General features: G+C 34.0%; 1 protein-coding gene and 1 pseudogene across 2 annotated transcripts; both read right to left on the bottom strand.

Annotated features, from left to right (window-relative positions):
- Window positions 1-31,471: 31,471 nt before the first annotated feature.
- LOC150033711 (uncharacterized) lies at window positions 31,472-32,443 on the bottom strand (annotated as a pseudogene).
- A 7,337-nt stretch (window positions 32,444-39,780) lies between these two features.
- On the bottom strand, window positions 39,781-43,987 carry LOC120086610 (heat stress transcription factor A-7a-like). 2 transcript variants are annotated; one of them, XM_090318362.1, is made up of 4 exons: window positions 43,732-43,987; window positions 43,250-43,589; window positions 41,631-42,853; window positions 39,781-41,537 (listed from the first exon to the last, which is right to left on the bottom strand). In XM_090318362.1, exons 2-3 carry the CDS (start codon window positions 43,553-43,555, stop codon window positions 42,035-42,037), a joined length of 1,125 nt encoding a protein of 374 aa, XP_090174488.1. In that variant the 5' UTR covers window positions 43,556-43,589; window positions 43,732-43,987; the 3' UTR covers window positions 39,781-41,537; window positions 41,631-42,034. The 2 variants fall into 2 exon arrangements, with proteins under 2 accessions (XP_090174488.1, XP_090174487.1); XM_090318361.1 differs by having other exon boundaries at window positions 43,250-43,557.
- Window positions 43,988-72,089: the final 28,102 nt, after the last annotated feature.

The following is a 72,089-nucleotide window of genomic DNA, read 5'->3' as shown; positions in this document are numbered from 1 at the left end:
CTTCTACTTCAAGCTTTCAAGACTCCTGAAGCTGCACTCCTATAAGGCAGAAGACCTTTGAAGAGACAAATACTCTTCCAAGACTTTTACTTCAAGCTTCCAAGACTCCGGAAGCTGCACTCCTATAAGGCAGAAAACCTTTGAAGACACAAATACTCTTCCAAGACTTCTACTTCAAGCTTTTAAGACTCCTGAAGCTGCACTCCTATAAGTTAGAAGACCTTTGAAGACACAAATACTCTTCCAAGACTTCTACTTCAAAGCTTCAAAGACTCCTGAAGTTGCACTTCTATAAGGCAGAAGACCTTTGAAGACGCAAATACTCTTCCAAGACTTCTATTTCAAACTTGCAAGATTTCTGAAGCTGCACTCTTATAAGCCAGAAGACCTTTGAAGATACAAATACTCTTCCAAGGCTTCTACTCTAAGCTTTCAAAACTTCTACTTCAAGAACGTTCAGTGCTTTCCTTCTCCAAGTCAAGCATATTCACCCAACTGAGAGAGAATTAGAAGATCAAGTATTAGAGATCGAACCGCATCGCATCAAATCAACTCCAACATCAACACCAACTCAAGTTTAACTCCACGAAACACGTTTATCTGAAAACCTCGTGTGAACAATTACATAACCATTTGTTTCTGTTCACAACTGTGCTTGTAAAGTTCATACATGATTGTAATTTGAATGATCTATTCCGCTGCTCATGGAAATCCTCGTGTTCGATTTCCTTCAAAGGGGACTATGATCTATTATTCATTAGAGGGATTAGTGGTACTTAAGGAGTTAGATGTAACTACAAGATCAAAACAGTAATTTGACCGAACTATACTTACGAGCAATTTGTGAAGGGTCATCGTACTATTGATGAGTTATATCCAATGGATATAGAAATATATCTATTGTCGGTCTCTAGTGGAATGTCCGACAGTTGACGGATGGTGGATAATGCAATTAACAAGTTTAATTAATTATTTACTTACCGTTGGGGCTTCAAGCTAAAGGTCCATAAGGTCCCCTTGGCAACTCAAAATGATTTGGTTGAGAATCAGTTTTTAGGTTAATTTGAATTGTTCAAATTAATAAGAGGGAATTTAATCATATATGATCTAATTCAATTAATTCAATTATATATGATATAATTGTTATAATATATTTGATACATTATTATTTAATTAGAGGAAATAAATATTTGAATGAGATTCAAATAGTTATTAAATTTAATATAAATATGATTTATATTAAATGTCATAAAAAAGAGAAAAAAAACTATAGTTTATATTGTATATAATACAATATTAAAACTATAGATTATGTGTTATATTTAATGTAAAATATGGTTTAATATAAATAAGATATGATAAGTTGGTTATCATATTTATTTATATTAATTTTATTATTTCGAATAATTATTCCTCTTTTCTCTTCAACCATCTTAGTGGGTGGTTAATTACTTTTTGTGGCTATTGGAATAAATGAAAAATAGTTTTCTTTTCTTCCATACGGTCCCAAAAACACTACACGATTGATAGCTTTATTATAAGATAGTGAAAATCAAATAATAGTTATGTTTCTTCCTCAATATTCTTCCTCCTCCAAGGATATGGATATGGTATGTCTTCTGTTTTGGTTCGAGTTTTCTTGAAGAGGGTCTTCAAGCTTGTTATTGTTTTTGAGTTCGTGACAGTTCAAGAGGTTTACATGAAGAAACGCTCTTCAAAGGTATAATCCCTTAAACTCTATTTCTTTATAAAAAAAGCATGCTGTAATTTATTTAAGAATACATATCTTGTATGTTTGCTATAAATTTGTTTTTCAATCAAAATAAAAGTTGGACGATTCGCTTCCACTCAAGGATCTCTGCAAATCGAGTTCCTTCATGCTTATGTATACTTAAGTACCAGTGCTCTTCTAATGAACAACCTATTTATGGTCCAACCATTAAAAAGAAATCCTCTTGGGTCAGTAAGAGGGTAGATCCCTTTGTTCAAATTTCGGAGACACTACTTAAGGGAACACTCATCTACTTACCCTAGAGTGGGGAATGAGTGAAATCCATCTTGTATTATTATGTTCCGAGCTCCCCCTTGATCTTGTCCTTAAAATGGTAGCTATATTGGATCGGAAAACTGGCTACTCTCACCCATACAAATAAGTGGATCATCCCCCGTGAACAGGAGTTCATAATACACTCATGGTTAAGACTATGTTGCCTAGGTCATCCTATTGAAATAGAAACCTAACTAGTCAACGGAGTTACATCTAATGGTTACTATTTTGAAATCCGATCTTATGCGAACTCATTGTATAGGATACCTCCACTCGCATGTCACCTACATGATAACTTATAGAAATACAAGTTATTTATACTGTTTTATATAGATATTGCGGCCAAAAGAAAGGAAAGTTGCGTCGATTGTATAGAAATTGGCTAAGAAATGCAAGAATTACAAATTGTCGTCAATACATCCACTAACATCATTGCGATGGTAAAAAAGGATGTTTCAAGTCTGTTTTGCAGGAAATCAAGTCACCGCATGTGTTCAGGCTCAAGATAAAAAAAACAACGCATCTACATCGCATTGCGCCCATCATTCAGGAATGAATAGACGATCAACACAATGATGGCGCATACGAAATCGATCAAGAGCTTTGCGATCAATGCAATCTCAACCGCATGCGATAATAAAAAAATAACACCGCATGTGGGCAAACGATTGAAGATGTGGAGAGCAACGCAAATGCTGAGGATTCTGACGCGTGTACAGCTGACCGTTGTGCATTTCGGACGGGATTGATTGCGTAACAGAAGGAATATTCACTCCACCATTTTCGGAACTGCCTTAACAATAAAGTGGGGACCATAAATCAGAGAGTCAAATTTTAGCCTATAAATAGCTCCGGCCATTCCATTGAAAAAGGATGCTTGAATACAGAGAAAAGTGTATATACTGATCTGAGGGAGAGACTGGTTGAGCGAGTAATCAGAGTAGATCCGGGAAGAATTAAGAGACAAGGCCGAGAGGTGAGTCTCTAGGAAAATAATCCTTTCGATCCCCACCGTCGAAGCTCTGTACGAAGGTCACCTCTACCAGATGAGCAAACCTGAGAGGGAAGCTCTTCTGTTCATCCATTCCACATGCCGACAAGCAAAACCACCGTCCAGATCTATGTCAAGACGTTGACTCTCTTCTGTATTTGTTTCTTTCTCTTGATCATCACTTGTACTCATCTTCTTAATCTCTACCATTCATACCATGTATCAAATGCTTAATCTTAGTAATAATTGTTATGATCATTTTCATCTCCATCTTTCTTTCTATTTCCGTTCATCCGTAATTCACTTTTTCCACGATGTTTTCTTAATCCCTTGGATAATTAGCATGAATTAAGCAAGCAATTAATTGGGTTAAGGAAATAATTATGTTTAGTCAAAGCATGCTAGACGACATCTTCACCTGTGAGAGCAGAAGTGAAGATGTCATTCCGTCTATCGAGAGAGGGTTGGAAGAATGCGTTAACTAAAACGAGAAGTACTTCCAGAGATGGAAGCAACCTTGCGTTCACCACATTCATTCCCTGTTTCACCATAGAGATATAAGAATGCAGCCGATCACCGAGAGGTGTACGCCAAGGGAAGGCGAAACCTTAGTTATATCTTTAACGCAATTAACCACCTTGCAATGTTTGTACTAATTATTCTTTCCCATTTCTGATTCATACATAAAGACTTGCCATCACATACCATGATCCTTTGTATAAACTTCACATTCGGTCTCAAACTCAGCATCATGTATATCATGTATCTTGTATCTTGCATCATATTAGCTTTGGTTTATTTTCATCGCAATTTATTTTATTACTGCAACTTTAGTTTATCTACACAATTTTACTTTACCAAAATTTAATTTCCTGTACAAACATATACTTTATTAATTGTAAAAACACCGGTCGCATATATCACAAATGTAACACACTAACGACAACAATCCCTATGTTCGACCTCAGATCACTCTGAGAAACTTGCGTTGGAATTATACTTGGTTTCAGCGCAAGGGAACTTGTGACAATGCATTACTCCATTGCATACTACAAGCATTTAGTTAACAACGCATATGTTTAGAAATAGTCATGCATAACACAGCATCCACACTCCATCTCCATCTTTACGTCATCAAGTTTATGGCAATAGGAGCTTGTATGATTCATTCATCCGTATTCCTATTTGTCCGTATGCTGTAAGTATTGTGGATAAGCATAAGATACACAATTTTATGCCACAACGCTACACAAATGCAGTGAGTCATTGCGTTTGTATCAAATACAAAGTAGGTCATATCCATAGTGTCACTAAGATAAGGTACTCAGCCTTATCCCAATACTATAGACCATTTAGACTGTTTCTTGAACATTGATCCTTGTATGTCTCCGCATACAGCTCAAGACTCATAAGACAACCTAGGATGTTAGTTTATTGGATTTAGGGTTATTAAGACAAAACGAATACAACACAACCAATAACATTTATTGATATAACATCGATAACTCTTTATTAATGACAGTCAATTATTTACATTTTCTATCTACGAGTTTTGGGGCATAAAACCCAAAAAACTCCCACTTGAACTAAAACTCTGCTTAGTGAGATGTACATAATATCAATAACCCAAAACAACTGGAATGGTAAATATACAAATACAATAAACTAGGGCATCCATATACTGATTACACATCTCCCGCTTGCCTTAGATTATACAATGTACATGTCTCATAGACCTAGACTCTCTAGATGACCCTTGAACACTTTAGCCAAGAGAGATTTCGTAAACAGATCACTAATGTTGTGTTTCGAAGCGATCTTTTTTACTATCACATTGATAACACTGAAAATGTGCTTTCTCTCTCTCTCTCTCTCCTTAATTTGGGATTGTTAGGCTATTTAATGAGTTTAATTGATGTTTTTATAGGTCTCAAGTGTACAAGAGGTTAAATGAAGTGTTCGATGCGAAAATACAATAAAATGACCAAGTTGGGAGCTAAATTGCACAAAAAAGGTAAGAAGGACGAAGAATCACCATATTGCCCTTGGCTAGAGCGTTGCAACGCTTAAAAGGAGTGTCGCACAAAGCTCAGAGATAAAAGCTTCATATTTCTCGTGGAAATAGGGCAGTGTTGCAATGTTACATGTAGCGTTGCAACCTATGAACACCAGACGAAAACACACATGTTGGCTTGCGCAGCGTTGCAGTATTGCAACACCTGCTTTATATTTCGTTTTCTGTCCTAAACGTAGGTTATCATGCCGTTTTTTTCATTTTTTAGGCTTGTTTTTCCTCTCCTTTCAACCAAATATTGTAATCTTTTACCATTTTTGTCATCTTAGAACTGGATTATTGATTTCAGAGGATGATTTGTGGCTAAAAGGTGAGTACTTAGCTTGGGTTTTCTAGTTTATTCCCATTCTTTCTTCATTCTTGAGACTTGGGTTGTAATATTGCTGAGATTATTCTAAATTTCAGAGATTTCATCTTGAATTTATTCTTCAATCTATCTTGCATGGGCTCTCCGTGGATCTACCCTAGACTTTCTACTTGTACTACTAGTTAGTATAAGTTGTTTATGTTGAAATGCCTTGAATCTGTTTGCTGGCGCTTCGAACAACCTATTCAGATTTTGTATTCAACATATTTATTTATTTGCAACTATTTACGAGTTTGACCCTAGGGTTTAGAGTAGTGCGATATATAAACTCTCTAACCTAGAGGCGCCATTTTTTATGTAATTTTGAAAACATTCTCCCAAATAATATTGTTCTCCCTCTACCTGTGGACGTAGCTAACACACTGTTAGTGAACCACATATATCTGTGTGTCGATTTTCCCTACTTTACGTTCCTTTTTTTTTTCTAATTGTCGATTTCGCAACAAACTGGTATCAGAGCCTTGTTAGGGTTTTTTTCGAAATTCCGCATTTGTTCGATAATTGAAGATGTCTAGCGTGAACGTAAAGATTGACAAATTTATCAGGAGGAATAGTTTTGGTTATGGCAGATCAAGATGCGATCCCTGCTAAAGTAGTAGGGGTTGTGGGTGCCGCTAACAGGTAAGTCAAAGAAGGCTGCCATGGATGATGAAGAGTGGCGGACTCTTGAAGAGAAGGCTTATTCAACGATCATGCTATGTTTGGCTGATGATGTCATCATCGAGGTCGCAGATGAAGAAACTGTCGCTTGTCTTTGGTTGAAGTTGGAGAGTCTTCATATGACGAAATCTTTAACCAAGAAGTTGTTTCTGAAGAAATGTTTGTATCATCTATGTATGCAAGAAGGTACGTCTCTACAAGACCATCTTGATCCATTAAATAAAATTTTATTAGATCTGCGTAATGTAGAAGTTAAGGTTGATGATGAGGATGTTGCCCTAATTTTGTTGACATCTTTGCCGCCATCTTATTAGACTTTCGTTGACCCGTATGTTGGAGGGAAAGAAATTCTGACCTTAGAAGATACAAAGTCCACGTTGCTTATGAGAGAGGACCGTCATAATGCAGGAAGTTCAGTTACAGAAAGTCAAGCATCTGGGTTAGCTGCTATAGGAAGCAAGGGACATAGGAATTCTAGTAAGCAAAAGTCGAACCAGAATAAAAGGTCTTCGAAGTCAAAGGGTTCTAGATCAGATGATATTTGTAACTACTGTAAAGAAAAGGGGCATGGGAAAACCAAATGTCCTAAGATAAAAAGGAATCAGGAAAAGAAGGAAAAGAGTGACAAAAGGGAAGCATCCGCCTTTGTTGCATAAGTTGAGATTGATTCTGAAGAAGTCGAGATCGATTCTGAAGGAGATCTAGCTTTAGTTGTGAATGAACAATCACATTCTAATGATGTGTGGGTTCTTGATTCTGGGGCATCTTATCATATGTGCCCAAATAGAGAGTGGTTCTCAACTTATCAGCAAATAGATGAAGGGAATGTTAGCATGGCTAATGGTGTTGTGTGCAAGATAGTTGGAATCGGCTCAGTCAAGATACGAACACATAATGGTGCCTTCTACACTTTAAAAGAGGTTAGGCATGTTCCACTAATGAAGAAGATTTTGATATCCTTTAGTGTACTCAATATCAAGGGTTACAGTTTTGAAGGTAAAGGTGGAGCAATGTATGTCTATAAGGGTTTTGAGGTAGTTTTGAAAGGCATAAAGCGTGGAACACTGTACTTTCTATTAGGTTCCACGATAACAGGTTATGTTATTGTTGTATCATCGGTCGTTCACAAGGATGATATGACTAAGTTATGGCATATGAGACTTGGTCATATGAGTGAAAAAGGGATGCAAATTCTATCAAAAAGAGATCTTCTTTGTGGGCATAAGGTGCAGGATTTTGAATTTTGTGAAATTGTGTATTTGGGAAGCTTCATCGCAACAAGTTTCCAAGAGGTGTTCATCGTACAAAAGGGACACTTGATTATATTCATTTAAACTGTTGAGGACCTTCCAAAGTTGAATCTATTGGAGGCAGTATGTATTTTTTGTCTATAATTGATGATTACTCAAGAATGACATGGGTTTTTATGATGAAACATAAAATTGAAGCCTTCAAGAATTTCAAGCAGTAGAAGATATTGATTGAAAATCAAATTGGGAAGAAGATCAAAAGGCTGCGATAATGGTCTGGAATTCTGTGGATCTTAATTTCATGAGTTTTGTAAAGTTGAGAGGATTGTTCGCCATCATACTGTTAGGAATACTCCACAGCAAAATGGGGTTGCAGAAGTATGAATCAGACGTTGTTGGAGAGAGCAAGATGCATGCTCTCTAATGCAGGGTTGGCTAGAAAGTTTTGGACAGAAGCAGTGAATACATCATGTTATCTGATCAATAGTAGAACTCACACAGCTATTGATTGTAAAACACCTTACGAGGTGTGGTCTGGTAAGCCTGCAGATTATTTTTTATTAAAAGTTTTTAGTTGTATTGTTTACTATCATTTTAATGAGGGTAAATTAGAACCAAGAGCTAAAAAGGGTATATTTGTTGGTTTTGGGGATGGATTTAAGGGATATAGAGTCTGGTCACCTTTGGAGAATAGAGTCATACTTAGTAGGACTGTGATATTTGATGAAAATTCCATGCTTAACTCAACTGTAAAGCCTTTTGTGACGTCTACTGATGTGGGAGAAAGTAGTAGTGTTGATAAATAGGTGGAGATGCAATTCACTTCAGCTGTGAATGAATTACAACATCAAGGTGGAGAAGATGAACACGTTACTACAGAAACTGATGTGCGACCAGAAATTAATGTGCCTAGAACGTCAAAAGTTGATTTGCCTGAGAATTCTAGATCACGAGTAAATCAACCGAGTATAGCTCGTGATAAAACTAGAAGAGTTGGTGTTGGACCTCCTGTGAGGTATGGTTTTGAAGATATGGTTACTTTTGCATTGCAGGTTGCTGAAGAGGTGGATCCTCATGAGCCATCCACCTATAGAGAAGCTGTGTCATGTGGTGAGTCTGCTAAATGGCTTGCTGCTATAGGGGATGAGATGGAATCTCTTGACAAAAATCAGACTTGGTAATTAGTTAAACGACCAAAGAAGAGAAAAATTGTCACTTGTAAATGGGTCTTCAAGAAAAAGGAGGGAATATCACCTTCAGAGGGCATTAAATATAAAGCTTGAGTTGTTGCTAGAGGGTTCACATAAAGGGAAGGAGTTGATTATAATGAGATCTTTTCACCAGTAGTCAGACATACTTCTATCAGGGTGTTACTTGCTATAATAGCGCATCAGAATTTAGAACTTGAACAATTAGATGTGCAGACAGCTTTCTTACATGGAGAGTTGGAGGAAAAGATTTATATGACCCAACCAGATGGGTTCCAGTGTCCAGGTAAAGAAGATTATGTTTGCAAGTTGAAGAAATCTTTGTATGGGATAAAGCAGTCTCCAAGATAATGGTACAAACGATTTGACAGCTATATGATTGGACTTGGCTATAACAGGAGTCTGTATGATTGTTGTGTATATCATAACAAAGCTGATGATGGTTCGATGATTTATCTACTCTTATATGTAGATGATATGCTCATAGCTGCAAAGTCCAAGTCTGATATACTGAAATTGAAGAATCTTCTCAGTGCTGAGTTTGATATGAAGGATTTGGGTGCTGCTCAGAAAATTCTGGGTATGGAGATTTATAGGGACAAAGGTAAGAATAAACTCTTCTTGTCACAGAAAGAATATATTCAAAAAATATTGTCCAGGTTTGGTATGTCATCAGCTAAGCCTATAGATACTTCTAATGTGGTAAATGCTCATTTGTTATCTGAGTTTTCACCACAGTTTGAATTTGAGAAGGAGTACATGTCTCGAGTTCCTTATGCTAGTGTAGTGGGAAGTTTGATGTATGTTATGGTCTGTACTAGGCCTGATCTTGCCCATGTTATTAGTGTTGTCAGTAGATTCATGGGTCAACCTGGGAAGGAGCATTGGCAAGCCGTTAAAAGCATTTTTTGTTACCTTAGAGGTACATCTGATGTTGGTCTTGTTTATGGGAATTGCATAGAGTATTTGGTGACTAGTTATTCTGATTCTGACTATGCTGGAGATGTTGACAGTAGAAGGTCTATGACTGGCTATGTGTTCACTCTGAGTGGTTCTGTTGTTAGTTGGAAGGCAATCTTATAGCCTACAGTTACTTTGTCTACTACTGAAGCAGAGTACATGGCCTTGACAGAAGCTGCTAAAGAGGGAATATGGCTTAGAGGGTTAGTTGGTGATCTTGGTTTGCATCATGACCAAGCTATTGTATGTTGTGACAGTTCGAGTGCAATATGCCTAGCCAAGGATCAAGCTCATCATGAGAGAACTAAGCACATTGATGTAAGATATCACTTCTTAAGAGGTGAGCAGAGAGTTAAAGTGATGAAAATTGGTACTGCTGATAACCCTGCTGATATGTTCACCAAACCGGTTCCACAAGGCAAGTTCCAACATTTTTTGGACTTGCTGAATGTTTGAATTGTTAGTGGTCCCCTTTGTAGGACACTTTGAGGCATGAAGGAGAAGTCTGGGTACATCTGGCAATATTGATTTATGTTGCATTTGGTACATCTGTTATCTGGGAGAGAATTCAAGTCAAGGTGGAGATTTATTGAAATGCCTTGAATATGTTTGCTGACGCTTCGAACAACCTAGTACGGGGATCTCGTTGCACGCCCCCCCGAAACCTATTCAGATTTTGTATTCAGCATATTTATTTAGTGCAGTTATTTATGATTTTTACCCTAGGGTTTAGAGTAGTGCGATATATAAACTCTCTAACCAAGAGGTACCGTTTTTTATGTAATTTTGAAAACATTCTCTCAAATAATATTGTTCTCCCTCTGCCCGTGGATGTAGCTAACACACTGTTAGTGAACCACGTATATCTGTGTGTCGATTTTTCCTACTCTACGTTCCTTTTTTTGTTTCTTTAATTGTCAATTTCGCAACAGTTTTTTTGGAGAATTATGAATAACATTTGATTGGTGGTCTTTAAGGAGCAACACCATAAGATTTATACCATATCACACATCTCTCATGTCCGCAGCTATGTATCTGGTCTTATCCCCAAAATAGGAGGCTTATTGAGCAGTGTTGTTGGACTACCCTCACCTATGCAGATCAAAGGATAATCCCGAATAAACAGGAGTTCATAGTTAGCTCAAGATCAAGATCGAGTTACCCTAGGTCATTGAGTTTGAAATAGTCAGTTTTAATAATAAACGGTTGTTATAAAGAAAAGTGACTATTTCAAGGTCCGGTCTTATGCAAACTCATTGCACAGGATGCCCCCACTCACCTGTTTCCACATGAATGATTTTTTTGGATCACATCATTTGTATCAGTATACAAAATGGACCGCATCCAATATTGTCACAAGGATGAGGTACCCAATCTCATCCATATACTTATATACAGCCGTCATCCTGGATTTTTTTTCCGTATGCCGCCATTTTGGCTACATACTAAAACTTGATCCTCTTTTATGTCGCTACATAAAGTTAAAGTTTTCATGTTACAGCCACGGATTTGTTTATTGGATTTTCATAAAATAATGCAATATCACTAATAATTGAATAAAATACTTAACAACATTTTTATTGATAAATAGAATATGTCAACAACATTTACGAACTGCGAGTTTAGGACATTCTCAAAACTTGAAACCCTATTCATGAACTTAATATTTAAATCATATTTAAATATTAATCGACTCTCTAATTTTGTTTAATTCCAAATTAAACATGTAATTATATCACATATAATTACTAATTCCCTTAATTCTAATTTGAACGTTTCAAATCATCTTATCACGCTACTCTAATGCTAATCCATTTGTGAGCTAGTAGGGGACCTAGTGGACCTATAGATCATGGGCTCCCAACGATCCCAGATTAATCGACTAAACTCTTTATACTAAATTAACCCTCTTTTGTTAACTACTAGGTAACTCCACTAAAGCCCGTAATTGCACTCCCCTCATTGTAGATATTGTCCACTCGGTATAACCATGATTAGTAAGTTAACCCTTCACAAGTTATTCGTAATAATGACTGGGTCAAAAGGTTGTTTTACCCCCGAGATTACCTTTTATTCCTTAAGTCCCACTAATCTTCTAATGAACAATTGGTTTGTGATCTGATCATCAAACCAATCTCTCTTAGGCTAATGAGTAGGTGGGGCCCATTGTTCAAGACCCAGAGTCAACACTTAAGGGAATAACCTCTCTACTATCCCTGAAAGCAGGTAAGAGTGAATTTCATCTTGCACCATATGTTCCTAGTGAAGGAACTCTTATCCAAGAGAACCAGTGAGTAGAAGCAAGATCGATCCAAATCCAATGTGACAGAATTAAAGGCATTCACAAACATACAGAACAATTATGCATCTTCTAACAAATTGCAGCATGTTTTAGTAATTAAAAACAAAAGGAATGAGAGACATACCTTTCAAGAATTATTCTTCTACAAATCTCTCGCTTTCATGAAGACTTGGAACAATAACCTCTCGTTGTCGCTACAATCGTCTAACAAATCTCTCGCTATTGCTTAGATCACGAATAATCTTCTCCACGAATGAGCAACCTCTTAGACACCACCACTCGGCAAACTTGGTATTCTTTGAGTGAGAATCCAGGAGGTGTGGGCTCTGTTGGATTTGGTAGAGGGATGAAGGCAGACAACGATCGAACTATACGATCAAGCAAATGGGAGGAGGTTACTGTCTATCGCATAGACTAATATGCTTGATCGTTAGTAAATCGCTAGTACACGATCGTTTAGAAAATCACTTGAAGGTTATCGTGTAATCTCTCGTGACCTAAACGATTAGTAATAACACTTAATGAAGCGATCTTCTTCAAAATTAAAACATTTTTCATTTTATCCTTCAGTTATGAAAATTGAACATAACCTCCCACTTTCACATATGGTTAAAGGAGAAACCACCCACAATTATCATATAATTGCTTTAATTAAAAATAAATATAATAACTAACTTGTCATATTATATGTATAACCTATAGTTTTAATATCACATCATAGGCCACATTTAAACTATAGTCCTTTTATCCTTTACTTAATATAAATCATATTTATATCAAATTTCTCCAATTAATGGATCTCATACATCATATCAATTATATCACATATAATTGAACCAATTTAATTATATCATATATAATCAAACTCCCCCTGGTTAATTTGAACACTTCAAACTAACCCAAAAATTGATTCTCAACTTGAATCCATTGAGATACCAAGGGGACCTTATGGCTAAACTCTTTAATCACGAGATCCACTATCCGTTAACTGTCAGGCACTTTACTAAAGATCGACAACTGCACTTTTCTCACTACAGATATATTTCTGTGTCCATTGGATATAACCAGCCAACAGTACGATAACCCTTCACAAGTTGCTCGTAAGTATAGCTTGGTCAACTTACCGTTTTGCCCCTGTAATTACATCTAACTTTTTAAGTACCACTGATCCCTCTAATGAACAATACATCATAGTCCTACTATGAGTGAACACCTCTCGAGCCATAAGAAGGTGTGTGATGCCACATCGTTCAAGCCCCGAAATCAGCCCTTAAGGGAGTAATCTATCTACTTAACCCTGCTTTGGGGAATAAGTGAATTCCATTTTGTGTAGCTGAGTTACTAGCTCCCCAATCAGACGAATCCGCAAAGTAGTAGGTTTGAGTCGGCAATCTGGCCACTCACACCCATGCAAATCAAAGGACCGCCCACATAGGCAGAAGTTATCAACTCTCTCAGGATTAAGGTCAAGTTACCTATGGTCATCCTAGTGAAATGAAAGTCTCTGTCATGAACGACGTTATATAATAAGACTAAACACTTCGTGGTCTGGTGTTATACAAACTCCTTTGTATAGGACACCCCCGCTCGCATGTCTCCACATGAATGATCAAGATCAGACCATCTGTAGCACTTTACAACACTTGTAACATCTATAAAGCGGGTTGTATCTGTAATGTCGCTAGGATAAGGTTTCCCTCATTTATTCATATATTACAGACCATTTAGGTTATCACTTAAAGCATGATTCACTTGTATGTCTCTACATACATGCTTAAGTTACAACGACAACCAGGAATCTTAGTTAATTGGTTTGTGGTAAATGCAACTAAAATATCTCATATTTCATAGACAATAGTGAAGAAAATATCTCATATTATTACATCACAAGCGTTTGTTCATACAGGTGTTTACAAACTATAGGACCCTACGAGATTTAGGACATCAACCCCAACACCTAGCTATCTAGCCGATCTTACCCCTGAAATGGGAGGCTTATTGAGCTAGCATTGCAAAGCCAACCCTCGCCTATGCAAATCTAAGGATAATTCTGAATAAATAGGAGTTCATAGTTAGCTTGGGATTAAGGTCAAGTTACCTAGATCATCGTTTTGAAATAGTCAAATATTAAACAATAAACAACGTTATAAAGTAAGAGTGACTTATTTCGTGGTCTGATCTTGTGCAAACTCATTGCACAGGACATCCTCATTCCTTATGTCATCACATGTACGAATTAGGATCACTTCTTCTATAGCACTTTACAACTTCTTGTAACAACTACAGAGTGGGCCACATCCGATAGTGTTACCAGAATAAGGCACCTAATTTTATTCATATACTATAGATCATTTAGACTATTTACTCGAACCTGATCCACTCTTATATCTCCATATAAAGTTCAAGTACTCGTGTATTAGTCATGGATCTTTTAGTTATTGGATTTATTTTTAAAACGAAATAAGCAATTCATATATTCAATACAACTTTATTGAATCAAACTTCAATAACAACTTTATTGATTTACAAAATGAGTTTATTGTTTACAAACCACGAGTTTTAGGATATAAAACTCAACACAAGTATGGATGGATAACATAGAAACTACATTCAAAGTGATCTAGATCATGCCTGTTTCCAACTGGTCCAAATTCCTTGGTGAGATCATTCTTTAAAAACTTTATGCTAAACTGCATACATGATAAACAAGTTCAGATAATAAAACATAAACCATCAACTTTATTCTATATAGAAAATAAACAAAATTAGGTCAAAGAACATCCTCAATAATAAACTCCCACTAAACCATGGAATCAGAAAAGTGACTAACACCCATGTGAGCAACATGTTCATGAAAAACTTTAGGTGGTAAACCTTTAGTCAATGGATCTGTCACCATAAAGTTTTTTCCTATATGTTTTATCAAAATTTTACCATTCTGAACTCTTTCTTTAACAACCAGAAACTTCACGTCTACATGTTTTGACTTTGTATTGCTTCTATTGTTGTTGGAATACAACACTGCCGACTTATTGTCACAAAATAATTTTAGTGATCTTTCTATGCCAACCACTATCCGTAGCCCAGTGACAAAATTTTGCAACCATGTTCCATGATTGGACACCTCATAATATGCTATAAACTCCGCAGCCATGGTAGAAGAAGCCATAACTGTTTGTTTAACACTTTTCTAGGATACAGCTCCTCCAGCCAACATGGAGATATAGCCTGAAGTGGATCGCAAAGTGTCTTGGCATCCGGCATAATCGGAATCAAAATACCTAATGATCTCCAAAACTTCTGATCTTCGATAAGTGAGCATATAATCTTTTGTTCTCTATAAATACCTCATAACCCATTTGGCTGCTTTCCAATGATCATCCCCGGGTTGCTCAAATATTTGCCTAACACTCCAACTATAAACGCAATATTTAGACGCGTACATACTTGAGCATATATTAGACTTCCAATAGCCGATGCATAGCGAACCCTTTGCATCTCCTTAATCTCAAGTGTGGTCTTAGGGCATTGACCTAAATGAAATTTATCACTTTTAGCGACTGGGGTATCTCCTGGTGCACAATCTTTCGTACCAAATCTACTAAAAAAATTTCAATGTAGTTCTTTTGTGACAATCTCAAAATAGCTTGAGAACGATCTCGCAGTATTTCAATTCCTAATACAAAAGAAGCATCACCAAGATCCTTCATCTCAAAATTCTTTTTGAGAAATCTCTTAGTGTCATGCAATAAACCTACATCATTACTTGCTATGAGTATGTCATCTTCCACTATATTCACCTTAAAACCAAAGGAGGTTATCACTTTATAAAATTTATGATACCACTGACGAGAGAATTTCTTGAGACCATAGATAGATTTCTTCATTTTTCACACCATAGACTTTGAATTACCAGACACAGTTTTTTGGTTGCACCATATAAATCGTCTCATCAATGTTCCTATTGAGAAACACATTTTTTACATCTAGTATAGCTCTAAATCAAAGTGAGCTACTAGTGTCATGATCATCTTAAAAGAGTCTTTCGATCAAACCGAAGAGAAATTCTCTTTGTAATCAATGCCTTCCTTTTAAGTAAAACCCTTTGCAACAAAACGAGCTTTATATCTTTACATATTGCCATGTGAATCCCTTTTGGTTTTAAATATCCATTTACAACCTATGGGTTTCACTCCCCATGGTAATTCGACAAGTTTCCAAACGTCATTATCTTTTATGGATTTTATTTCCTTTTCCATAGCATTTATCCACTTTTGAGGTTAAAACTTTATAGAGCTTGTTGGAAGTTGATTGGATCATCTTCCTCCCACATCATCCTGATGTTCTTAAAGAAACACAATATAATCATCTGGAATTGTACTTCTTCTATCTCAAGTAGATCTTCTTAGTGGCACTTCTTGAAGTTCTTGAGTTTAAACTTCAGGTTCAATAACGGAGACTTCAATGTTCTATTGTTCTATAATTGGTTCAATAATGAAATCAGGAATTGGAGCCTGAACATCATTTATAACCACATAAGGAAAAGAAACTAATTCTTCTTCAAAAACAACTTTCCTTATGTTATCTTCCCTCTCAAACTCAACATCCTCAAGGAATCTAGCATTTTCCATTTCAAACAATGATCTAGAAGTGGGATCATAAAACTTAAAACCCCGAGAGCGTTCAAAATACCCAAAAATATAGCAACTAATAGTTAGGGAGTCCAATTTTCTTTCATTAGGCCTATAAGACCTAGTTTCAGTTGGACAACCACCCCAAATGTGAAGATGCCTAATACTAGACTTCTTTCTTGTCCACAGCTCATGATGGGTTTTATCTACTGCTTTACTAGGTACCCTATTAAAGATATATTCTGCAGTCTTTAATGCCTCACCCTAAAGGGATTCTGGTAAAGAAGAATGACTAATCATACTTCTTACCATATCCTTGAGTGTTTTGTTTTGCCTTTTGCTACATCATTTATGTTAGGTTTACCCAGCATAGTGTACTGCGGGACGATTCCACATTCCTCTAGGTATTTGGCAAAGGCCCTGGATATTGTTCACCTGATCCATCATATCTACCGTAGTATTCACCACCACGATCATATTTGATAGCCTTAATTTTCTTTCCAAGTTGAAATTCAACGTCAACTTTGAAAGACTTGAAAACGTCTAAAGATTGAGACTTCTCATGAATTAAATATAGGTACCCATATCTTGAATAGTCGTCTATGAACGTAATAAAATATTGTTGTCCATTCCAATAAGCCATAGGGAATGGACCACAAATGTCTGTATGTATCAGTTCTAAGACGTCTGGGCATCCTAATTTTCTTATGTTTGTCTATTTTCCCTTAATACATTCCACACAAATGTCAAAGTTACTTAAATCAAGGGAAACAAGAATTCCATCTTACACAAGTCTCTAAATTCTTTGTTTAGAGATGTGACCTAAACGCTTATATCATAACATAGCAGAATTCTCATTTAATTTACGCTTTGTACCACATGAATTAGATAATAGGATCTTGTTAAATAAAGCAAAAGAATCAATCATATATAGATTATCAATTAAAGAACTGGTACCAATAAGCTTGGAATCTTGAAAACAACTAACTTTATTATTTCTAAAAGGACAAGAAAAACCAAATTTGTCCAAACTGGAAATAAAAATTAAATTTTGTCTAAATGACATTACAACAAGCGTCTCATTTAGATCCAAATAATAACCGATTTTTTAAAAGTAATCTAAAACTCCCAATAGCTTCAACTAGAACTGCTTTGCCATCGCCCACATAGATGAATCTTTCAGCATCACTTGGCAATCGACTCTACAAACAAATATGCATTGATATACTTATATGAGTAATAGTACCAGAATCTACCTGCCAAGTATCTATAGGTACAGAAGCTAAATTAACTTCATAACAAACCACAGTAAGAATTTTACCCTTCTTTACACGTCACTTGGCGTACTTGGGACAATTTTTCTTGAAGTGACCTTTCTTTTTGCAGAAAAATAGGAATTTCTAGTAGTTTGTTTCTTGCTCTTATTCTGCTGAGATGTCCCTTCTACAGCACTCATAGATTTCTTTTTCTTTTTATCACGAGAGTCAGTTGCCAAATGAGCACTTTTTGTCCTTTCTCTTTTAATCCTATTTTCTTCTTGTACACATTGTGAGATAAACTCATTAATACTCCATTTATCCTTCTGAGTATTATAGCTTATCTTAAAATGAGTGAATTGTGCAGGAAGAGAAATAAGTACCAGATGTACGAGTAAATTTTTATTTATCTCGATATCAAGTGCCTTTAATTTATCTGCGAGATTGGACATTTCCATAATGTACTCCCTTATGTTTCCATTGCCCTTATACCCATAGAAGTTAAAGAAGTCAAAAGACTACTTGCTTCCCCTTTTTCATTTTTAGCAAATTATTTCTCAATTTGAGCTATGGCATTTTCACTTTCCGTGATAAAGCCCCTAAAAGACTCCAGAATGGAGTGCTTAATGATCATGACACATGCGATTTGACCTTTCACACTTCTCTATATTAGTCGTATTTGGTTGTTCCTCAGTAGAAGTAGCTTTATCAGTCCTTAAGGTAAGGTCCAAATCCATACACCCGAGAAGTATTTCTAAGTTTTTCTTCCAAATCTTGAAGTTCGATCCATTCAACTTAGGGATTGAACTCAGATTTCCAGATATTTGAGTAAGACCAATTGATCAATGAAACATATACTCACAATTAAAATATAAACAAAATAATTTCACATATGTGGTGGGCCCCCTTAACAAGATACCTAGTACAACATTGATGTTCAGGTTTTAGGCAAAAACACTAATTGTATTGGTACTTTCAATGTAGTAATCAAAGTACTGACAATAAACTCTAGCAAAAAAGAATTCATGCTTATTATTAATCACATCAGATTACTAAAAGAACAAAAAAAATTATGAACAAAATCTAAACAATGGTAATGATTCAATTTGTGGGTTTCTCTTGTAGGCGGTGCTCATGCCACAACAAAAACAATCTTTAAATTTTTTAATCGAAACAAAAATTGAATCACAATACCAATGAAAAACGAATACTACCAATAATCCAACATGAAATTCATGCTCTGATACCACTTGTTAGCATAAATATTTTAAATCTTTATTAAATAGATATAACCCTAAGATCATTCATGCTAAGTTGTCAAGAATAACATATCGGATTCCATTGCAAAATTGACGGTAGTTATAAGGCGGCTATTGTATTCCTCAACCAAAACTTCGAATACTCTAAGTGGGATCTTTCTTTAGATGGGATTCAAGAAAGACTGAGTACTCATTGTTTTGGTATATTGGGGACCATAATCCTAAGATCTCTTTATATGTTGGTTCCCATTAAATAGGAATGAGTATCTATTCATTAAGTCCATACTCAATTAGGAATCTAGGACCTTTATTAATTAGATCACATAATAGGGTCCAATCTAATAAAATAACCCAAGTGATAAATTATTAATCCACATACATAGCTCATACTTTAATTAAACATATTATTTAAATATATCTAACAAAGATTTAAATAATACTACCAATAATCCAACATGAAATTCATGCTCTGATACCACTTGTTAGTATAAATACTTTAAATCTTTATTAAATAGATATAACCCTAAGATCATTCATGCTAAATTGTCAGGAATAACCTATCGGATTCCATTGCAAAATTGTCGGTAGTTATAAGGCGGTTATTGTATTCCTCAACCACAACTTCGAATACCCTAAGTGAGATTTTTCTTTAGATGGGATTCAAGAAAGACTGAGTGCTATTGTTTTGGTATATTGGGGACTATAATCCTAAGATCTCTTTATATGTTGGTTCCCATTAAACCTTAATTAACTAGGAATGAGTATCTATCCATTAAGTCCATACTAATCTAGGGCCTTGATTAATTAGATCACATAATAAGATTCAATCTAATAAAATAACCCAAGTGATAAATTAATAATCCACATACATAGCCCATACTTTAATTAAACATATTATTATTTAAATATATCTAACAAAGATTTGATCCCTATGTAGAGGAACTTTTGTATCTTCATTCAATTCCATATTGTTTCAAAGATCCTCCTTATCATTTGCATTGGTCTGAGATTGCTTATTAGGACAAGATTCTGTCTGATGTTCTGGGCTTGTGTCTTTTTGTTTTCTAGGGGGATTGTTGATTTCTTGGGTTTTTTGAGACACCATTGTACTTTAGCCAGGGGCAAATTGGAAGGAATTTGTACCATCAATTTCTATAGTTTGTAAAGTGTCCAGTGCAATCTTTGTCTATGTGACTAGTACAACCATACACACGTAGCAATGAGTACCTAGAAAAAACAAGCCATATACAGATATGAAAAACCATAAGACTGAATTACCTAAGATGCCTGTGCCATAAGAAATCGCGTAGCCACCCATTAATAGTAATAGAACTTTGCGCATCCCAAGTAGATACTTGACACATACCCCCTCTTCCGGGTCCCTCACAAGGAAAATGAAAACCAAAATTTGCTTTATCCAATATCAAATGCAAGCTACAAGAAAATAGAACACCTTTCAGGGGTATCAATACCGTTACATTCAGGAAGTCTCTCATATTTGATTGATGCCATTTCTCTCCTCCATTTTTAGGGCAGAACTCATCTTGATCGCATTTAACATCTATATAATTTCTAATTTTCTTTGCCATTTATTTATCCTGAAAGCCGAAGGGTACATCACAGATTCTGAATCAAAATGCAACTTTTCTGGATCCTATAATTCTGAAGGTTTTTGATCCACTAGAAATTCCTCCAACACCATGAGATGTTTATCAAATAGCCATGGTTCATTTCTAATAACCCACTCTTTATCAAGAATCTTGCAGAATTTTAAAAAAAAAATCCATTGTCAATTTTCTAGGCGTTGAAAAAGGCATTTCGAATGGCAAAAGTAGATATTATTCTAGGAGAAAGTAGCTTGCCATTGAGGCAATGGTCAAGGACGCCATTTACCTTCTTTGAGTCAACCGATCAAGGGTAATCGACCCATTCTCTTCATTTGAAACTTGCAAATTCTCCAAGTCCAGAGAGATATCCTCAGGGACCATTTCGCAAAAGTCAAATGTTCTTCGTCAGCTCAAGAACTAGTCGAACTCCTCACTCGAAATCTTGGAGGATCTTGCAAGCTAATCCTGATCGTAATAGAAGAAGATAGAGAAAACCTACTGATCAAATTTTGGCATCAACAATTTCTAATATTTTATAACACTTAAACTAGTTACTCTATATCCTGTAGACTCGTAGTAAAAAACTTAAAGTGAACATACAATTTGATCGGGGAAAATGATGAGTGTGTTGTAAATTTGAGGACAACGAAACACAGATGGTAATAAAATATAGTATAATATTAAAATAAATAAAACATAATATATAAATAAATAAAATAAAACAAAATAACAAAATCAGAAATGAGAAATGAGAAAATTCTCAAATTTTCTCCACTTTCTCCAATTTGTATTGAATTTGCTCAATGTGTGTGTAATTTAAAGATACACTAAATGCAGACAAGTAGGATGTGGACTTACAAGGACACCAAGCATAAATAATTACAAGGCACATAGACAACATAAAAAGTGACACGTGACTTTTGAGACACTAAGCAAAGACATCTATTTATTATTATAATATTCATAATACTTCTCCTTAGATGTCCATATATGTATATGAAATCTGTCTCGTTAAAACCTTACTAGGAAAAACCCTAGTGAAGGAAAAATAATACATATTTCATATAATATATACTCCTAAAAGAATACAATATATTTACTCTCCTTCATGAGAACATAATTTAAGATCTTTGAGCCGCTGCATTCCAATGTTGTGCAACAATTTTTCAAAAGTTGCGGTTGTAATGCCTTTGTAAATAAGTCTGCCATATTATTCTTCGAACAAATTTGTTGTATAGTGATGTTGCCATTTTCTTCAAGATCATGAGTGTAGAAAAACTTTAGTGAAATATGCTTTATTCTATCTCCTTTAGTATACCCTCCTTTGATTTAGGCTATGCAAGCTGTGTTGTTTTCGTATAATATTGTTGGAAGATTTTATTAGAAGACAAGCCATACATTTCAAGAATGTGCTGAGTCATTGACCTTAGCCATACACATTCTCGACTAGCCTCGTGAATTACAAGAATTTCAGCATGATTCAAGTAAGTGGTCATTATAGTCTGCTTCATCGATCATCATGATATAGCAGTACCTCTACAGGTGAACAGATAATCTGTTTAAGATCTAGCTTTATGTAGATCAGATAAATATCCAAAATTTGCATAACCAACTAGATCAAAATTTGATTTAGTTGAATAAAACAAACCCATATCGATTGTTCCTCGAAGATAATGGAGTACACGCTTATCCATTTCAATGTCTTTTTATAGAAGAAGAACTATATCTAGATAATAAATTTACTGAAAATGCAATATCTAGTCTTATATTATTAACAAGATACAGAAGTGCACCAATTGCACTAAGATATGGTACTTCAAGACCAAGAAGTTCTTCATTATCTTCTCAAGGTCAAAATATATCTTTCTGTATATCCAATGAACGGACTTCCATTGGAATATTTAATGGATATGCTTTGTCCATATAAAATATTTTCAAAATTTTTCCTGTATAAGTTGACTAATAAATAAATATTACATCTGCTAAATGCTCAATTTGCAAACAAAGGTAAAATTTTGTTTTTTGAAATCTTTCATCTCAAGTTCTTTCTTAAGATATTCTATTGCTTTTGAAAGCTCTTCAGGAGTTTCAATTATATTCAAGTCATCAACATATACAGTTATAATAGTAAATCCTATTATGATTTCTTATAAAAACACACGGACATAATGGATTATTTTGATATCCTTCTTTCAATAAATATCTACTCAGATGATTATACCACATCCGACCTAATTATTTCAATCCATATAATGATCTCTGTAACTTTATTGAATATCATTTCCGAGAATTTATTGTATATGTTTCAGGTACCTTAAATCCTTCTGGGATTCTCATATAAATATCATTATCAAGAGATCCATATAAATATGTTGTGATTACATCCATAAGATGCATATCCAGACTTCTATACACAGTCAAGCCAATTAAATATCTCAATGTAATTGCATCCACCACCGGAGAATACGTCTACTCAAAATCAATACCAGGTCTTTGTGAAAAACTTTGTGCAACTAGTCTTGCTTTATATCTTGTGATCTCATTATTTTTATTTCTTTTCCTCATAAATACCCATTTTTATCCCACAGGTTTAACACCTTCTGGTGTTCGGACTACTGGTCCAAAAACCTGACGTTTTGAAAGTAAGTAATTTTGTCTCAATTGCTTCTTTCCACTAAAGCCAATCTTTTCTATGATGAAATTCTTTAATAGATTTTGGTTCAGGATCCTCATTTTCATATATAATATCAAGAGCAACATTATATGCAAAAATATTGTCAATAATTAAATTTATTCGATTTCATCTTTTTCTTGTCATGACATAGTTTATTGAATCTCATTATTGTCTTTAGGTATTTCACCTTCCTCACTAGTCATATCTTTTTCACTATTAATTCGTTTTCGAAGATTTTTATCTTTAGAAGCCATTGGTCTACCATGCTTCTAGCGTGTTCAGACACATTAGTAACAACTTGTTGTGTTGAGATATCAATTTTTTATGCAACATTTGCAGCTGGTATATATGACTTGGTTACTTTCTTTGCATCTATAATGCATCTGGTAATTGATTTGCTATATTTTACAAATGAATTATTTTCTTAAATTCAAGTTCACATTGATCTGTACGGGTGACGGACTGTATCTTACGATGTTGCTCCTGAAAGACGGTCATGAAAATAAACTTATATGCACCGAACAAGCCCTTTATACTAATTAGTAGTACAAGTAAGTCCGAGGTCGAACCACAGAGAGCCAAATATGGATTCCTAAAAAGTTGAAACTTGTAGGAAGTAACCAGGGGGGTTTGTGAAATTTGTTAAAATAAATTGTGAAACCGAAAATTGTGCAAGGTAAACAATTAAGAAATTTATTATCAAACAAATACTTAGCTTGGGTAATTATAATTCAATTCATTCCTCATTAATTCTATCATGGACTACTCGGAAGATACATGAGATTATTTAAATTAAAAACTTAGTCTACTCGATTAGAATCCTAAATGGCAGTCCATAAAATCAAGTTGATTAAGAGAAAAACAAGAATCCTTAACCAATCAATTAATCAACAGCCATTAAGATTCCAGACAAAACTAAGTCAATTAATCAGTTTCGTCTAATTAGTTAATTGATTGAAATCTATCTAAGTTAGAAAGTATATGATTGCTAATTGGTATCCCAAATTAACACAATAAACCTACCTAACTCATGCTTCTAGGTAATGACTACCTAACGATTACAAATTAGGGCCAATCAAAGCAATCAATTTAACATGCATAGCTAATTTGTCAGATTATCCCATACACAAAAATTAAAGAATATGCTCAAAATAAATTTCATAAAATTCATAAACCCAAGCTAAGTTCTTATCCTTTAGCCATTAAACATACTCGAATTCAATGCAATTGGCAAGGGGGAAGAAATTATTACAAGAAACTAAAGAAAAAAGGACAAAAACAAAACTAAAAGAGTGTTGGCGATGCTCGCGGCCTGAAGAAGAAGGGAATTTTTCGTATATTCTAACCTAGGCCCAAGGGGTCTATTTATAGGAATCGAGGCAACGCCGCCCGATGCTACACACAGAGACGCGACGTTGCCCTATGCCCTCAGCCAATTTGACGCTTCAAGTTGTAGCTTCAAGGCGTCGCAACGCTGCCCTGCAGTCTTGGAAGTTTACTTCGTGTCGTAGCGTCGTGACACTGTGGATGGCATCGCGACGCTGCTTTACCTCCTCTCTAAACGATGTTACTGCCTTTCAGCATCGCGCAACGCTCAAATCGAGCGTTACGACGCTCCGACTGGGCTGAGAACGCTTTTTTCACGGCTCTCTTCCTTAATTTGTTCAATTTGGTGCTATCTTGGACATCTTAGCGCCTTTTTTTAGCCAAAAACTTAACTCGATCGCTTGTGCACTTGATTTTTACAAAATAATCAATTAGAACACATTAAGTAACTTAACAACCCTGAATTAAGCAAGAAAAGATAGCACATTTTCGGTGCTATCAAACACCCCCAACTTAATTCTTGATCGTCCTCGATCAAGGTTAAACAAGCAATCATGCATGAATAATTAGTTTGTCAAACTAGAGTGTTTCCTATTCAAGCCTCAACAGTCAACCAGAATCAAATTCACAATCAAATGGGTAATCAAAAACCATTCCATCATTTCATGAACAGTTTGAAAATTCGTTTTAAAAATATTTTTAATGCATGTTCAAGCTCAAAGTTATTTATTTTGAACTAGAGTGAGCTCAGAATGGCCTTATGAATCTTCCATTTATCTTTTCCCGACACTGGCTCGAAGGATCCTGAATTAGCTTTCCTAAATTCAAAGTGGTAATGACATAACATTGGATCGGTCAAAATCTATACATCCATCACCCTTTTTTTTACAAAAAATAAAGAGAGGAAACTTAATTCAGGAGACCGGCTTTCGTTTTGGCTTGCCCACATGGGTGTCATGTGAATCATCCAACTACGGGCCAATTTTCCTTCAAAGTAGGCACTCATTCCTCTAGAATACTTTAGCTCAGAGGAAAACCACGAGTGTCATGGCCGCCCCAAGTTAATCATACCCTTGAAGAAGCATGCATAAATAAAAGTTCTTTTCTAGGCAACAGTGATATTAGTTGACCACATCTTAAGCATGCATTACTAAATTGAACTGCAAAAAGACTAATATCTATCACTAAGGCCTATCAGAGTGACAACAAACTTATGGTCTCATAATTCAATTCTAAGCAAGTGTACATGGTCAAGATAGATATGCAAAGGACTTGGAGATGTAATAAAAATTTTAAGCAAAATTTTCAAAAATATCATGAAAATTATGAACCCTTTCATTTGACCTATTCTCATGCAAAAATAATTCCTACGAGTGCGTCATAGGCTAGTCATCATAAGGAACACAATAGGAAGACAAACTCAATTAGGCAAGCATTGTCTGAGCACAGAGCTCAAAGACCCCAAATAATATCATCAATAAAAAAATCAGCCCAAAATTTTTTTAAAAAAAAATGGCCCAAAAATCCAAACACCCCACCCCCAACTTTTAAAATACACATTGTCTCCAATGTGATAAAAAATAAAGCACGAGGGATCAGAATACTCCCCTAGACAATGAAGTGAAGGAAGGATGTAGGGCACTCTGCTCAGCTCCTTTTTCTTCTCAAAAATCCTACAAACAAGAATAATAGAAAGAAATAGGCTCAATAAATGAGAAAAATAAAAAGAGAAAAATACTGATTTGAAATCTAATCCTAGAAAGCAAGTAAATTTAAATCCTGACTGCCTCCAAGTAGCGCAAATGTTTATGGTCGATTACTCGACCGTGATGGCTCGTATCAGATGTAGACCGACGAGTCCAACTGATAGGCGATGTCGAAGCAATCCAAAGACTCGCCATCATGGAAGACCTTTAACCTGTGCCCATTAACTTTGATGACTTTTCCTGTCTCAAGATTAACAGTGTCCATTGCACCATAAGGATAAACGTGAGAAACACCAAAGGGCCCAATCCACTTGGATCAAATTTTACCAAGAATAAATTTCAATTGAGAGTTATAAAGGAGTACCTTTTGCCCTACCTGAAACTCCTTGGGTGCAAGCATCTTGACATGAAAGTCCTTCGCTTTTTGCTTATAAATCAAGGAATTATCAAAACATTCTAACCTCAGCTCTTCCAACTCCTGAAGCTATAAAAGTTTGGCCTCCCCAACTGCCTCTAAGTCCCAGTTGCACTTCTTGATAGCCCAATAAGCCCTGTGTTGGATTTCAACTGGAATATGGTAAGCCTTACCATAAACCATCCGGTAAGGGGACATTCTAATAGGAGTTTTGAAAGTTGTTCTGTAGGCCCATAAAGCGTCATCAAGCCGGAGGCTCCAATCCTTTCTTCCTGGGTTGACCACCTTTTCCAAAATTGTCTTTACTTCTTTATTGGACACATCTGCCTGCCCATTGGTCTGAGGGTGGTATGAGGTGGCAATATGATGTTGGACACTATACTTCTTCAACAAGGATGCAATGACCCTATTGCAAAACTGTGATCCCTGATTGTTGATGATTGCTTTAGGGAAGCCAAACCTGCTAAGAATGTTAGTCTTCAAAAAACCTGCAACCACTTTAGCATCATCAGTAATTGTGGTCGTTGCTTCCACCCATTTGGAAACATAGTCCACTACCAATAAGATATATCTGTACCCACAAGAAGAAGGAAAAGGTCCCATAAAGTCAATCCCCCAAACATCAAATATCTGACACCGCCCATAAGTTTTGCAAACAAAATATGCATCCCTAAACAGCGTTTCCCAATATAAACTAGAATAAGTGCCCTCCACATGCATACTTATGACAAAATTCAATAATAGAAAAGAACTCATCATTAGGGACACACCTCCTAACTACCTGATCTGAACAAAACTTCCACAAAATAGAATCCTCCCAAACATAATATTTTGACTCAATTTTAATAGTATCTTGCCTATGTTTATTCATCCCATGCGGGAACTTACCAGTGGTAGAGTAATTCACAATGTCAGCGTACCAGGGAGTCATAGAAATACCATCTACCTGCATCAAAGTGTGGTCAGGGAAGTCTCCATCAGAACTGAGGCAACCTCCCTCTACTACGATCCTGAAGGAACTCTTATTCAAGAGTACTTATGAGCAGAAGCAGATCTTTCCAATTCATTGTGACAAAATTTCCACATATACATTCAAACATACAGATATGCATTCACAACGCTAAATTATTGGCATACTTAGAGAATCAATAAAGAAGAGATCAAGAGATCATACTAGTTGAAGACTTTTTCTTCACAGCAAATCTCGCTTTCACTAGAACGACAAGCTATCGTTCAGCAACTCTCAATCATCTACCCCGAACAATCTCCACACGAACAGAAGGAAACGGGGCCGACACTATCACTCAGAGCCCTCAGTATTCTCGGAATGAGAATCCAAAGGGTGGGCTTTATTCGGATTTGGTAAAGGGGAGGAGGTAAAGAGATCATATACAACGATCAAGCAAGTGAAAGAAAGGCTCATCTATCGTATAGACAAAATGCTTGATCGTTTAGGTGAAGTATATGATTGTGTAGGAAAAGGTAAATGGTCGTGTAGGAAAAGCTAAGTGATCTTCTATGTGATCATTTAGTAAATAACACGCGTGGGTGTAAGCGTTAAGCGATCGTTCAGCACTATCGTATAGGCTTTAATTTTACTAAGCGATGACACACTTCAACACTATGTCTCCCCTCTGTACTTAACACACCATGAGCTATTTAAGCGTCTTAAAGCGATTCTTCATCTTACTCATCCGCTATGAAAACAAAAGAGACCAATTATCCCTTAACCGTCCAATTAATAGACAATAAATATAATCACATTATATTCATAACCTATGGATTAATATCATATATTAATCATAGTATTTTTTTCTTCACTAGATATAAATCATATTTATATCCAATTTCCTCCAAATTAATGTATCTCATACATAAAATTAATTATATCATATATAATTAACTAGTTCAATTATATCATATATAATCGAACTCCCTCTTGTCAATTTGAACATTTGAAACTGACCCAAAAACTGATTCTCAACTTTTATCTAAGCTACCAAGGGGACCTTATGGATCTATGGCTCGAAGCTCCAACGGTACGTGAATAACTGACTAAACTCTTTAGCCACGATATCCACCATCCGTTAACTTCCAGGCATTCCACTAAAGACCAACAGCTGAACTCTTCTTACCATAGATATATTTCTATGTCCATTGGATATAACCAATCATCAATATGATGACCCTTCACAGATGCTCGTAAGTACAGCTAGGCTAATTTACTGTTTTTCCCCCATAGTTACATCTAACTCCTTAAGTACCACTGATCCCTCTAATGAATAATACAACATAGTTCTACTATGTGTGAACACCTCTCGAGCCATGAGAAGGTGTGTGGCACCACATCGTTCAAGTCCTAGGATCAGTCCTTAAAGGAGCAATCTATCTACTTACCCCTGCTTCAGGGAAGAAGTGAACTTCATCTTGTGAAGCTGAGCTTCCAACTCCCAAATCAGACGAATCCCCAAAGTGGTAGGTTTGAGTCGGCGCACTGGCCACTCGCACCCGGGCAAATCAAAGGACAACCCTTAATGGCAAGAGTTTCCAACTCTCTCAGGATTAAGATCATGTTACCTATGGTCATCTTAGTGAAGTGAAGTCTCTGTCATGAACGGAGTTATATGACGATATGTTAACACTTCGTGGTCAAGTCTTATACAAACTCTTTGTATAGGACATCCTCGCTCGCATGTCCCCTACACGAATGATCAGAATCAGACCATTTGTGATAAGTCACAACACTTGTAACTATTCCACAAAGCGGGTTGCGTCCATAGTGTTACCAGGATAAGGTTTCCCTCCTATATCCATATACTACAGATCATTTTGGTTGTCATTTAAGACATGATTCACTAGTAGGTCACTACATACATTCTTAAGTTACATAAAGATAACTAGGGATTTTAAGTTTATTGGTTTGTGGTAAAGAAAATAAAACATCTAAATGTGCAAAGTCAAAAAGTGAAGTAAATATCATATATTATACATCACAAGCGTTCATACGAAATGTGTTTACAAACTACAGGACACGAGACCTTAGGGCATCAGCCGCAACACATCCTACTCAAGTGATCGGCAACAACATTCTCACATCCTTTTCTGTCTTGGAGTTTCAGGTTGAACTCCTGAAGGAAAAGAATCCACCTCAGAAATCTAGGCTTGGACTTTTTTTTGACATCAGGTAGCATAGAGCTACATGGTCAGAAAAAACAGTAATTTCAAATCCCAAAATATAAGAGCGAAATTTTTCTAAAGCAAAAATAACAGCTAAAAACTCCTTTTCCGCCATGGTATAGTTACACTGAGCTGGGTTGAGGGTCTTTGAAGCATAATAGATGACGTGATGTTTCTTATCGATCTTTTTCCCCAATACTGCTCCCACAGCATGGTCACTCGCATCGCACATGATCTCAAAAAAAAGGTCCCAACGAGGAGTCTGAATAATCGGAGTGCATGACAAGGCATTCTTTAGCACATCAAACTTTTTCTACAATCTTCATTAAAATCAAAGGCCACATCCTTTTGGAGAAGGGAGGTCATCGGTTGAGCAATCTTACTGAAATCTTTAATGAACCTACGATAGAAACCTGCATGACCAAGAAAAGAACAAACCTCCCTCACATTTATGGGGTAAGGGAGCTTAGCAATAACATCAATTTTAGCAGTATCTACCTCTATGTCATGCTCAAATACTATATGTCCTAAAACTATGCCACGCGAGGCCATGAAATGACACTTTTCAAAATTCAGAACAAGGTTAGACTCAATGCATATTTCTAGCACCCTAGACAAATTAGACAGATAATCAGCAAATGAGTCTCCATATACAATAAAGTTATCCATAAAAACCTCCATGCATTTTTTCAATATACTTAGAAAATATGGACATCATACAGCGCTAAAAGGTGTCAGGAGCGTTACATAGTCCAAATGGCATTTTTCTGAAAGCGAATGTGCCATAAGGACATGTAAATGTCATCTTCTGTTGGTCCTCTTGATTTATCGGGATCTAATAGAAACCCGAAAAACCATCAAGAAAACAGAAGAAGGGCTTTCCAGCAAGTCTTTCAAGCATCTGATCGATAAAGGGAATGGGGAAATGGTCTTTTCTAGTTACAGCATTTAATCTCCTAAAATCTATACACATCCTCCACCCATTCTAGACTCTAACAAAAATCAAACTACCCTCATTATTTTTAACCACAGTAATACCCGTTTTCTTAGGCACTACATGAATAGGACTGACCCACTCACTATCAGGGATAGGATAGATAATACCTGCATCCAAGAGTTTGAAGACCTCTTTCATAACTATCTCATTTAAAAGGGGATTCAGATGTCGTTGGGGCTATCGATAAAGCTTAGCTCCATCTTCCAAAAAGATTCAATGCATGCACACAGTGGGACTAATACCTTTATTGTCGGCCAGAGTCCATCCAATGGCCAGGTTATATTTCTGTAATACCTCAACCAGCTGCTTTTCTTGTTCCTCAGTTAGGTTCTTGGAGATAATAATAGGTAAGGTCTCAACTTCCACTAGATAGGCGTACTTTAGGTGGTCTCGAAGCTCCTTAAGCTCCAATCTAGGTGCTTGAAAAACAGAAGGAAGCTCCTTGTCAGAAGATTCATCATCAAAACATGAAGCCATACTTATTGGCTCTGTCATGGACAAGGTGGCAAGCTCTTCAAGAGGGATTAAATCTCCTGAGTCATCCTCATCATCGTCATAGACATCCTATATAACCTCCTGCTCAAGAGAGTCAAACACATCAATCTGGCATAAAGAATGTACTTGCCCTATGGTGGAAGCTTTCATAGTATCGAAAATATTAAACTTGACCAACTCACCATCGAACTCCACAGACAAAGTGCCCTTATCTACATCAATCTTAGTCTAGGTCGTCTTCAAAAAAGGCCGCCTAAGCATGATTGATGCAAATGAGATGGATTTGGGATCTTCCATATTAAGAACATAGAAATCAGTAGGAAAAAGCAACTCATTGACCTGAACTAAGACATCCTCTATGAATCCTAATGGGTGAATAAAGGACCTATCTGCTAATTGTATGACAACTCTAGTTTCGGTTAAGTACTTTAATTTTCATTCTTGATAAATTGAATAAGGCATAACATTTATTGATGGACTCAAATCTAGCATGGCCCTATCAATTCTATTTTTTCCTATGATGCAAGGGAGAGAAAACATACCTGGATCCTTCTGTTTTTCTGGCAAGTTTTTCTGTAGGATCGCAGATACAGATTGACTTACCACCATTCTCTCTTTTTCCTTGGCTTGTCTTTTCCTCGTGTAGAGCTCCTTCAGGAATTTGGCATATTTAGGAATTTGCTTGATGGCATCAAGGAAAGGAATATTTATCTCAACCCTTCTAAACATCTCTAAAAGCTCCTTGTTCTTATCTGCAACTGTTTCCTTTAGCCTAGCAAGCTTGGAAGGAAAGGGGGCTTTAGGTATATATGCATCTAAAGAAGGATAAGGGTGAGAAAATACTCCCTGTTTGTTTTGTGATGGCAAAACGGTTTGATCTGAAGAAGGAATTTCTGGTTTCTCCAATTTTGGCTCTTTCACTGACTCAATAGGTGGCTCCAACTCATTGCCACTCCTCAATGTGATTGCACTAACATTCTCTCTAAGAATTGACTCAGGCTGGGACGGAAGTTTGCCAGACTGTCTCTCCAATGTGCTCATAGAGGTGGCTAGCTATGAGACTTAGGTCCCAAAAACTTCATGGCTTTCTTTATATCTTGTTGAAAATGTTGTGTACCTTGTTGAAATTTAAAAAAGTTGTCAGCAAAACTTTTAACAATTTCTTTCAAAGACATACCTGAACCAGACGAATCTCCATGATTAGGCTGGGCCTACTCATTCTATCCTCCCCATTTGAAATTCGGGTGATCTTTCTACCCAAGATTGTAGGTCTGACTAAATGGGTCCCGCCGTCTATTTTTCCCATTATAATTGTAGCCTCCAACTGCATTCACCTGAGGAATTGCTCCTTGCAAAGCATTTGGGAAAATGTCAGCTAAATGGCCAGTTCCATGACATACTTGGCAAACGGTAGCGAGCTGTCCAATTTCCACTTTTGCCAACTATTTCACAACAGAAACTAAGTCAAATATTTCTTTCTTAAGTTCACTTACCTCATTGGCGAACTTTACACTGACTGCAGCTCTAGTTTCAAACTATTGAGAATTTGCTGCCATAGTAGCTACGGGTTCATTGCTTTAGTCACAGTTTTATTAACTAAGGCTCCTCCTGCAACTGCATATATGCTACTTTTGTTAGTCTGCATCAGTCCCTCATAAAAGTACTGGGTCAAGAGTTCGTCTGAGATCTGATGATGGGGGGAAACTTGACCCATGTCTTTTTGAATCGTTCCCAATACTCATGAAGGGTATCTCCATCGAATTGTATGATGCTATAAATTTCCTTTCTGATGCTAGCAGCTCGGAATGCTGGAAAGAATTTCTCCAAGAACTGTCTCTATAGTTCTTCCCAGGACGCGATGCTTCCAGGCGAAAGAATATAGAGCCATTCCTTAGTATCTCCCTTTAATGAAAAGGGGAATGCCCTCATATTGATCTGCTCCTAAGTCACCCCATTGGGTTTCATTCCATTACACACGACATAGAATTCTTTCAAATGTTTGTGCGAGTCTTCGCCCTGCAGACCAAAAAAGGCAGGCAGTAAGTGAATTAAGCTAGATTTAAGTTCAAAGTTACCTGCTGTCTCAGGATAGGCAATGCACAAGGGCTGCTGAGTGAAGTCAGGGGTTGCAAGCTCCTTGAGGTCTTTTCTCGTTCGCCATTACTGGAAGATTTTCAGGGACGCCTCCTTCAAATGTGTGTTCAACACGAATCTTTCTGTCAAGAGCAGCCTGTTGTCTCCTTTCTCTTCTGATTCTCCACTTCTCCCTAGAGATCTCTGCAAAGTACAATTGTCTAGCACCCTTGGGAGTGTGGGTCATGCACCAAAAGAGAAAATTGATTAGCAAGGATAAACAGTACAAGTTTCAAAAATTAAGGATTCCGTTGGCTCCCTAGCAACGGCGCCTATTTGACGGATCGTATCTTACGGTGTTGTTCCCAAAAGATGGTCGTGCAAATAAATTTATATACACCAAACAAACCTTTTATACTAACTAGTAGTACAAGCAGCAAGTTTGGAGTCGAACCACAGAGATCCAAATATGGATTCCTAAAAAGTTGGAACTTGTAGGAAGTAACCGGGGGGGAGATTGTGAAATTTGTTAAAATAAATTGTAAAGCGAAAATTGTGCAATGTAAACAATTGAGAAAATTTATTATTGAAAAAATACTTAGCTTGGGTAATTATAATTCAATTCATTCCTCATTAATTCTATCATGGACTACTCGGAAGATACATGAGATTATTTAAATTAAAAACTTAGTCTACTCGATTAGAATCCTAAACGGTAGTCCATAAAATCAAGTTGATTAAGAGAAAAGCAAGAATCCTTAACCAATCAATTAATCAACAGCCATTAAGATTCCAGACAAAACTAAGCCAATTAATCAGTTTCCATCGTCTAACTAGTTAATTGATTGAAATTTATCTAAGTTAGAAAGTAAATGCTTGCTAATTGGTATCCCAAATTAACAAAATAAACCTACTTAACTCATGCTTCTATGTGACGACTACGTAACGATTACAAATTAGGGCCAATCAAAGCAGTAAATTTAACATGCATAGCTAATTTGTCAGATTATCCCATACACGAAAATTGAAGAATATGTTCAAAATAAATTTCATAAAATTCATAATAAAATTAATAATAAAACTCACAAAATTACAAAATCAATCTCAAGAATGAAATTGGAATGAAATTAAATTAACAAATCCAAGCTAAGTTCTTACCATTTAGCCACTAAACATACTCGAATTCAATGCAATTGGCAAGAGGGAAGAATTTATTACAAGAAACTAAAGAAAAATGGACAAAAACCGAACTAAAAGAGTGTTGGCGGCGCTCACGACCTAAAGAAGAAGGGAATTTTTCGTATATTTTGACCTAGGCCCGAGGGGTCTATTTATAGGAATCGAGGCAGTGTCGCAATACTGCCCTACGTGCTTCAGCCAATTTCACATTCAAGTCGTAGTGTCGCGACGCTGCCCTACAGTCTTGGAAGTCCGCTTCGCTTCATAAGGTTGTGACGCTATGGATGGCGTTGCGACGTTGCTATGCCTCCTCTCCGAACGATGTTACTGTCTTTCAGCGTCGCGCAACACTCAAATCGAGTATTGTGACGCTCCGACTGGGCTGAGAACGGTGTTTCCGCGGCTTTCTTCCTTAATTTGTTCAATTTGGTGCTATCTTGGGCATCTTAGCATCTTTTTTACTTGAACACTTAACTTGATCACTTGTGTACTTAATTTCTAAAAAATAATCAATTAAAACACATTAAGTAACTTAACAACCTGAATTAAGCAAGAAAAGATAGCACATTTCCGGTGCTATCAAAGGGGATCTAAATGAGAAAATAACGAGGCATTCCATATAATTTCTTTTTCCAACTTCTTAATTCCTCCCTCTAATGTTGGAAATTTTGTCTCATTAAAATGACAATCAGTAAATCATGCAGTAAATACATCACTCATCAGGGGTTCAAGATATTTAATAATTGATAAGGAATCATGTCCAACATATATTCCTAACCTCCTTTGAAGATCCATCTTAGTGCATTGTGGTGGAGCAATTGGAACATATACTTCACATCCAAAAATTCTCATATGGAAAATATTTGGCTCATGACCATAAGCTAATTGTAATGGCGAGTACTTGTGATAAGCTACTGGCCTAATGCGTACAAGTGACATTGCATGCAAAATGGCATATTCTCATACAAATGAAGGAAACTTAGCTCTCATAAGTAATGATCTTGTTATTAATTGCAAACGTTTTATAAATGATTCTGCTAAACCATTTTGTTTATGAACATGAGCTACAAGATGTTCAACACTTATCCCAATTGACATACAATAATTATCAAAAGCTTGAGATGTAAATTCACCAACATTATCAAGATGAATGGTCTTAATTGTATAATCAGAAAATTGTGCTCTTAACTTAATTATTTGAGCAAGCAATCTTGCAAATGCAAGATTTTGACTTGATAATAAGCACATGTGTGACCATCTACTGGATGCATCTATTAATACCATAAAATATCTAAATGGTCCACTTGGTGGGTTAATAAGTCCACATATATTACCATGAATTCGTTCTAAAAATTCAGGTGATTCAGTCCCCACTTTAGTTGGTGATGGTCTAATTATCAATTTTCCTTGAGAGCAAGCATCACATGATAATTCATCAGATGAAGAATCTTCTGGCTCTTCAATGGGTGTCCATTTGAATTCTCAATAATTCTTTTCATCATTATAGATCTTGGATGACCCAATTGATCATGTCAAATTGTAAATATGTCTGGATTCTTGAACTTCAGGCTCATTGTTGCATATGTTTCAATTACTCGATATGAGTATAAATATAATCCAGAAGATAAAGCAGGCAACTCTTTCAATATACGTTTTTCATTTGAGACAGTGGATATGATATATAGATATTCCACATTATTCTTACTATCAGTCTCAATATGATAACCATTGCAACATATATCTTTAAAACTTAGAAGATTTCTCTTTGATTGACTAGAGAATGATGCATTGTCAATTGTAAATTTTGTTCCTCTAGACAAAATAATATTTATTTTTCCAAAACCTTCGATCAGGTTTGTAGGACCTGATATCGTATTGACTTTTGCTTCCAACATTATCAGTTTGGAAAAATGTTTTTTTACTTGTAAGTATTGTATGTGTAGTTGCACTGTCGCCAGATATATATCTTCTTTACTCCTTTTTTTAAACACCCAACATATGAAAATGATCCGTGTTTCTTCATTAAAAGAAAATAATTACAATAAGAAAAACAACATTTAAAATATACAAAGTTACTAAAAAAAACATGAAGATAGATGAAAGAAAACAATAACATTAAGTCTGTATATTCTCAAAATCAAAAGAAACACTTGATGTTCCATCAACTGTGCCAATCTTCACTTTAGTAGATTCAAAGAAGTCCGCCACATCTAAATTTGTCATATGGGATGCGTCAAATATATCATTATCCTATTATGCAAAATTTGCTTCCACATTTTTCTCTTTTTCCTTCAGGGAGGCTTGATAGAGGTCAACTAAGTGTTTTGACGTATGACAAGTACGTGACCAATGTCCAGTCATTCCGCATTGGAAGCATTTATTTTCAACATTTTTTGAACTCTTATTTTGTGGAGCTTTTCCTTTGTGATCATCATTTTGTGTGGTTCTTTTTAAATTTAAATGATTAAAACGACCACCACGAAAATAATAATTATTTCTTCCTCTACCACGGCCACAACCTCAACCACGATTATTATTAAAATTCACAGCACTCCCTTCAGGAAATGGTGTCATTCCGATTGGTCGAGATTCATAATTTTTCATCAATAACTCGTTATTTTGTTCGACCACGATAAGACATGAAATTAATTCATAAAACTGTTTAAAACATTTCTCTCGATATTGATGTTGTAGGAGCATATTCGAGACATGAAATGTAGAAAATGTCTTCTCTAACTTATCAAAATCAGTAATTTTCTCTCCGCACAATAACAATTTCGAACTTATTTTAAATAATGTGGAGTTGTAATCACTTACTAATTTGAAATCTTGTAGCCTCAAGTGCATCCACTCATAACGAGCTTTAGGAAGAATAACTATTTTTTTTATGATCATACCTCTCTTTCAAATTTTTCCACAAGATACGGAGATCTTTTATTGTAAGATACTCCATTTTCAATCCCCGTGGATATGATGACGAAGGAAAATCATAGTTTTTGTTTTATCCTGATTGGATGTCGTATTTCTTTCTTTAATAGTCTACCCAAGATTCATAGTTTTTGCTTTGTCCTGACTAGATGTCGTATTTCCTTCTTTAATAGTCTCCCAAGATTCATAACATCCAGGTAGATCTCGGCATCAAGTACCCTTGATAAATAATTATTGTCGATAATATCAAGAGCTAATTTTGTGAGATTTGTCATGGCATCACTATCATAAAATATTATACTTATGTTAGAAATTTAATAGATATTGAATATGCAAAATAATATTAAATTTATTAATCAACAAAGAAGGAAAAACCGACATACCTTTAGGACCTATATGAACTAATATGTTATGAATTTGAGGAGCACAATGAGAGACAAATGGTAATAAAATATAATATAATATTAAAATAAATAAAACATAATATATAAATAAATAAAATAAAACAAAATAACAAAATGAGAAATTAGAAAGTTCTCAAATTTCTCTACTTTCTCCAATTTATATGGAATTTGCCCAATATGTGTAATTTTAAGATCTACTAAATGTCACTATTTATAGGCAAAATGGCGAGTAGAATGTAAATTTACATGGACAATATAAAAATGACACATGGCTTTTAGGACAATGGATATCCATTTATTATTATAATATTCAGGAAAGAGGGATTATTTTTACTTCCTTTTGTTGTTTTGGTTTACATTCATCAATAAAATGTAATGACAAAACATTTGTCATTATTGGTCTAAAAATAGGGCTATCGTTACATTTTTCTTTTATTCATCTAACTTTCAACAAGTGGAAAACAACAAAACATCTAAAGATTTATCATTTTCATTTTTAATCTTATACTAATTGACTTTCATTTTCGTTGTTTCACGTTCCTGTTAAGAAACAATGCATTAGTCTAATTATCCTTTACAAATTTCTTGACCTTATATTGCTTTTTCTTCTTTATATTTCAACATATCAGACATTTTAATTAAGAGTACATATTTTATATCCATTGAACTATGTCTAAAAGTATAATAATATCAAACTCCATAAGATTCATGATACATGTATAAATCCAGATTTGCCTCCAAAGATGTACTGAAAACGATACCCTGGACAGATGTAAAGCTAATTAAGCAAATAGCCTCGGGCTCTTTTCCATCACTGAAATTATTTTTGTACTATGTTAATATGAAAACAATTTCATGCTATATCTATTTATTAATTAGTTGTCATGTTTACATACTTCTGAAAACAGAGTAGAGTTCACTAAAGTTTAGCACTGAAAATAAAATTGATACTGCCATAATACTCAATTTGTAATAGGTGAGGATTATCTAACATTCCAATTTTCAATTTGTTTTGTTAATTTATCATTTTTTTTTCCATCTTAGGCAAGATTTACTTCATTTTCATTATAATAATAAAAAAATTTAAAAAAAAAAAAAAAAAGCTGACCACTAATTCTTTTTTGTTTTGATAATTTTTTTTTTTTAATCAAAACTTGTTTTTGGATCAACAAGTATAAATATTAAACTTCAAAATTTACATTATTTAAATCATAAAATGAGAAAAATATTTGAAAAAAAAACATTTGAAAATATTTAATGAGTCCAAAAGCATAGAACGAACTCCTCATTCATAGACAACTAAACTCTTAATTTAAAATATAATCCATCTTTAAATTTTGATTTTGGTTACAATTCAGTTCATAAGTTTCAAGATGCTATAATTTTACACCCAAAATTTAAATTTTGTTTCTATTTAATCCCTCGAGCAATTTCCCTTATTAATGCCTATAATTAATTTAAATGGATTAAAAGAATTATAACTAATTAAACTCTGATATTTCATCATTGATAAAATCAAATTTTAAAATGTTTTAAATTAATTGATAAACATTAATACTAATAATGAATTAAATTGAAGTTAAAATTATAAATTCTAGAGATTGAATTGAAACAAAATTCGATCTCACCAGTAAAATTATTACATCTAAATGAAGACAAAACTTTAAATTTAGTTAAATTTATAGACCAAGTAAAACAACAACATCTAAAACCTAAAAACCAAAAGATACTTTTTCAAAGATAATCAATTCAGTTATAATGATCGGCCAACTCAAGGACACATTCTACATAAGATTGTACAAATATTGACTAACGCAACACTATATGGACAGACATATAATAAAAGAAAATAAATGGACAAATTTGCACAAATGTACACCACTCACATTGAGAAGAAAATACATAAGATCTTGTTTGTTCCATTTTATCGAACCATCTCTCTTCCGACCTTTATTACATAAGGTAGAAGCTTAGACAAACTCTAAACTCAAAACTCCCTAACATTGAATAAGAGTACAAAATAAATAAAATACTCTCTATAAAAATCTGCAAATCACGTTGACAAGTATGAAGAAAGATATTCTGCGGTGCTATCAAATACATAACAATATTTATAACAACGTTGACACATTGCTCAAGTTTTACCTACATTAAATTAGCCAACCACAATATTGTAACGCAACACAAATAGTCAAATACCAAGTCAAAGCATGTCTTGATGATTCTTTGTGGCTTGAAAAAAACTTGTAACTAAGTGTACATATAAGATATTAAGGGGATGTTTCATAAATAGGTATAAATTGTTGGATTGAGTGAGTATTTATTACCCATGTTTGTTAAATCCATAGAGAAAAACTTTTTTACTCATTCAAAACTAACCCTAAAAATTAGTAATATTTTCATTTTCTTCTCTCTTCTCTTATCTTCGCCATTTGAATTCTCCTCCATATTTGATTTTTTTTTTTTTATCGTCAAATCTTTGTAACATTATTTTACAAAAATTTGATATGATAATTTGGTTCATTGTTTTTGTTGGATTTCTTTCAAGGACCGATTTTATCTTATGTTATGTTCTATCTGAGACCCTCAATATTATATTTTAAATATCGAAAAGAATATATATTTTGTGAATTTTTTTGGAAACGGCCACATGTTCGATCGTTTCATATTATTTTTGTGATCTTATGAAAAATGTTATTGTACTACATCACATTCTCACCATCATAATCAAATGAAAGGTAATTATCCTATGTACAATTTCAATTCCAAATATACTATCTATATTATATAAAAATAAACCATATAATATGTGGAATAATAATGTTAAATTAGCAATGTTCAATATATATACATACAATATACCAATTAGTAATTGGGATAATTCCCTTCAATATATACACATACATTCAATACAATATACCAATTATTGAGCAACAAAATGAAATGTATTTTGTTAGTATGTTTTACAAATTGAAGATAATTAGAATTATTACAGTTTTTGAAAAAAATATATGAAAAATAATCTATTATGTTCTATAAATTGAAAAGAAAAAATTGAGATTATCCAGTTTATGTTATAAATGATTTGAGAGAAAATATGTGTATATTTGAGAATTAATCAACAATAGCAAAACATAAAACTAAAAAATTAAAAAAATGAAATTAAAAAAAAATAAAAAAAATAGAACTAATCTCATTTAAAAAAAAACTGTATCAGATCTCCCAACTCAACTCAATTATAAACACAGACAATAATTACCAACTCAACTAAACTCTGCAAAACAAACACAGACATTTTAACTCTCTAAATAATAATTACCAACTCAACTCAACTCAACTCTCTACTTTTATCATGCACCAAACATACCTTAAATGATTGGTTCATAGTTTCCATCAAGTTTTCTCGTTTTTCCATTTTGTGTGTGTGTGTGTTTTGAAGAGTAAAGGATAAAAGAGAGAGTTATGCTAACCACGAAACTGCTTGTGATTGATTCTTCAAGATTCAGCAACAGATCTTTTCCAATTTGATAGAGAGCTTTGGAGTGAGTGATCTACATTTGTTTGTACCGAAATGAAGTATTACAAAAACAAGAAACTCGGAAAAGGATAATTTAAAGACATATACATCAAAAAAAGACCAAAACCTTGAGGCCCTCACTAATAGGATAAACACGGAACTGAGTCCAACCAGATTAGATATTTCCTGCAAACCTAACAGAAGCCACAGTAGAGAGAATATGAGGAAGTGGTTGCTCAAGGGGAAAGCGGGAAATCATCATCAACATTTTACTTTGGGTTAGAAAGAAACATTAAGCCAAAACAGAGCAAAAAAGGGAAGTTTTGTGTCCCTGATGGCTGATAGCACTGATCTTTCTTTTTCATCTTCTTGTCCTGCCAAATAGTAAACCAAAAGAAAGGTTATAATTGGGGTTTCTGGTTTAGTTTAGTTTAGTTGTAGATCAAAACCCCCCAAAAGGCCCAAATGGATTAGCTAGTTTTAGCTTTTTCGACACATCCTGACTCTTTCCCATGAACTCATTTTGAGTTTCTATGGTGGGCTTGAGCCCAAATAGCCCAACCTATCAGCCAAAACATTCACATTTTCATCTTCATTTCTAGCTGCCTCCAACCTTTCACTGAACAATTCTTCCCAAAACCCTTCATCGAGTACTTTATCTTCATCTTCTGGTGGAAGTGAGTTATCTCCTTCTTCTTCTTCTTCTTCTTCTTCTTCCTCTTCCCCATCTTCATGTCTTGTCTTGCCAAGCCCTTGCATCTCCAAAGCAAGTGCTTCTAGCTCTGTTATTCCAAATCCATATTCATCACTTTCTAGAGGTTCAATCTTTATAGTGTTTGAGCCTTCACCTAAGAATCTCCCACTACCACCACTGCTATGTTGACCAGCTTGTTCAATGGGTCTTCTCCTTTTCTTAGTTATGGCTTCTTCAAGCTCTTTCCTCTTCTCCTTCTGTTGGATTAACTGCTGAATAAATGATGGGTTTTTCATTGCTCTTGCTAAGAAATTCATCATTTGTCTTTGCTTAATTTCAGTTCCTCTTAGCCTTTGCTCCATTGCTTGAAGATAAGCTCTTGTGTTCTGTTGCTCTTGCCTTAGCATCACTAACTCCATCATCAGCACTTGTTTGTCACGTTTTAAACGATCCATTTCTGCATCTACTCCAAATTGACCAACTTCTACACAAGCTCCACTAGCTCCTTGTGATTGATGATGATGATGATGATGATGATGATGATGATGATTTGCTGTTGCTCTCCTTCTCTTTATGTTTTTAAGAAGGTGCTTTTGGCCTCTGATAAACCCTTCATTTGCAAATTCCCATCTATCTGGATCTATCTTTCTAAAACCCTGCCAAAATTTTACAACATAAAACCCTTCAATAAAAGAACCCATCTCTTGATTTCCTTTATTATGGACAAATTTCCAAATTTTTCTATCAAAAAAGAAACCCATTATACTGAATCAGATCAATTGAAATTCCCAATTCAGAAGGTTCTGGAGGTGAAGGGACAGAGCTTTGCCTTTTCCAATAGAAGATTCCAGAACATTGCAATACACAAGTATTCACTACCTAAATGGGAAATTGCGAAATTACATTCCTACCCATAAAATCCAAAAAAAAAAATGACAATAAGGGTATTACAGAGTAGGAGATTTCCTCTAGGGTCCAAAATTCAAGCATCTCCAGAAAATGGGAAAAAACAAGAAATTCCGAAGAGGGCGAAGATTAAGAAATTGACTTACGTAAGTATTAAGTTGACGAACGAAGCTGGAAAAGTTATTATGCTTAAAAAATCTCGGAAGCAATTGAGTGGAGAAACAATGAGGATCCCAAACGATGAAACTAGTTCCACCAAAGCTCCAAGAGATTACACGCTCAGTATTAAAATCATCGACGATTTCAAACGTTTTAGTCAAAAACGGCGGTGGACCAGCGTCGTGAAGACCCTCCATCGGCAACGGAGGAGCCATAATCGCCGATCGTTCTCCGTCGACATCCGACGAACTGGAACCCGGAAACTCTTCCTTGACTGGAAACAGAGGATTCATCTCTGCAACAATCGCGTAGAAATCAAATTCCCCCCTAAAAAATTTCATTCACTTTGATCAAAAAGAGAAAAATTTCATTCACTTTGATCAAAAAGAGCAAAAAAAAAAAAAAAGAAAAGGGGGGTAAGAAAGGGATACTGAAATTCCATTGGGAAAGCAATAAAAATGGAACCCACTTGCATAAATATCAAATGGAAGGAGATAATTGGAAAGTTCTAGGCCTTGAAGAAGCATAAACAATTGAAAAAATTGGAGAGAAGTTTCTTGGGCAAGTTGGAGGAGAGAGAAAGTAGAGAGAGAGAGAGAAGAATGAAGGTTCTGGAAGGTTCAAGAAAGAAATGGAGGGAAGAAGATATGGGAAAGCGGAAGATGGAGAGAGGGAATGGGAATGGGAGCTCCCAGTCTTATGAATTGGTGACCACAAATGACCTTATGAGACGGCAAGGGTGTCCCTTTATATATAGATCAATTTTAAAAAAATAATAAATTTTCATTGGTTGGAGATTGGAATTTTTGTTTTATTCAATATATGGTAAAACAAAAAAGGAAATTGCCCGAATAGATTATTTTATATTTCTTTTAAATATTATTTTAGTCCATAAAATTCTAATTTTATTCTATTTTGTTCCTAAACTTTAAAAAATATTTATTTTAGTTCCTAACTCTTCAACAAAAATGTGAAAATGTTGTATTTTTTTATGACTAGACTCTAAATGTATCGAGAGAGATGAACGTGAAGTACAATCTCAAAAACCAACATGCCTTGATACTGAACGGTCAAGATTTTGAACTAAAAATGAATTTTAAATTCTCCCACTTTGTCACCTTTAAAATTGAAACTTTAGACTTTTTAGCTTAGCAAACTTATTTGGTAACCTAATCATCAAAAAATATAAATCATCTCGTCATTTTGTTAAAGAGTTGACAAAATCTTAATATATTAGGAACTAAAATAAGTATTTTTTTTAAAATATTAACTAAAATGAACATTTTTAAAAGTTCAGAGACCAAATAAAATAATATTCAAAGTTTAGGACTAAGACGATTATTTTTTGAAAAGTCTAGGGACTAAAACAAAATATTATTCAAAGTTCAAGGACCAAACTAGGATTCAAACCATCTTTTTAAAAATTTTAAAACTTTGTGTGAAATTTAAAACTACACCACTCTCTGTTAGAATTTCATTTTAAGATCATTGATACATCAGTAAACATGTGTATGAGAATTTTTTTTAGTTCTCCCTTTGAAATCTCAAGGATTTAAGATGGACTTTGTTGTTGCTTACCTCAAAAAAAAAAAAAATAGTTTGAAATATGAAGACTCCATTTAGTAACTATTCGATTTTTTGAATTTAAACTAACCTTATAACACACTTTTCTCCTCTAAATTGAGTTTGAACTCAAGACATCCTGAAGCAACCTGCTATGATATCATATTAAATCACCAATTAACCCAAAAACTTGAACTGGCAAGTAAAGGTAAATTTAATATAATATCTAACACTTCCCACATTTATGGGTTTGGAATATGAAAAATACTCAACAAGTGGAAATCAATATTAATTGGGGAAAGCACAAACATTGCAGGACCTTGAACATGAGATATCAACCTGCTCCGGTACCATCTTAAATCACCCAAATGCTTAAACTAATGGGTGAAGATAAATTTAATATAATATCTAACAAAGAATGATGTAAGTTATTATAAGAAATGAAGAAAAAATAGATTTAATTTTAAAAAAAAATTAAAAAACAAAAACGGTGACCAAACAAAACCAAAATCATTTTAAAATTCATCTTTTGCGTTAAAACTAAACTTAAATGATCAGATTTCATAATATTCTACAAGAATAAGAACTTATTTAGCCTTCTTCTCAAGAAGGAAGGAAGGAAGAAGAAGAAGAAGAAGAAAAAAAATTATTTAACCTGGTCACATTCCTTTTTCAATTAGCAAATCATAAACAAAAGTTTAATTAATAAACTGTTTATTTTTCTTTTCATTTTTAGTTACCATCAAATTTTAAATCATTTATTGAGACCATGTAACGATTATTTTGTGCAACGATTATAGGAGCAAAGATCGAACATCTATGTCAACTGCTTCTCGGATTAATTTACTTTGGTTAACTTGTTCTTTCTTTTGATAATTTATATGCCAAAAGGATAATAAATTTAAATTATTGTATTTAATTAAAATCACAGAATTCAATACACGGAAGAGGAAAAAAAATATTAAATCATCGTGGCTAGTTCTCATTAAAAGTAACGAAAATTGTAAAAATTAGAGAACGCTTACGTGGCATCGGTCTGAAGGAACTCTAGAAATGCTAAAGTAACAGAAAAACTACGACGTGGAGGATTTACAGTACGCCACGTGTAATTTAATAATCACTCCGACCCCTGACTCCAATTTCGTCTTTCGAATAGCAAGGCAACAGATGTGCAAGTTGCAAATATTTTAATTGGAAAATTATTTTAATATTAAGGCACTCAAATTTAATAATAATAAATAAATATAAATTTATTACTATTGTTATTATTTTAATGTTTCTGCACACTTGTTCTTAGTTCTTTCTAGACTCTTCCTTTGGATAATGTCCTAATATGATTTTCTCTCTCTTAAGAAAGAAAGAGATGGTATATTGTATTGAGCAATTATTTTGCTATAAAATCATAGATAATATAGGAAATAGATTGAAAAGAAAAATTTAGGAAGAAATTATAATGGATGGATCATTTTTATTAAAAATATTAATATTTCACATTTTAGAAAAAATTTTAAAAAAATACTAATATCTCACATTTTAACTAGATTAATCATGAATTTACGTAATGTTTTTTTTAAAAAAAGAAGTAGACCGCATGTGCAAAAAAGAACATCCATGTGTGATAGCCTAATAGTTGGATTTTTTTATTTAGGTATCTTTTTGCAAGTTATTGTTGTTGTTTTTCTTAAAAAAATATGTTTTATGACATTTGTTTGTATTTTAGTTTATTTTTTAATAAATAATTATTAATCAAGAAGATATTTTCCTTTCAAATATTTTACTTCATATTTCATGTTTCTTAGTAACATTTCTTTTGTTTCTTATTCTCTCATGATTTGAATTTTTAAAAATAAAGTTTTAACTGAAAATCAAATTTAAAAAATTGAATATTGTAAATTATATTATTACAGTTATTTTTTAGTATAAACTTTATAATATATAATTTTAAAATAATATTAAAAATGAATATAGCTCAATTCTTCCACTTTGATGTCAGTATCTAAATTTTCTATTTTTATATTTGAATAAAAAAAAAAATTGGAAGTCAAAAGAAATGAGTTTGACTTGAGAGGAAAGTTCTGGAAGGTCTAAGAAAAATGGAAAGGGAAGTTGGAGAAATAGAGGTGGGGATTGGCTCGTGGTCTTATGAAATATTGACCACAAATTGCCCGAAGAGAGGGGAGGGTGTCCCAATCTAAATTAATAAAATTCTATTGGTCAGATAGAGTGTCCTTTTTTTTTTTTTTTAGAGAATTGGAATATTTTTATAATATTGCTAACTTTTTATTTTTTCAAAAAAAAAAAAAAGTATATACTTAGATCAAATTACAAACTAGTCCCTAAGCTTTTATGCTATATTTAATTGGCTTAAAAACTTTCTAATTTTGTATCTAGGTCAAATTATATAAAGTTTAGGCATCTTCGAGAATAATTCTAAAATTGAAATGGTTAAAATTATTTTTCGTTTACCTTATAGGTATGAATTATATTTTTGATTCTTTATAAATAATTCTGATGATATAAAAATTATCTTTAAAAATGTAAATTTTAATATATTAAATTAATTTTGAGGGATTAAAAGCACATTTTAGAGTGATTTTAAAATGAAAAAAGTGATTTTTATGATTTTAAAGTTACTCCAAAAAATGCACTTAGTGTTTAAATTTTGAGATTTGTGTCTATTTGGTCTCTAAATCTTTAAAAATGTTTAATAGATCTCCAAAATTTCAATTTTGATGTATAATTTGTCATTGACAAAATTAGGAATTTAAAAAATGAATTGTTCTATTAAATATAAATTTGAACTTCATGTCTAATGGAACTCCAAAAATTCTCAATTTCGAGTCCAATAAATATATGAATTTTACAAAATTTAAAAGTTTGGAGACTAAATTTGTAACTTTAAAAGTTCAAAGACAATATAAATACAAATCTAAAGTTCAAGGACAAAATTTATAATTTAACTTTGTATCAATTTATTAAGTCCGTAAAATAATTTATACTTTCTAAAATTTATAGACCAAGTTCTTTTTATATTTACAATTAAGCTTGAGTAGACACAAAATTAAAAGTTTAGCCACATTTTAAAATTTTTATAAGTTATTCAATACAACCTTTAAAGTCATACCTATTTTATAACCCTAACTCAAAGCTATAAAGTTAGAAATTAATATAACTTTCAGAAAATGTATATAAATATAATTCTTTAGATTTGATTGTAACAATTCTATAGTTGAGTGTTTGGTTGAAAATCCATTGTAATTCAAGGATGATTGGTACATTCTACAAAGTTTAAGAATTAATAAAAAATTTATGTAAAATAAAAATAATAAATAATGAAAAAGATTTAGTTGCATGATGGATTAAATTGAAATAAAATTAGATTGTTGTGTAATATGTTTCTAGAATAATCACGGTCAAATTTTTTATTTTTTTTTTTAAAAAAAAACCCTCGAATGTCGCTCGATAAATTTCACACTTAAAAGTGATAAAATTGAATAAAATGTGAATTTTGAAATGTTTGAAGAGCCAGTCAATCTTACAGTATCTAGATTTTACAAATCAACGTAATTTAAAAAGCGATTTTCTTTGGATAAATTAATAATTAGTTTAACCAAATAGTTAAATTCTATATACCTCTAATATAAAGTTTAAGCTAGCATAATAACACGTTTGAGTTTGAATTTCACTTTCAAAATTAATTTTTTATTATATAAAATCTGTGTTTGAAAGTGTTAAATAAAATATTAAATTGATTTTAGAGGATTAAAGACATTTTTTTAGAGTGATTTTAACAAATTTGCATGTTTTTTTTTTCGCATTAGATAACACACAACAGTCAACTATTTCTTTAATTTAATAAAAAATATTAACTTCGTGCGTTTAATTATTAAATATCAAACAGAACATTGGAGGATTCTAAAAAGAAAAAAACAATAGAAAATAAAAGATGATTTATCGTCGTGGCTAGTAGTCGTAAAACCCAGCGAAAATTGCAAAAATAAAAGTTAGCTTACGTGGTATCTTTTCAAACGTGGGACCTTCTGAATCTGCCACGTAATATTTTGTGCTCTATCTCTGACCCCAGTTTCGGTGTTTAAACTAGCAACACACTTGTGCAAGTTGTGAATATTTTAATTCGAAATATTATTTAGATATTAATGAACTCACATTATGAATTATTATTTTTAAATTTTCTGTCTCCTAGCATATGTTCTTAGTTCTTTCTAGACCCTTCTCTTAGATAATGTTGCAAATTTTAAATCTAAAATGAGGGGAAAAAAAGAGGATAAACTGTTCAAAGAAAAAAAGAGCATAAATTGAATATTCCTTTTCTCTAGGGGTAGAGTTCTCATTATAAAATTTATAAATAAAGAAAAATAAGGTAGGAAAATAAATTCCGATCTATCTACAATAAAATCAGATTTTTTTTAGGAATAAATTTTATTTGTCATAACATCGACAATCTTTTTTGGAAGAACTATCGACAAACTTTTAGAAACTATTGAAATTAACTACTACTCAAATCATAAATTTTGGTTTTAATTACCAATTACGTGTTTTAAGAATCTACCGTTTTAGGGGGTTAGAAACAAACAACATTCTTTGGCTAATAAATAACATAGTGTATTCCATCGAGAAAATAGTTATAATTTTAAGATGATGATAGATAATTATGGTCTTCCTCAACCAAAATTTTGAATGCTACTAGTGGGATCTCTCTCCAAATGGGGTTCAAGAAAAACTTTGCTTATTGTTTTGGTATATTAGGGATCATAACCCTAAAGTCTTTTTATATATTAGTTCAATTAGAGTTCTCATTAAACTCTAATTAACTAGGAATGAACTTCTATCAATTAAATCCATACTCAATTAAGAATCTAGGGTCTTAATTAATTAGATATAATATGACACAATCTAATAAAATAACTCAATGTGATAAATTATTAATCCACATACATAGCACATACTTTAATTAAACGTATTATTATTTAACTATGTCAAACATTCTCCCACTTGGGCTATATCTGTGTACCTGATATAATTAAATCACTTAAACTTTAAGCTCACATAAACAGGGTATTTCAATAGTAGAATTCTCATTTAGCTCAATCTGGTTTATCTCCTATATTAGCATGGAATCAAGGCGGCTTTTGTCCCTACCCTTGTAACTAAACCTTCCAAGATCACTAATTCCAATACATTCAATGACATAGATTAAGTACGAACGGATAGCATGGAAACTACATGCAAAGTGATCTAGATCATGCCTGTTTCAAATTGATCCAAATTCCTTAATGAGATCATTCTTAAAAACTTTATGCTAAACCGACAAACAAGTTCAGATAATAAAACATAAACCATCAACTTTATTCTATATAGAAAATAAACAAAATAAGTTCAAATAACATCCTTAATAACAAACTTCCACTAAACCATGGAATCAGAAAAATGACTAACACCTATGTGAGCAACATGTTCATGAAAAACTTTAGGTGGTGAACCTTTAGTCAATGGACCTGCCATCATAGAGTTGTATTCCTATGTATTATCTTGAAATTTGACCATTTTGAACTCTTTCTTTAATAATCAGAAACTTCACCTCTACTTGCTTTGACTTCGTATTACTTCTCTTGTTGTTGGAATACATCACTGTTGACTTATTGTCACAAAATAATTTTAGCGGTCTTTCTATGCCAATCATTATCCGCAGCCCAGTGACAAAATTTCGCAACCATTTTCCATGATTGGACACATCATAACATGCTATAAACTTTGCAGCCATGGTAGAAGAAGTCATAAGTGTTTATTTAACACTTTTCCAAGATACAGCTCCTCTAGCCAATATAAAGATATAGTCTGAAGTGGATCGCAAAGTGTCTTGGCATCCAGCATAATCAGAATCAGAATACTCAATTGAAGGTACCCTAACGATAAGGTCTTTTAAATGGAAGCGGGATCATCCCAAAACAAACACGATCATGCATTTAATTTAAAAAATATAGCATGCATACAAAAGAAATAATTAGGGTTTTAGAAACATTTACCTTTATAGACCTTCCTCACGTAAAATCCCTTTTCTGTGCAAATCACGAACGACAACCAAAAAGGCCAATTGAGCACCACCACTTGGAGACCTCAGTATTCTTTGGTGAGAAGCTAGGAGGTGTGGGCTCTGGTGATTTTGGATTAAGAGGGAAGGAAAAAGAATTGTGAGAAGAGAGGAGGAGCCAAGGGAATTTTTCTCTGAGATTTTCTTTTAAGAACACTGATCACTCAGTGTTGCAGGAGGAGGATGAAGAAAAAACACATCATTTGTTAACCACCCACATCAAACGTGGGTGGAGAGAAAATTAGGGAGGGAAGTTAATTCTCTCCCAATAAATCAAATATTAAATAACTATTTTTTAAAAAAAATAAATTATATATATATAATAACTAATTTATTATACATATATACATAACTATATGTTACATCACATATAACATATAACCTATAGTTTTTATATTATATCAAATACAATATAGTCTATAGTTTTAATTTTCTCTCACAAATGACTTTCAATATAAATCACATTTACATTAAATTTAATTATATGAATCCAATTCATATAATTAATATTTGAATCATATTCAAATATTTATTTCCTCTCATAAATACTTAATATTATAATGTATCAAATACATTATAGTAATTATATCACATATAATAAAAATTTAATTAATTATATCATATATAATTAAAATTTAATTAATTATATCATATATAATTAATTCTCTCAATTAATTTGAACAATTCAAATTAATCCAAAAACTAATTCTAATTTAATCTCGTTGAGCTATTGATGGGACCTCATGAACCTATAGCTTGAAGCTCCAACGATAAATAATTAATTAAACTCTTTAATTAAATTATTCACCATTCGTTAACTGTCGAACACTCCACTAAATAAGAGTTCACAACTTACTCAGGATTAAGGTCAAGTCTACTATGGTTATCTTAGTGAAATATTAGTTTCTTCAAGTAATGTATTATAACGAGAAACTAATTATTTTGTGTCGGTCTATGTATAAACTCCTTTATACAGGATACCTTCACTCGCATGTCTTTACATGAACAATATGGTTCATATTGTTTCTAACACTTATATCTCATGTAACAATTATGAAGTGGACCGTATCTATAGTGTTACAAGGATAAGACACCTAACCTTCATCCATTTACTGCAAACCTTTTAGCTTATTACTTGAACATGAACCACCTATATGGCAACCACATGTTTAAGTGACATAATCTAACATTGGATCTTAGTTTATTAGATTGAATTAATGTTGTCTAAATATCAAATAAAATACCTCTGATTTTATTAGATAAATAATTTGTGTTAACAAAATAACAAACCACGAGATACACTAGTGACATCAGTCCCAACATATATGCCTTCGGTTCGTTTCAATTTTTATTAGATTTTCTAATCAAAATCTGGTCCAAACCAATACTATTTAATTTTCTCCAAATACAAACCAATATGTCAAATTTTGTGTTAAAAAACCAAACTGAACCTGTGGATCGGTTTGTATTGGTTTGGCTTTTCGATTTTTCAGTTTTTTGTTACACTCTTACTTATAAATTGAGCGAAAGAGAGATAAGAATTCATTAAATGTTGATTGTACTTGTTGGTTTATAATAAATATTATCAGGGAATGAAATGGAATATTAGTGTTGCATTGAATTTTTGTTTTTTGATTGTTGAAGGGGAAGATCAAAAGAGAGATTGGAAATAGAGGAGAAGAAAGCATTTAATATTGAGGATAAAAGTGGTATTTGAAGGAACTCGTATGAGGAGAAACTTGAGCGGAAGCGGATCGACCAAATTCCATAAATTTTCGAATATAAAGGTTACAGTAAACATACAACTACATATGCATTTACGATTATATTACAACGTGCTTTTAAATGAAAATGGGATTCAAGAAACCTAGAACCTTTCTTCGCGTTTCTAGGGACCTTAAATTTAAGGAGATATCAGACATTTTAAAAATGTTTAGGGTGATATGGACAGAAACTTAAAATTGAGGGACTTATGTAGCAATTTAACCATATACTTGCATATATTATTACATAACTAGCTAATTCTATATTTTTTACATCATTGTATTAATTGAAACTCTAAACACCCATTTGGTAAGGAATCTAGAAACAGAATTTTGGAAACAAACAATTCAATAAAAATATATATTTCATATTTTTTTCATAACTATTTGGTAGGACATTCAAAAATTGAATTCTAATTTAAGTAATTCTTTGAAATGTCTTTTATACCATATTTATAAATCATAAAACTAGTGATAATTACCTACTAAATATTAGTTGACGATAAAATATTGTTAATTTGCTTATGAGCATGTTTCATGTTAATTTTTTGTATAATTATTATTCTTTAATATTACATAATTTATAATCCACTAAATGATACATATTTTATTTTTTTTAAAAAAAAATAAATAAATTGAGTTTTAACCTGTAATACTATATTTCTAAATGTTTTAGCTTCATTTAATATAATTATACATTTTAAAATTTAAAATTCAAAGTCTAGATAAAATAAATACATAAAAATGTTGTTTATAGAATGTATACTGTTTGGATTACAAAACCCTGAAAATAATTTTTAGAAATAGAATCCAAGTTGTTTACCAAACACATATTTGTTGAACTTAAGGAATCTAAAAACATAAACAAAATCCAGATTACCGACCAAACAGTTCCTAAATTTTCATAAGTCAACCAACTTAAAAATACATAATTATAACATTATTCTTCTCCCAAAATCTTATCAAATGATGTAAAATTCAACTAACATGAACATGTATTATCAACTAGAGGTTTGAGGTTGATACTCACTCTACATATTATTTTTTTAAAAAAAAATCTTGCCAAATAATCACCAGCAAAAATTCTCGTGTAGTTCTTTCCAAATAGGAAGAGAAAAGTATAGGAAGATGAAGACATAAAATAGCGTTCATATTAATTAAAAATATCATTACCCACTATAATTCTAGCATCTCTAATATGAATGAGAGTTATGTATTAACAATTTTAAAATTACAATGAAACGTTAGGAAGAGTCTGAGTTAATTCATATTTTTAAAATTTTAGAATCTTAATTAATAAATTATTATTTGTTTAGGATTTTAAAAATGAATCGTGTTCAAAAAGCTGTTCTTCCTTTATAATAAACTAATTAAGTCTAATATCTTGCACAAATTACCATTTATTATCTCAACAATTATTTAAATTTTAATATTGAAAATTGTATCAATTTTAATCATCATATAATTATTAAAGCAATTGTGGGTGATTTCTCATTGTCGTTGGAGTTACATGAAATCTAGTTTGACTTTCCATTCAAATATATATGTATAACCCAATAACAATTATATAAAGACATTTCTTTATTGATTGAAGATATATTTGAGAGTGGTTTGGGAAGAAATGACCAAAATCATTTTTTTTTTTAATATTGGTATTTGACAAATGTTGGAAATTAATTTTAGAAAAATCTAAAATATTTTTAAATTGATTTTAGAAAAAATATAAAATAAATTTTAAATATTTTTTTTAATAATAGTTGAGAGGTGGTTCTTGATGGGGTGATTAACTTGACCACAAAAAATTATCTCCATTTTATTCATTTATTGAAATACCAAATTTACGCTTATATTTAAGGATAATTTCTAAAAAAGAAAATACTATTTTAATAATTTGATAATTCTAAAATCATTTTTGAAATGAATCATAATAATTCAAAATCACTTTCAAAAGTGTAGAATCAAACATCAATATAATTATATGAAAATCAAATGTAGCTAAATTTGTTTGTCTAAAGTTATTATTTTAACCCATCATCCTCAAACATATCCAATGCCTTTTTGGATTAACTTGAGAAAAAATGTTTTTTAAAATATTTATTTTTATAGAAAATGATTTAAAATGCGTGGTTTCTAAACACTTCAATTATTTCTAAAATAATTTATTTTTAAAATTAAACACTTAAAATGAATTCGAAACCCATCTTAATTAGTAGATTAAACTGATGGGGCCACAAGTACTGGTTGTAATTTATGTTATTGTCTCAGAAGTGCTTTTTCAATGAAGATATTTTCTTGACCATCGTCAATGATTTTGCAAGTGGGTCTAAGTGGGAGCAATGGTTTATAGAAGTAATCTAACATAATTTTATAAAAAAGAGTGGCTACATCTCTGCGATCTTTATTTAATTCACTTTTTCATGTAAATAATAACTAAAACTCTTTCATTAATTAATCATGTTTCATAATTTGAAGGATTTTTCTATTTTTTTTTTAATGAAAACACTAGAAATTTGAAATTAGGAACCTATTATGTTGAGAACTCTAAATATCAATCGTTAAAACCTCCCAAATCAACCAGTCCAGCTCCAAGGGCAAGTTAGAAAAAATTACTTTGTAATCAACGACCAAGAGACAATGAGAACTAGTTCTCTATTCCATGTTTGAACATTCAATTCAACAAGTAACTTGATCGATCTACTTGTATGCTAAAACATTAAATCCAAAGTAAAATAATTTATAAGCATGTGTCTAATAGAATTAGGTACATGTCACTGTTAGACATATTTAAATAATAACATATTTAATTAAAGTATGGATTATATATGTGGATTAACAATTTATGGCTATTTTATGAGCTTGAGCCATATTAAGTCATCTAATTAATTAAGGTTCTAGGTTTCTAATTGAAGGGTAGAAGCTCAATCCTAGTTAATTAGAGTTTAATGGGAACCTAAGTGAACTAATATATAAAGAGACTTAGGCTATGTACCCCAATATCACTTAGTCTTTTTTGAATTCCATTTAGAGAGAGATCTCATTAAGAGAATTCAGAGTTTTGGTTGAAGAAGTCCATAGCCATGTATCAACAATATTGTGAGGCTCATTACTTCAACTAGTCCCCGTGTTCCTCGACTGGATCTTTTAGTTGTTGAGAGGATTGCCCAAAAGTAGTATATAAGGCATACCCAGTAAAACTTACAAGTAAACCAGATATAGAGATGGCAACTAGGGTTGCTGTTTCCATTATTATATAATTTCAAGACCATAGTGGATCTATGATAAGATCATTTATTTACAATGGAATGGTATACAAAGTCAACAGATCTCACTGAATTAAAAAAAAATATAGGATTATTTATGGCTACACAAACCGTTGACGATAGTTCTAGATCTGGGCCAAGACGAACTATTGTAGAGGATTTATTGAAACCATTGAATTCAGAATATGGTAAAATGGCTCCTGGGTGGGGAACTACACCTTTAATGGGCGTCGCGATGGGTCTATTTGCGATATTCCTATGTATTATTTTGGAGATTTATAATTCTTCCATTTTACTGGACGGAATTTCAAGCAATTAGATTCGATTCACAAGAACCCCTAAATAACTTTTCAATAAAAAGGAAAGTCTAAAGTATGTAGGTTTCTGCTTTTTAGCCCACTCTTTTTTGGTAGTTCGATCGTGGAATTTATTTTTTTCTGTATTTTCGGAATATGAGTGTGTGACTTGTTAGAATTGATCCTATGGATATGACAGAGAAGAAGTCGGTCATCTTGATCAAGATGATTTTATCTCGTTGGATATTCAGTCTAGGCTAGTATCTGGAGCACAGAATATATGAAATAGATTCCAAAATATTAGAACTATGATTCATACTTATCAGACCTCACTAAGAATTATACCAAGTTATTATATGATTTCTAGTATAATCGATAAAATTAAGCACAAATAAATAAAAGAGGCAGAGAAACTCTTGGAAGTATCAAAGGAGTGTTAGTACCATGTAGGAATACTAAGACCTAGTCTTTCTTTTGTTGTCCTGCATCGTGATGCAATCATATCACATCTGAACTGGGTGTGTATATTTTTAGGCTTTCACAGTTTTGGTTTGTATATTCATAATGATACCATGAGTGCTTTAAGGCGTCCCCAAGATACGTTTTCTGATACCGCTATACAATTACAACTCGTCTTTGCTCAATGGATACAAAACACCCATGCTTTAGCACCTAGTATAACGGCCCCCAGTGCAACAACAGGCACCAGTTTGACTTGGGGGGGTGGTGATTTAGTGGCAGTGGGCGGCAAAGTTGCATTATTACCTATTCCGTTAGGAACCACATATTTTTTGGTACATCATATTCATTTATTTACGATTCATGTAACGGTATTGATACTCCTAAAAGGTGTTCTATTTTCTCGTAGCTCGCGTTTGATACCAGATAAAGCAAATCTTGGTTTTCGTTTCCCTTGTGATGGACCCGAAAGAGGGGATACATGTCAAGTATCCACTTGGGATCATGTCTTCTTAGGGCTATTTTGGATGTACAATTCAATTTCGGTAGTAATATTCCATTTCAGTTGGAAAATGCAGTCAGATGTTGATAATGTTCAAGTGCTTTCTGGGTCGTCTCAGACCTTGCGATGGGGCTTTAGCCCCCAAAAATATTGATACTTTTTACATCCAAAGGATTTACTTGTTACTAATATAGTCTAGCCTATGTTCTTCTTTAGATCCCTTGTTTCACTCCGATAGTATCATAAATCGAGTCAATGCAGAGGAAATGAATGCATTTTCATACTATTAAGTAAGTGAAATAGATAAAACATAATTTGTATTATGCCATATATATCACCTATTCTACTGGATCTTATGGAGCCTGGTCATGCACGACATGGTCAAGTCTGATCATAGAAAATATTCTCTTCAAGCGAACCAGCCTACCCTCTGTATGGAGCTTTCGCGATGGATGGAATAAAGACACATTTGGTTATGAATCCCAATGTGGCAGATAAAAACACATATATCTACACGGCCCAATCAATAGTTCAAGTCACACACTCCCATAATCCATTTTCTCTTCGAAGAATTCCCTTAAACTATTATTGAAAAATAACGAATCAAATTTCGTGGAGTTGAAGGGAAATATCCAAATACATGTCTTATTTTTCAATAATCCATATTTGTAGCAATGAAATACCCTTCTTCCTCCTCCGAGTAATCATAAATAACTAATTACAAATCTATGATTTCTATTCTCTATAAAGGACCAGAAATGCCTTGCTTACGTATCATTGGGAAATGCATTAACATAAATACGACAGTAAGAAGAGGTAATACAAAAGTGTGTAAACTATAAAAACGAGTCAAGGTAGATTGTCCCACACTAGCACTTCCGCATAATAACTCTACCAAAGGCGACCCTATTACTGGAATAGCTTCCAGTACACCTGTTACAATTTTGACTGCCCAATAACCAATTTGGTCCCGAGGTAAGGAATAACCAGTTACACCAAAGGATGCGGTCAATACAGTTAGAACCACACCTGTAACCCAAGTCAGTTCACGAGGTTTTTTAAATCCACCAGTAAGATACACGCGAAATACGTGCAGGATCATCATAAGACCATCATACTTGTCGACCATCTATGAATTGATCGGATTAACCAACCAAAGTTAGCTTCCATCATTATATATTGAACAGAAGCAAAAGCCTCAATAACGGTCGGACGGTAGTAAAAAGTCCCAACGTCTATTACCGGCCAAGGGACCCATACTTCAGCCTCCCTTTGCTGGTATATGGCCTAGGAGACCCATACTTCGGCCTCTTATTCAGAACTACCTACGTGCACGTGGAGTTTTCTAAGTACCGTCAAGACCTTAGATATATTTACTCAGATACCTTCTTTACCTTTAGTATCCGGCTCACTTAAGCTATCAAGTTCTCAAAGTGCATTAAAAAGAATAGTTTTCAAATATAGCATAGAAATCTCTTTAGGATACCTTCCCTACCTTCAGTATCCTTTTTCATTGTATTTAGGAATACCAACGCATATACTTTGACAACCTTAGGTATTTAAAACATAGTACATCAAGCTTCATTCAACCTTAGCTATAATCCTAATGCATGCTTCATACTTTGTAAAATAAGTTGGCTTAAATCATGTTGAACTAGCTTGTAAAAACCATTAGCATGCGTTAGACATGGAAAACATACTTGGAAAACTAATACATTAGTAAACATCATGCGTTGGTCATGCTTTCAATCATAGAAATAAGTTGCTTGCAATCACATAAAACATAGCATGAGAATAACTTTGCAAAGCATAAACTTTATCGTTTGAAAACATTAGTCACTCACAGCTTGTCGGGACTCTTAAACGGTTTATATGCCTCTCCTAGCTCTTCTTGGCCTAAAAAGACATAAACCCTGATTAAATTCCTTAGAATTCTCAGCAAAATGTTTCAGGTAGCTCACTTACTAATGAAACTTTCACCAACAAAATAGCATTACTAGTAAGATGATCATCATGAGCGAGATCATCCTTATTAGTGAGACTTACCACTTCCAGCAAGATTTGTAACTTTCCAGCGAGATTGTGACTTTTCCAGTGAGATTTGTGACTTTTAGCGAGATTTGTAACTTTCCTGCGAGATTTGCATCCTTAGCAAGATCCTTCTCTTCCTTTACTCACTCTCGCTCTCGCTCATTTTCTTATCTCTCACTCGCTTTCGCTCACTATGGTGAGCTGCCTGCTTAATCTTCCCAAGCAGCTGCCTGCTTACGCATCGATTCCCTGTTCCAACTTCAAAAATTCATAACTCAAAATCCAGGACTCTTTTTAAGAAATTTTCTTCTACAAACTTATTTCTTATTTTAAAATATCGGCCCCAAATTCCTTGTAATTTGGCTTGGAGCTTCCAATATTCACTTCGTGCTCTGATTAATCCGAGAATCTGCCCTTTCTGCAAATTCTTCACTTTTTGCTATTCTCCGTGTGAGATATTTCTCCGAAAAAACAACCTAAAAAACTAGATTCTCCCAGCTTTCGAATGGCACCAATCTCATTTAATTTGCTGGATGAGGTGGCAGTTTAACTCTTCAACGTCTATCGTCTAGTATTCAACGTCTATCGTCTAGCATTCAACGTCTATTGTCTAGCACATATTGTGCAGCTCATTGTCTAGCGTTGATGCTGATCGTGCAATGCCAACGCCCCATCGCTTAATGCTATTGTCCAACGTATAGCGCTATCGTTTAGCGAGATCCTTTGTATCGTCTAGCGCCCAACGCCTATCTTCTAGCTCAATTGTTTAGCAAACAATCTCGCGCATAACCTATCGCTTAGCTATTGAGAGCATCATTTACCTCTGCACAATTACTACCAATCACCCAGCGCCCGCCTACACGATCGCCTACCCCATCGTGTAGTGTCGTTCACTTACTAGACAACCGCATACCCAATCGTATAGTGCCGCTCATCTGCTACACGATCGTCCAACGCCTTTGCTCACACACACTTGAGGCTGCCGCAAGCCTTATCAACGCATCATGCCTTTCAACCCATGCATTCATCCTTAGTACCAACACATAGTTTACCCTTGCCTTCAACACTTATCCTCTACAAGCCTTGGTTGCTACACATGCAACTCCATGCGTCCACACTTCTCCATCAATGCATGCCTACACTTTGCTTCCATACTTAGCTAATTTTCACTTGTTATATTATCTAAAACTCACCCTTGACTAAGTATTTCTAATACTTAGAATTTTCTTCCTCCATCTACTTACATTCTTTACCCCCTTTCATAATTTTACTTAATATGCTTGTTACTCACTTATGTAGGAAAAATGGAGTACGGGGTTTACAAGTCGACCGTCAAGTGATGTTGAAAGATTCATTTATGTGGGTGGTGGCAAAATAGTTCCAATTAAAGTTATTGGGAATTTTAGATTATGTTTAAAAAGTTGTTATTTGAATTTGAATGAGACTTTTGTTGTATCGTAATTTAGACAAAATTTAGTTTCTATTTCCAGTTTGAACAAATTTGATTTTTCTTATTCTTTTGGAAATAATAAAGTTAGTCTATTTCAAGATTCGAAGCTTATTGGTACCGGTTCTTTAATTAATAATCTATATATGCTTGATTCTTTTGCTTCATTTAACAAGATCATGTTATCTAATTTATGTGGTACAAACCGTAAATTAAATGATAATTCCGCTATGTTATGGAACAAGCGTTTAGGTCATATCTCTAAATAGAGAATTTAGAAACTTGTGTCAGATAAAATTCTTGATTCCTTTGATTTAAGTAGCTTTGTGTGGAATGTGTTAAGGGAAAATAGACAAACATAAGAAAATTAGGTGTCAACAGATGCTCAGACGTCTTAGAACTATACATACAGACATTTGTGTCATGGGTATTTAATGCCCTAGTTTATTGTATTTATACTTTTGTTTTTATTCTTTCATTGTACTCAACATTGTATATATTTATCTAGTAGAGTTTTACTCCAAGTGGAAGTATTGTTGGGTTGTATGTCCTAAAACTCGCAGTTTGTAAAGTTAAATGTATTCTATTATCAATAAAAATGTTATTCAACATTACTTCAATAAAGTTGTAATTGAATCTATAAATTGCACTTACAAAGTCTAAATCCAATAAACTAAGATCCATGACTATTATATGAATACTTGAACTTTATTTGAAAATATAAAGATGGATCAAGTTTGAGTAAATAACCAAAACGGTCTATAGTATACAAATAAGGTTGGGTACCTTATTCTGGTAACACCATCAGATGCGACCCACTCTGTAGTTGTTACAATTTGTTGTAAAGTTACTACAAATGAAGTGATCCTGATTCATTCATGTATTGACATGAGGAATGGGGGCGTCATATGCAATGAGTTTACGTAAGATCGAACCAAGAAATAAGTTACTTTTACTTTATAATGTTGTTTATTGTTTAAGACTGACTATTTCGCTTAGATGACCTAGGTAACTCAAACTTAATCCCGAGCTAACTATGAACTCTTGTTTATTTGAGATTATCTTTAGATTTGCATAGATGAGGGTTGGCTCAACATCGCGGGCTCAATAAGCCTCCCATTTCAGGGGTAAGCCTAGGTAGATAGCTGGGGACATTGGAGCGAGAAGAAATTCACAGCTACCCAATTTAGGGATAGGAGAAAGGTTGTTCTCTTAAGTACTGAATTCAGGTCTTAAACAAAGGTCCTCACCTTCTCATTGGCCGAGAGGGATCTGATTTAGTGATTGGATCACAAACCAATTGTTCATTAGAGGATCAGTGGAACTTAAGGAGCAAGATGTAATATCGAGGGTAAAATAACATATTGACCCAGTCATTATTACAAAAAACCTTTGAATGACCGACTTATTTATTATGTTTAAATCAAGTGGACACAAATATATCTATAGTGAGGAGAGTGCAACTATCAAGCTATAGTGGTGTGACTTGATAGTTAATGAATATTGATTAAATTGGTCTAAAGAGTTTTAGCCAATTAATCTTAAATCGTTGGAGCTCATGACCTATAGGTTCATAAGGTCCCTCTACTAGCTCATAAAACATGAACATCTTGAATTAATGAATTGAGTGAATTTAGAATGATATCAATTTGAATTGTATAAATTGTATTTCAATTTGAAAATGCTTAGATTGAAATTAGGGTTTGAATTTAAATAAGTTCAAATTCAAAAATTAGGGTTTGCATAATTATATTTGATATAATTATTTAACATTTAATTCATCGAAATTAAAAGAAATTGGAGAGTTAATAATATTTAAATATTGATTTAAATATTAATGACATGAATAGGATTCATGTTTAGAATTAGGTGTGTGATTAATTTAATATTTGATATTAAATTATTATTTAATTAATTAAAAATCAATTTTTTTTCCAATTTCAATTTAATTTGAGAACTGGTTTTTGAAAATTTTGGATTTAATTAATTGTGAATTAATTTAATTAAATTTTAATTAATTTTATAATTAATTAAAGTTAATTTAAATGGAAATTCAATTTTAATGGGATCTTTCCACATTTAGAGAAATAGCAGTTGTTCCTTCTCTATACACACACCTTTCCCACTTAAATCGTGCAATTGAAGCTGGCATAATCTTTGTTTAGTGGTGCTTGCATGAAAAAAGCCGATAGTGTTACCAGAATAAGGTATCCAACCTTATTCATGTACTATAGATCGTTTTGGCTATTTACTCGAACTTGATTCATCTTTATGTCTCCACATAATGTTCAAGTATTCATATAATAGCTATGGATCTAAGTTTATTGGAATTAGACTTTATAAGTGTAGTTTATAGATTCAATAACAACTTTATTGAAGTAATGTTGAATAACATCTTTATTGATAATAGAATTGTTTAACTTTACAAACTGCGAGTTTTAGGACATACAACCCAACAATACTCTCACTTGGACTAAAACTCCAATGGATAAATTTATAGAATGTTGAGTATAATGAGAGAATAAAAACAAAAGTAAAAATACAAGAAACTAGGGCATCAAATACCCATGATTTCTCCCACTTGCCCTAGTTATAAGTATCTCGTAGAACTAGATCTACTAGGTGACCCTCAAATACTTTAGCCGAGAGGCCCTTCGTAAAAGGATCAACTAAGTTGTCTTGTAAGGCTATTTGCATGACGATCACGTTTCCTCTGTGTACAATCTTCATGATGAGATGGTACTTCTGCTCGATGTGCTTTTCATGTCTATGGCTTCTAGGTTCCTCTAGTTTTGCAACTGCTCCACTGTTATCACAATATAAAGTGACCGGCAGGTGTATATTTGGAACTACTTCCAAGTCGGTCAGGAATTTTCTAAGCCATACTGCTTCTTTTGCTACTTCACTTGCAACTACATACTCAGCTTCCATTGTGGAGTCGGCAACACAATTTTTCTTGATACTCTTCCACATTACTGCTCCTCCATTAAGAGTGAATACTGACCCTAAAGTTGATTTCCTCGAATCTATATCGGTCTAGAAGTCAGAATCAGTGTATCTAGTAAGAATCAGATCCTCGGTACCATACACGAGCATATAATTCCTTGTTCTTCGAAGATATTTGAGGATGTTTTTAACGGCAGTCCAATGAACATATCCTGGGCTGGACTGAAATCTGTTGACTATTCAAACTACATAGCATATGTCGGGACGAGTACACAACATGACATACATTAAACTCCCTACTGCTGATGCATATGAGATTCTTTCATTACCTCAACCTCTTGAGGTGTCTTAGAACTTTGTTCCTTAGATAGTTGAATTCCATGTCTGAAAGGTGACGTTCATTTCTTGAAATTTTACATTTTATATTTAGAAAATATCTTGTCTATATAAGATGCCCAAGATAATGTTAAAGTTCTGTTCTTTCGATTCCGAACTATTTGGATCCCAAGAACATATTACGCTTCACCCAAATATTTCATTTGGAATTATGTAGCAAGCCATCTCTTGACGTCAGCCAAAAAGTCTACGTCATTTTCTATGAGTAGAATATCATCAACATACAACACCAGAAAAACGATAGTTTTGTTAACGATTTTCTTGTAAACACAAGGTTCGTCAACATTTTGTTCAAATCCATAAGATTTGATCGCAGTGTCAAATCTCATATTCCAAGATCGAGACACTTGTTTCAACCCATAAATGGATCGATTAAGCTTGCAAACCTTTTGCTCTTGACCTTGTTCTATAAACCTTTCTGGTTAAGACATGTAGATACTTTCTTTAAGATAGCCATTTAGAAAGGTTGTCTTGACATCCATTTGCCATATTTCATAATCATAAAATGCAACTATGGATAACAGTATTCTAATTGACTTTATCATGGCAACCGGAGAGAAGGTTTCTTCATAGTCCACCCCCTTTCTTTGGGTAAACCCTTTTGCCACAAGCCTAGTTTTGTAGGTCTATACCTTTCCAACTTGGTATCGTTTTCTCTTGTAGATCCACTTACAACCGCTGGGTCTTATTATTGGGATTAGTGTCCTAATTCTCCCAGAGTCTCGTTGTTTGTAATATACACATTGTTATGAATAAAATAAAAGTTATTTCATTCTAGCATTTACCCATATCCAATAAACAAAGCTCCATGGTTATTGTATGTAAACTTAAGCATGTATATGAGATATACAAGTGGATTATGCCTTAAATGATAACCTAAATAGGTCTGTAGTATAAGAATTAAGGTGGGATACCTGATCCTGGTGACACTACAGATACGACCCGCTTTATAGAGGTTTGCAAGTGTTGTGAACTACTATAGATAGTAGATCCTGACCATTCATGTGGAGACATGCGAGTGGGGGTGTCCTATACAAAGAGTTTGTATAATATCAGACCACGAGATGATTTATCTCTGTATATAACATCGTTGATACTGGAGACTTACATCTCACCTAAATGACCATAGGTGACATGACCTCAATCCTGAGTGTTTTGGGAACTTCTACCTTTGAGGGTGGTCCTTTGATTAGTATGGGTGAGAGTGGTCAGATTACCAACTCAACATGCCTACCTTTTTGGGGACTTGACTGATTTAGGAGCTAGGAACTCAGTTACATAAGATGGAATTCACTCATGAAGCAACTCTTATTCAAGAGTACCTACGAGTGGAAGCGGATCTTTCCAATTCATTGTGACAGAATTGTCGCATATATATTCAAAACATACTAATATGTATTCATCATGCTAAAGAGATCAAGAAATCATACCAGATGAGGATTTCTCTTTCACAACAAGTCTGAACCCCAACCGTCTACCTCGAACAATCACCACTCGGATAAAAGGAAACGGAGAAGACAACACCACTAGGAGCCCTCAATATTCTTGGAGTGAGACTCCAAAGTGTGGGCTTTGTTCGGATTTGGTAGAGGAAAAGAGGAAGAGAGATCATACACAACAATCAAGCAAGTGGGAGATGCAGTCGTCTATCGCATAGACAAGATGTTTAATCGTTTAGGTGAAGTATACAATCGTGTAGGAAAAGTAAGTGATCATCTAAATGATCTTGTAGGAAAAGGTCAGCGATTGTATAAGCGATCGTGTAGGAAAAGGGTGAGCGATCGTTCGAACGATCGTGTAGGAAAAACTAAGCGATCATCTATACGATCGTTTAGTAAATACCGGGAGTTAAACGATCGCTTAGGAAAAAGGTAAACGATCGTTTAGATAATAGCGCACGATGGTGTAATCGGTAAGCGATCGTTTAGCAATATTGTATATGTAAGCGATTGTGAAGTCACTATCGTATAGGCACTTTTTTTAAATGATGACACTATCTTTTCACAATGTTCGCGCACTCCGAGATCAACACACCGTCTGCTATTTATAATGCACTCATCCATTATTTAAAACAGAAAAGGCGCCTTCCCATTTCCTTTATAACCGTCCAATGAATGTGATCTTATCATATTCATAACATATAATTAATATCATATATTAATTATAATATTTTTCTCTACTAGATATAAATCATATTTATATCCATTTTTATCCAAATTAATGTATCTCATACATAAAGTTAATTACATCATATTTAATTAACTCGTTCAATTATATCATATATAATCAAACTCTCTCTTGTCAATTTGAATATTTCAAACTGACCTAAAAACTGATTCTCAACTTATATCCAAGCTACCAAGGGGACCTTATGGACCTATGGCTTGAAGCTCCGACGGTACGTGAAAAGCTGACTAAACTCTTTAGTCATGATATCCACAATCTGTTAACTGTCAGGCATTCTATAAAGACCGACATTTGAACTCTTCTTGCTATAGATATATTTCTTTGTCCATTGGATATAACCAATCATTAGTATGATGACCCTTCATAGATGCTCGTAATTACAGCAGGCCAATTTACCGGTTTGCCCCTGTAATTACATCTTCCTCCTTAAGTACCATTGATCTCTCTAATGAATAATACAACATAGTCTTACTATGTGTGAACACCTCTTGAGCCATGAGAAAGTGCGTGGCGCCATATCATTCAAGCCCTGGAATCAGCCCTTAAGGGAGCTATCTATCTACTTACCCCTGCCTCGGGGAAGGAGTGAATTCCATCTTGTGAAGCTAAGTTCCCAACTCCTAAATGAGACGAATCCCCAAAATGGTAGGTTTAAGTCGGCGTTCTGGCCATTCGCACCCATGCAAATCAAAGGACTGCCCTCAATGGCAGGAATTCCCAACTCACTCAGGATTGAGGTCATGTTACCTATGGTCGTCCTAGTGAAGTGAAGTCTCAGTCATGAACGATGTTATATAATGAGACGTTAACACTTCGTGATCAGGTCTTATACAAACTCTTTGTATAGGACGCCCTCACTTGCATGTCCCCTACACGAATGATCAGGATCAGACGATCTATGACAAGTCACAACACTTGTGACCACTCTACAAAGCGGGCCGCATATGTAGTGTTGCCAGGATAAGGTTTCCCTTCTATATCCATATACTACAGACTAGTTTTGTTATCACTTAAGACATGATCCACTTGTATGTCATTACATACATACTTAAGTTACATAAAGACAACCAGGGATATTAAGTTTATTGGTTTGTGGTAAAATGAAAAACATCTAAATGTGAAAAGTCAACTAGTGAAGTAAATATCATTTATATTATACATCACAAGTGTTCGTACAAAGTTGTTTACAAACTACTGAACACGAGACTTTAGGGCACAAACCCCAATAACTCCTTCCCCAAAACAGGGGCAAGTATATAGATTGCTCCCTTAAGGGCTGATTTCGGGTCTTGAACATAGTGGTCACAACTTCTCTTTGGAAGAAATGACTCAATCATAGTAAGACTATGACTTATGTTCATTAGAGGGATCAGTGGTACTTAAGGAGTTAGATGTAACTACAGGGGCATAACGGTTATTGGCTGAGTTGTACTTACGAGGAGTCTGTGAAGGGTGATCGCACTGTTGATTGGTTAAGATGGACACATAATATATCTGTAGTAAGGAGAATTCAACTATTGGTCTTTAGTGGAGTGCCTGGCAGTTAACGGATGGTGGATCCCATGACTAAAGAGTTTAGTCAGTTATTCATGTATCGTTAGAGTTTCGAGCTACAGGTCCATAAGGTTCCCTTGGTAACTCAATGGATTCCAGTTGAGGATCAATTCTTGGTGTTAATTTGAAATGTTCAAATTGACAAAAGGTAATTCGATTATATATGATATGATCGGTATGATGTATGGGATACATCTAGTGGAGGGTTAATGTAAATGAGATTTACATTAAGTACCATGGAATAAAAAAAAGCTATGGTTTATATGTTTCATGAGATGAAATATTAAAACTATAGGTTATAAATATAATATGGTAAGTTGGTTATCATTTATATTTATAATAATATTAATTATTGGATAATTATCTCTTTTTCTCTAATAACCAATTGAGTGGGAGGTAATTGGTGATTTCATGATAACCATGAGATAAAAAGAAAAATGTTTTCCTAAATTAGTAGTTGTTGAATTGAGAATTTTTTTTTTCTTAGAAATTACTCACGGAAAGGTTGTCAAGTAAATAAGATTTACTAAATGATAGCTTGGAGAGACTAGACGATCATGGAAAGTTTCCATGCAATAGACTCTAAGCTGGCCAATAAGCTAAACGATCGTATAGCTTTTGCTAGACGATCGCATAGCTTTTGTTAAACGATTGGGCATCGTTCTATACGATATACTTTGATATCTCCCACTTGCTCAATCGTTTACATGATTTTTCTCCTCCGGTCTTTGCCTCTAACCAAATACATACAAAGCCCACACTCTGGATTCTCACACTGAGAATACCAATGTAACCTGTTGGTGGTGTCATACTCAACTCGACACTAGTCGAGGTTCTGTGGAGGTTGTTTGTTGCGTTCGGTTTGTTCATGATCCAGGTGATCGTTGTGTTCGAGATTGTTGTGGATCGTGCAGTGTAGCGGTCGAAGTGTTCGAGCGTTCGTGGTTGCCGTCTTGCTTTGAATGAGCGTTCATGATCGAAGGATCTTGAAGATGAGTCTTCAAAGGTATGGTTAATTATATCCCTTGATCGTGTAGTAAAGCATGTTGTAATTTCTGTTTTGCACATAGCCTGTTGTTTCCATTTGTGATAGTAATTGTGTATGTTCATATATGAATGAAATCTGGAACGATCCTTCCGCTGCTGATGGAAATCCTCATGTCTGATTTGCTTCACTTACCCCTTCTGGTTGATCTATAAGATCCCAGACTGAATTGAAGTACATAGACTCCATTTCAAGGTCCATGGCTTTAATCCACCGTTCTTCATCCACATCTTCCATTGCTTGTTTGAAAGATAATGGATCCTCTAAGCCATCATCAGGTATGATGACTCAATTTTAATTAGACCCACATACCGGTCAGGCTGTTGCACAACCCTCCCACTATGTCGAGGCGCTCTCAACTCTTGAGAAGAATGTGGAGTACCAGTTTCATCAACAACTCTTGTTGATACATTTGTCGTTTCTCTGGCCATTTCATCTATTACTAGCCGACTGCGAGGTTGATGATTTTTTATGTGGTTTTCCACTAGGAAAGTTGAATTTGTCGATACAGATACTTTATCTTCTTGAAGATCATAAAAATAACCACCTTTTGTTTCTTTAGGGTAACCTATAAATAGGCGTACTTTTGAACAATGTTCCAATTTCTTAGAATTTTGCACCAACATGTGTACTGGGCATCCCCAAATTCTAAAGTGATGTAAACTACCTTTACGTCCTCTCCAGAGTTTGTAAGGTATTTCAGAAACACTTTTTGAGGTCACCATGTTCAAAATATATATTGCAGTCTGAATTACATAACCCCAAAAGGAATTTGGTAACTGAGCATAACTCATCATGGAATGAACCATGTCTAACAAGGTTTTGCTTCTTCTTTCTGTCACACCATTTTTTTGAGGTGTGCTAGGTGCTGTGAGTTGAGACTGAATTCCACGTTCTATCAAATAGTCCTGGAATTTTAAGTCCATATACTTACCACCTTGATCTGATCGAAGTGTTTTAAGCTTTTTACCTAATTGGTTCTCAATCTCAGCCTTATATTCTCTGAACTTTTTAAGTGTTTCAAACTTAAGATGCATTAGGTAAATATACCCATTTCTAGAATAGACATCAACGAAACCGATGAAATATTCATACCCTCCTCTAGCTTTAACATTCATCGAACCACAGAGGTCTGAACACTAGAAGAACTTCGGGCATTAATTTTGGTTTTAAACCAACATTAAAGGGCTTTAATGTCTGTTGACAACCGACATTAAAGATTCTTTGCAAAATTTTTGTGTCTAAAAATCGACATTAAAGGGCTTCAATAACACAACCTTCAATTTCGGTTGCAACCGACATTAAAGGTCTTTAGTGAAATTTCCAACCGACATTAAAGCCTGTTTTTTTTTTTATATTCTTAACCGACATTGAAGCTTGAATCTGTCTGTTTTTTTAAAATTCTGTTGCCGAATCCATTTTTTGGTCAAAAAGTATAACATGACACATATTATTTATGTATGGATTGCAAATCTATTACATTTAATCCACAAATTCTACTATAAAATTATAATTTAAAAGACCGTACAATAATTTAGCCCTTAAAAACACAAATTAAAACCAATACAAACATTATGAGTTTACTATCCCTCTCCACTTGGTAAGTATGGATCCCTTCATATTTCTTCTTGAACAGACCTCTCCAGCTTCAGCAGTGTCTGGTTGTAGGTATCTTTGTTTGAACACTATTGTTCAAAGGATCACAAAAAAAAAAAGTTTAAGACAAAGGATTGAAAGTGAAAAAGTGATTAAATTTCATATTCAACTAACCGTGTTTATTGGGAATGTCTATAAATGGTACATTCAAGGAAAAAATCTTTACTAGAGTTCCCCAAGAAAAAGCATAAAGAGGTTGCGATACCAAATCTTTACTCCTTTGTTCTACCTGCAAAACAAGAAAACTCAATAGTTGAATAAATGAGAGAATCTTCTTTTTAAAATTGTGAGTCATCAACTAAAACTTATTAAAACTGTGAGTCAAACATTCTTTTAGTGTATTTAATTAGCATAATTCACATGTTCTCAAGCCAATCAATCGTTTAGTTTCTGCATCTATCGCTTAGCTCCAGCGGCCCATCGTGTAGCTCAGTCGTTTAGTAAACGATCTTGTGCTCGTTTAGCTACCACGCCCGTCGTTTACCTCCAACGTTTAGCGTTGACGCCTTATCATCTAATGCATTCGCCTATCGCTTAGCATTCCGTCTATCGTGTAGTGCGTCCGCTCATCGTATAACATAGCACAACTATCGTCTAGCGCTCATGCCCATTGCGTAGCACCATCGTGTTGTTTATCGCTTAGTGCCCGCGCATCTGTTATACGATTGTCCAGTGCCTACCTACATGATCGTCCAGCACCCGTTTATCTACTATATGATCGTCCAGCACCCGCCTACACGATCGACAATCGTCCAGTGCCCGCGCATATCTATACGATCGTCTAGTGCATCCCTTAGCTTCGTGCATCTGCTATACGATTGTCTACCTTATCGTTTAGCTCCTTGCATTGCTACACGATCGTCTACCTTATCGTGTAGCACTACCCATTTTCTACACGATTGTCTACCCAGCGCCTTGCGTTCAACATTTCACTTTCACTGCTCTTGCTCACGCATATCCAACGCAGGAGTAACTCTTGGCAACGCCTCTTCCCAATACTATGTATCATATACAACAAAACCATTAATTAAATCGAATTTCAAAGGCCATAGATACATAAAAAGTAGGGCCAAATCTAGGAGTAGAGACATATTGAAGTGAAACCGCAGCTGGCTTTCATTGAGACATTTACACAAACAGTTGAGAGGTGTAACATAAGAATAAAAATTGTTGTGAGTTTAAGAGAGGAAAGAGAAGAAGAGCATACTGATCTGGATGAACGACGAACGACGAACTTCATATCTATAGATCTAGACTTCAGATCGAACGATGAACGACGGCACACAAATCAGTGTGTCTACTTATCGTCTAGTATAGCACAACTATCGTCTAGCGCTCATGCCTATCGCATAGCGCCATCGTGTAGTCTATCGCTTAGCGCCCGTGCATCTGCTATACGATTGTCCAGCACCCATCTACATGATCGACGATCGTCCAGTGCCCTTGCATCTGCTATACGATCGTCCAGTGCCCACGCATATCTACACAATCGTCTAACGTTGAGAGGAAAGTTGAGAGGCGTAACATTGAGACATTTACACAAACAGTTGAGAGGCGTAAGATAAGAAAAAAAATTGTTGTGAGTTTAAGAGAGGAAAGAGAAGAAGAGTATA

Source organism: Benincasa hispida, chromosome 9 (genome assembly GCF_027475165.1).
Source record: "Benincasa hispida cultivar pf3 chromosome 9, pf3_genome.v1.1, whole genome shotgun sequence".
In the NCBI taxonomy this organism is placed as follows: Eukaryota; Viridiplantae; Streptophyta; class Magnoliopsida; order Cucurbitales; family Cucurbitaceae; genus Benincasa; species Benincasa hispida.
This window is presented reverse-complemented; position numbering and strand designations above follow the sequence as displayed.

What these genes read in the sequence shown, in the direction of transcription:
- LOC120086610 (XM_090318361.1), bottom strand. Translation starts at nt 43,789, where the DNA reads ATGCTTCTTCAAGGCCTAGAACTTTCCAATTATCTCCTTCCATTTGAT. An exon ending in TCCATTTGATATTTATGCAA is followed by an intron (nt 43,558 to 43,731) that starts GTGGGTTCCATT and finishes CGATTGTTGCAG; the next exon opens with AGATGAATCCTCTGTTTCCA. An exon ending in TTCGTCAACTTAATACTTAC is followed by an intron (nt 42,854 to 43,249) that starts GTAAGTCAATTT and finishes AAATTTTGGCAG; the next exon opens with GGTTTTAGAAAGATAGATCC.